The sequence below is a fragment of the Pinus tabuliformis genome, chromosome 1_2, assembly GCF_031772625.1.
Source record: "Pinus tabuliformis cultivar Carrire ecotype Pingquan chromosome 1_2, CPIR1, whole genome shotgun sequence".
NCBI lineage: Eukaryota > Viridiplantae > Streptophyta > Pinopsida > Pinales > Pinaceae > Pinus > Pinus tabuliformis.
This window is the reverse complement of record NC_142298.1, coordinates 694,382,177-694,454,265: the sequence shown is the minus strand read 5'-3', so window position 1 is coordinate 694,454,265 and position 72,089 is coordinate 694,382,177. Positions and strand designations below refer to the sequence as shown.

Below are 72,089 nucleotides of genomic sequence, written 5' to 3'. Positions count from 1 at the left end.
AGTTGTCAATGATTTCGTCAATGAATGGTGTCGGATAATTATCCTTCGTACATGGGGAGTTCAAGTCTCGATTGTCGACACATACGTGGATGGTTCCTTGTTTCTTATCGACAGGAACCAGATTGGAAACCCATTCCATTAAGGGAACACGATAGATGAAACTAGGATGTAACAACTTTTCCACCTCAATCTTGATGGTTGCCGTTTTGCGGGGGTGGACTAGTTGAAGCCTTTGGCAGACAGGTTTATCATTATCATATATCTTGATCTCATGCTCGACGATAGAAGGATCTATGCTGGGAATTTCCTCGTAATACCAAGCAAATACATCTCGGAATTCCTTAAAAAGGTAGGTGAACCTTGCAATTTCCACATGATTGCAATCTGCTCCAACCTGGATGTTTTCTACAATGCCTGTCGTGACAGAAATATTGATGAGCAATGTCTTTGAAATAATTCCCATGATTCCTCCAAGTCCAAAGTTTGGATAGTCGTATAAGGTGAGGAAACAATATCAGGTGTGTCAAATGAAAGGATTTGAAGAGGAATCATGTTCGAATCAGATATTGAAACACGATGGTGTGAGTCCTCTGAAGGTCACTCTTCTAAACACATGATCTCTCTAATAGCTTCATCCGTAGGTAGGACTTGATTGAGGAGATCGAAATAAGGAGCAGTTATGGGAGGGGCAGTGGTACCGTTGGCCATGACCAAAGTGACCAGAGATTCGGATGCAGATTGAATGGCTTGGTAGGCCAATTCACCTAGTGACAATGACACTTGTTCTCCTTATGTGTCAATGTCTGAAGGGACCATCAGGATCCAAGGATTGGTCAGTTCGTGAGGAATGGATGAAACCATATTGACCGTCTATGGAACCATGGGTGGAAAAAGAGGGAAACAACCCATCAAGGAAGAGCCCTTTAATAGACTAGTACTGATACTAACGTAAGAGTTAGGTACAACACCCACTAGGGGTACAGAGCCGTTGGGTAATGGGGAATAACCACGGGTGGAAAAGGATAGCTGGTCCACTGTGACTCTCTTTCCATCTAGTGGAAATAGGATGATGCGAAAGATAGTAGAAACAATGGCAGTCATGCCATAATTCCAACTGCGACCCAACAATAGATTATAGTCGAGCTTTCTATCTATGACTTCGATGTCCACCGTTACCATTTTCCCATTCAAGGTGATGGGGTAGCTAGCTAGGTAACCTTTTGGGATGAAAGTATGGCCGTCAAAGGCTTTAAGGGAATTCGACAGTGGGGATAGGGTTGGAGAACCCAAAGCAAGCCAACATGAAGCCGACATTACACAGGTTGAAGCACCTTTGTCAATGATGGTTCTATGTATTTCTTTCCCTTTCAAAAATATTTGCACCTGAAATGCAAGCTAGTGTGAAAGGGGAGGTTTACATTTTTCCATGTTGAAAATTACAAGCATGGAATCCTGAGGGTCAATACCACCAATTGCTGAAAGAAGAGCTTTCCTTTGTGCTGGAAAAGTTTGTAATACTTCGAGCACCGACATAGCCAATGACACTTGTGTCAAATATTCTACAATATTGTAGTTTTGGGTAGCACGTGCAGATGTATTATGCGTTGTGCAATGAAGTGCCCCTTTAGGGGGGGCGAATCACAAGATCAACAACTGGGCTTTCGATATGAAGATTGTTAGGCGATGGTGGGTTTTGACATGAGGAGAGCTCCTCTGATTGAGTGACTGGAGCTTCATAAGATTTGGCTTTGGTTTGTAGATCTACCATTTCAAAGGTGTAAACAGTAGATGGTCCTTCACCAGCTGAATGATGTTGTTAATGACCATTTCCCCCTTGTGGGGGTTGGGGTTGGTTTGCAATAAATTGTTGCTACTGCTAAGCAGGGAAAGGATTATTCAGGATAGCGGGGGGTCCTGCCAGTGTCCTTTTTAGCAATGAAATCTGTGCATTCCTAAAGATGCAGACAATGATAGGTCATGTGGTCTTCGGAAAAGATTTTGCAAGGGAATTTGGCGAGTTTATCCTTTCCATCGTCAGGGGGCACAACACCCTTCTGCTTTGGGTTGTACTACTTTGTCTTCTGCTCTTCAGAAGGAGAGATCTTTTTCTTATTCTTCTTGTTCTAACCACTGGGTTTTTGTGTAGACTGCACAAAGTTTATTGCGGTGGTAGGAAGAGCAGTCAATTTGGTAGAGGGGTCAAGTGACATCTGGGCAATGTGACTTCTGAGTTTTTTTATAGCAGCCCCAGAGGTTGCACTGATAATCCCATCGGCGTGCGCTCCAGGTTGCTGAGTAGCGAGAGAATTGGATTTGTGAGGGGCATTGGGAATGATGTCGTATAAAGCTCCATATTGTGAATATATCAGATCGAAGTGTTGGGCATGATGAATGCATTGGTCTTCTTTGACCGCGCCACCTAAGGTGACATCTTTAGCGATTTGGGGGATTAGAGATTTGCAGAACCAATCCACTAATAGATAGTCTGGGAGAGGATCTTTGAATAACTTCCGCCTATGCCTCCATTCATGTATATGATCAGAGATGTGGTTGGTGGTATCTTGACGTAATGAAGTGAGGAGTTTCATCCCAATTTCATAGAGGATGGGTAGCTTGAAGTGCTTTAAGAATTCCATTGCTAAAGTGCCAAAGGTATTGGCTAACATGCGTGGTAACTAGATGTACCACTTCGTTGCATTGCTATCAAGGGTGCGGGGAAAGAGACGTAGTCGGATGCTATCATCCACCATGGAGTTAGAAACACACCATAGATGATAGGTGGTGATGATTGTACCTAGATCATCCCCTTGTTTCCATTCGAACTTCGGGATGTCTGTTGGTATTTTATGTGGGATTGGTGGCAAAAGTAAGTTGTGATAGAGGGGTCATTTGTGAGTTTGTACAAGTCAGGGATATCAGGCGTTGCCAAGAAAGGCAAGGTTTTTGATGCCCCTGAATCAGACCAAGTGTTACACTAAAAAATGTCACCTTGACTACTTACAGTTAGTATGGCTCCAATCAACAAGTCATGCTACCCTCTTAGGCAAGTCTCATGCCTCTGTTATCCATCTCAAACTCAAAGAAGAGAGAAAGTCTTGTAAAAATCATGTTTATCTCTGGGGTCGCAGGTTCTCTCTAGCCTTACCTGCGGGGACGCTGACCATGTTCACAAAATCCGCGTCCATAGACGCTCTGTATGTTAAGGGACAGGTGCGTCCCTCTGTAAAAGGCAAAATGCGCGAGTTTTATCTTGAAAAAGTTACTTGTGGTTACTTCTAGAACATTCTAGAGGTCGGTTTGATGAAATGGATGCGCCTCCAGTTGGTTCATGTATCTCTATTAAGGGGGAACTTATCCCATCAATAAGGGAGCTATCCCACCCATAGAGGGGGATGATCCCATTGATAGTGGACCTGAATAACCTCTTTACAGCACTATAAATGAAGGCATTGAGCCAGAAGGAGGAGAGGTTGGAGCTATACATTTTCTTTGGGTAAATGCTGCAGGATTTAGGTCTTCCATTAGAGCCTTTGTGAGGAGAGATTGTCTTCACTTGATTCTACTTGGGAGAGGGTGAGCTTTGTCAAAGTAGAGGAAAACCCTTGATGGACCCTGGGAGGAACTTGCACAACACCAAGGCCAGGTTGTAAGAGTTTCTTTGTTTCGTTATTAATACAAACTGGTTTATTTTTCTCAATAGCTTGTGTTAATGAGTTATTTCATGTGTTCCTTGGTCTGCATGTTGAATATATGTTTTATTATATGAAATGCAAGTGCTTGGTAATTGTTTGATTGTTTGTGGTTGCAGGAATTGACTTGAAGGAGGAGCTCATCCGGATCGTCAAGAACGGACTTCAACAACAGCGTTTTGGAATAAGGTAAGCCTAAACACTTGTAGTTTTCATGTTGTAAAAGGTGTATTTAGAGAAAGATCACTCCATTTTGTCTTGTTTGTCATTAGAATGTCTTAGACTTCTAGGAAGGTCAGTCGTGTCCGCACCCTTGACAGATTCCGTGTGACAAATTGGCGACTCCGCTGGGGAATCCATTAATGAGAGAGTCTTTTCCTTTATATGAACTTTGCTTTGAGAAAATCATTTTTATTTTCTGGTTTTTGACTGTGAGAATTAGTATTTGGGTGGCTTAGCTGTAGCTTTAGTTGGCTTTAGTTTTTCTTCCTTTTTCCAGAAGGACGCAGTCTCTGTGTGCTGCACAGTGCGTCCTTGGACGCGCTGTTGTCGACTGCACAGTGCGGGGCCGCACCTGTGACAACTGCTGGCCTGCGTCTTCCTGTAAAAGTTAAGAAAATTCCATTTTTGCCTTAAATTACTTTTAGATTTTGTTTTTTCTTAGTGTTTTCCACCCAGATCCTTTAGTACCCTGTCAAGAATTCTCACCTGAACTCGTTTTGTGAGCTTTGAGTGTTTTAGTGGTTTTCAACGAAGTTTAGACCTAGGGTTTGATTTTTGGTAAGGCTTTGTAGTGACTTTGAGCTTAGAAAGTTGTCCAGCCTTAGATATCTCTGGTTAGTCAACCTTCTTAGAAGTTGAGCCTGCCGTAAAGTCTCCTTGTTTGAGCAACTTGTCATTTGAGTTGTTTTGGGTCAAATTTCGAATTGCTTGTTTTTAAAGTATTGATTTCCATTTTCAAAAAGAACAAAAAGATTAGAATTTTGTTTTGACTAGTTTTTGGTTCTGCAATAAGCTAGTCCTTGATTTGATTGTGATCAAGTAAAACACCTTAGAAATAATCATTGTTAGTTTTGGCCTCGTTAAGATTGCTTAGAGTAAATTTGCCTTTAGTTTGCTTATGAGTGCATTTTCATAGATTTTAAGAGTTGTTAAGATTGATTTTTGGTTATATTAGATTTATTTGCTTTATTAAAAGAAAAATACAAAAACATCTTCTTAAAAAGTCTTGTTTCAAGTAGCTTTTTGTTTTCAAAAGAAGAAAAGAGTTTTTTCGTGCATGTAAAGAGAAGTTATGTTTTTATGCTTGGAAAAGAAAAACGAATTGTTTCTTTGATTGTCTTCAATTAAGAAGTTGCTTTTATAAGGATTGCATTCTCTCAACTTTTTAGTTAAGCAATTCATCGAAAAAGTAAAGTAGTGGATAAATCATTTTAGGTGCATTTTGTAGTGGTTTCGAGTCGAGTCAACACACCACTAGTTTCACTTCCATCACCTTTTGACTTAAGAAACAACCTTAAAAGTAACGCTTAAATTAAAATCAATCTAGTAATCTTTATTTTTCTAGGGCTCTGAAGCACCAACATAGCTTAGGCTAGGGTCTTGGAGTAGGTGAGTACTTAACTCTCCAAGACTACAAAACCAAACAGATAGTCTATCTTGAGTAGAACAAATCCAATTGTTTCAGTTACATTCTGGGAAAGCTCCTCTTAAAGGAGAAACACGAGCTCGTGTCCGAACCAGTGAGGGGATCATTCCTCCCTCGTTGGGAACGACGCCAGGCAGTACGTATTACAAACGGTAAACCTCGGATTAACCATTGTCGAGGAGCCAGGGGTCACTTATCGGTAAACCTTGGATTGTTGTCAAGGAGCCGGTAAGGGGATTGGAGCTTGCTACTCTGCCCTTGCGTGCTGTCGGAGTTTAGACTGTTCCCCCAGGTGTAATTGTTGTGATTGGTAACCTTAGTGGCCATAATATCTAGGATTCTACCCAAGGTGACGGTGGAGGGAAGGTCCCACTGTACCTGGAGCAGACGTCGGTTATACTCACTTGGATTTTCTGGGGGGTTCGCTTCACTTCGAGACGGTTAAAGTGGAGGAACTTGGTCCAGTCTATTCATTAAGCAGGTTGCCGGGGTAACTGTTCCACCCACTATTTCTGTACTGAATCCTGCGAGGTTGGGCCTAATCACCAACTAGCGCTTTTGGTCCGGAAGACTACTGTTTGTGTGTGGTTTGACGCTCTAGATTATTTAGGCGTGTGCTTCAAATTTGATTGGTTCTTTAGAAGACTTTAGGTGGTTTGATTTGAAATTTTTTACTTTGATTTCGTGTGTTGTAGTTAAAATCTTTAATTGTGGCGGAATTACCGAGACAGTCCCGTAGACTTCGGGGCAAGTCTCCTGAGATTGTTACCGGATAGATTTGTTAAGAAAACTCCGTAAATCGCGGGGTGAATCTCCTGAAGACATTCCGGGTCATTTAGAAGGGTTAAAGGTCCTTGTAACTCCTCCTAGTGGCAGTAGAGTAGGTTCACCTGAAGAAGGAGAATCTTCTTTGGTAGTCCATCCAGATTACCAAAGATTAGAAACAGGTTACAATCCCGAAGCTGTTACAGTTTCCGAGCTTGCTGGTAGTTTTTCATCTGCCAGTGAAACAGGCGAAGAACCTGAAATTTCAGAACCTGTTACTCCAACTCCTAGTGTTCCTGATTCACCAAGAATAGAAAGAATTATCACCGAAAATCTTCCTGTTGGATTAATTGCTATAGAAGAACTTGTTCCAGAGGAAGAAATAGGCGTTTCTGATTCTGAAGATCTAATTACCCTTGATCTAAGGGAGCGTGAATCCATCTTTTACAGTCCTCCTAGAAGTGAATCTTGGTACCTTGCATTAACCAATTTTTTAGACAACTCAGTAGGTTTTTCTACACCTCGTACTCCGGTTCCACCTAGAGGAATTCATTCTCCTGTAAATATGTCTGGTCAGTCGTCTGTGTTTTCACAAAGTCCTGAATCATTTTTACATGGCGGTCCTTCTGTTCCTACTGGGTATCAGTCACTTTCTGGTACCTTTGCGGGAGCATCTCCTCAACCTGTTGATCATGGGTTATTAGTTGGAAACAGTGGTAATGTACCATTGAGTATAGGTGAAGTTTATATGATGTCAGGTTCAACTCCCATTAACCAACCTCAAGGTGGCCAATTACCGCCTGGGGGGCAACCTTCGTTAATGCCTGGGGGGCAACCTCAAGGTACTTCATTTGTGACTGGGGGGCAACCTCAAGGGTATCAACCCCAGCCTCAATACGTACCCCAAAGTCAACCTCAGTATCAGTATCAACCTCAAGGATGGCAACCTCAAGGATGGCAACCCCAAGGGTATCAACCCCAAGGGTATCAACCTCAAGGATACCAACCTCAAGGTCAAGGTCAACCCCAGTATTCGTATTTACCTCAAGGTTATCAACCTACGGGTCAATACCCTGGTCAAGGTTATCAACCACCTCAAGGGCAATCATATGGGACTACACCTTACAGTTATCAACCCTATCCTCAATACGGCTATGGATCTCAGTATCCTCAACCTGTTACGAGTCAATACCCTGGAATGTTAACATGGGATCCGTCACAGGGTCAACAGATGTCGCAACCAAGTATACAGTCGGTACCTCAAGCAGGACAACCTGCAGTTCCTGGTCCACCCCAGCAACCGCAACCTGTCCAGTCAAGTGTTCAGACCCCTGTAACTTCTGTAGTTACTCAGCCGCCAATTGCACCGAGTACTCCACCTCACACGGCTGCAGCAACTACCGCTTCATCTACCATGCTTACATCTGGAGTATCGGCAGCTCCGGTTTCTACTGTCCCTGTAACCGTTCCTCAGACATCTGTACCGTTGTCTGGACCCACGGTTCAAACCACAGTCCAGATGCCTGCAGGTCAACCTGGTACAAGTACGGTTGTTACTACTCAACCTCAATTTGTTCAACCTCCGTACCAGGGACAGTATCAACCTGGGCAAGCTGCCCAACAACCGGTTTACCAGTATCAACCGTATCCTGGGTACAATTATCAACCACCTCAACAACCCCAGTACGGTCCGGTTAATCCTGGTTTTCCAGGAGGATATAATATCCCCAATGCGAATCCTGTTCCTAGTTATCCTGGATATCCTCCTCCTGGGGCTGGTATTGTGACTCAGAGTTTTAGAGATCCTAACCGGCAGTTACCATTTATTGCGACTTTAGATTTACCCGACTTGACGCGCCTAACGAACGATCCAATTCAATATCTTCCGTTCTGGCCGCCAATGCCAAATAAGTTGCCCAGCGATATACCCAAGTTCGAAGGTAAGTCTGGAGAGGATCCGTCTAATCACGTGATGACTTACCACCTCTGGTGTGCATCAAATTCCATCTCAGATGATTCTATCCGCTTACGTCTTTTCCAGCGTACACTCATTGGTCTCGCAGCCAAGTGGTACATTGAGTTGCCACGGGCTTCTTTTTACAACTTTAGCCAGTTAGCTACTTCATTCTTAACTCATTTTCAGTTACCAGTCAGATACGATAATGGTACGGAATTATTAACTTCGCTAAAACAATCGACATCCACGTACATTTCTGATCACATCCATGAGTGGAGACGTCGAAGGAGATTAGTGAAAGTTTTTATCCCGGACCAAATTTTAGCTGAATGGTTTGTAAAATCATTATTACCAAGAATTACTGAAGATGTAGCTAAGGCCGGCGTAGTTACTGAGGAGCAAGTCATTGCTCAGGCACAATACCTTGACTTAGTTTACACTCAGTCGGGTACGTTACACGAGAAAATTCCGGATCTTCCAAAGTCAAACCAAATCGCTGCTGCTCCTTCGGGATCTCATGCCGCTGATGGTATGATCGGTATCGTGACTACGAAGAGTAAGAAGAAGTCTTCCAAGACCTCCAATACTCCAATTATCACTTTGCCTGATTCTCCGACAGGAGAGTCTTCTCCTCCTGAACTTACCGCCGACATTCACGCTGTAGAGTCATCTACGGCCAAATCCAAAAACGGTGGAAAGAAGAAAGGAAAGAAGAAGGCTAAAGCAGACAAGGCTCCAAAGGAGAAAACGGAAAAGTCGGAAACCAATGACGAAAAGCGCAAACCTCGTTATCCTTGTCTCATTTGTGAAGAAGATCATTTTACGAGAGACTGCCCTCATCGGGCCGAGGTAGTGAAAATAGTTAAAGGTTCTCCGACTCCTGCTGTGTTAAAGAATCCATTCCCGAGCAGGAAAATAAGATGATAGGTTCTTCTTCGAATGCCAGTGAAGAACCCATTTTGATGATGTCTCATGTCAGGATTGCGACTCGATCGCAAGATTATGGTAGTAAGGCTCCTGTTGATGGTAAAGAAGCAGAATCTTCTAACTCTAACCCATCAACCTCAGCTCCTGGTTCCGATCCACTACAGATCGAAAAACCTAACCCAGACTTAGTGATTAAGCCGCCCGCCAAGGGTGTACTTCGAAGGTCTGCTTTCAATCCACATGCGAGAGCAGCCCAGAATTACAACATTGTTGAAGACTTAGCTGTTTCACCTTCAGCAATGTCGGCACTCGAAGTGCTGCAATCATGTCCAGCGCAACGAAAATTGCTTTTGTCGGCTATTGGAGCTGTCGATGTTCAGGACCCGAACCTAATGATCTTTGATCTAGAAAGTAGTACACCGCGTCTCCCCCATCAAATGGCTTTCCAAATTCCAGTGATAGTCAAAAACAGGCCTATTCATCGGACTGTGATTGATGAGGGAGCTTCTACGTGTATTATGTCGATTCAATGTTGGAGATCGCTTGGTTCTCCTTCGTTGAACCAATCCCCCACCATCCTTAAGGCCTTTGATGGCCGTGGGTTCCGTCCGTTTGGTATTCTACAAGAATTGCCTATAGGGGTCGAAGGTAAAACCGTTAGTCTGGATGTGGAAGTGGTTGATGCCCCTCTAGACTACAACCTTCTTTTGGGTCGAAGTTGGTCATATGCTATGACAGCGGTCGTTTCATCGGTCTTCAGAGTCATTAAGTTTCCACATAACGGTAAGATCGTGACTATTGATCAGCTGACATACTTTTCATCCGACCCAACCTCTTTAGAAACTATCCAGCATGTTGGTAAAACGACAATCCCTTATAGGGACATTGGTGTAGGTTTAGTTAAGGATTCCGGTTTACTGGGAACTTTTCCTCTCCCTCCACTCAATGCAGACCCTTCGTTCGCAACAATTCATATGATCACGTCAGAAAACATTATTTATGATGATCCTTGGTATGTTCCCTCTGACTCTGAGCTAGACTCACTCGGTGATGTTATGCCGTTGAGTCCGTATGAGATTGCTTATGAAGCTCTTATGTCTTTTACCGACTTTCATTCAACCGACCAAATGAATGTGGTCAGTGAAGAGTCACTTTTCACCTCACCCTTAGAACGGATAACGTTTCCCGAAGAAGTGTCATCTGACGAACAACTTCGCGAAATCCTAAGTGTAGATGATCTACCATGGGACGATCTCCATCACAGATCTTCGTTTTTACCTAAGGATGATGCTTTGAAAATGATTTTTCATCTATCTTTACCGCTGAATATGTCAAAGACGCTCAGGATCCAACGAAACATTCTGATTCAGAGCTGAATTTAGGGAATATTTCTCGTACTATTCCCATTGATATTTCAGTGAAGCCCGGAATCAAGGAGAACATTCATATAGGTGCCGCATGTACTGACGAAGAAATTGAAACTTACAAGGCCCTATTCCAAGAATTCCGCGACGTGTTTGCCTGGTCCTACGAAGAAATGCCAGGAATCGATCCTGCCATTGTTGTTCATGAAATCAAAACCTACCCGGATGCTAAACCCATTCGGCAACGGTTGCGTCAGATTCACCCTCGAAAAGCAGCTGCAATCAAAGCCGAAGTCGAAAAGCTGTTGAAAGCAGGTTTCATTTATCCGATCCCGTTAACGGATTGGGTATCGAATATTGTTCCCGTCAATAAAAAACAAGGAACAATAAGAATCTGTATCGATTATAGGGATATCAATCGAGCTTGTCCAAAAGACAACTATCCTACGCCTTATATCGATCAAATTATTGATGATTGTGCCGGAAGTGAGATGTTTTCCTTCATGGATGGTTTCTCAGGGTATAATCAAATCAATATTCTACCTGCCGATCAACCAAAAACGGCATTCATTTGTCCATGGGGGACATTTGCTTATTGCAAATTACCTTTTGGCCTTAAGAATGCCGGTGCTACTTTTCAACGGGCCATGTCTTATGCATTTCATGACATCAAGCACATTGTGCAACCCTATCTCGATGATTTGCCTGCTCATTCTTTACACCGAGCTGATCACCTTGTCCATTTACGAGCAATCTTTATGAGGTGTAGGCATTATCGAATTCGGTTGAATCCCCACAAGTGTGTTTTCTGTATAGAAACAGGTCGATTGCTGGGATTTGTTGTTTCCAAAACCGGCATTCGCGTCGATCCCTCGAAAGTCGAGGCTATCATCCAATTGCCTCCTCCTTCGAGTTTGCGCCAACTCCAAAGTTTGCAAGGGAAAGCAAACTTTTTACGCCGATTCATCCCTAACTACGCCGAGGTCACTAAAGGTTTTACACGGTTGTTGAAACAGAACGTACAATTCTTTTGGGACGAGATTGCTCAACAATCTTTTGATGCACTGAAACACGCGTTGACCCATGCACCGTTATTGCATCCTCCCAACTACAACCAGGACTACTTCTTATACCTCGCAGCTTCGCATTCCACCATTGGAATGGTGTTAGTTCAAGAAGATGAATTCAAGGCAGAGCATGTGATATATTACCTTAGCAGAACCTTAAATCCAACTGAGTTAAAATATTCGCATGTGGAGAAATTGGCCCTGGCAGCCGTTCAAGCTGTCCAGCGTTTTCGTCACTACATTCTTCTCCGCAAAACTACTGTTATTTCGGATTGCAACCCTATGATTTATATCTTGACAAAACAACTGCTAGGGGGCAAGTACTCTAAATGGATCGTCATCCTGCAAGAGTTCGACTTGGAGTTTGAGAAGTCCAAGTCTAAGAAATCTTTAGTCTTCGCGGAATTGATGTGTGATTTCCCGAGTGCTGACACAGAGACTGTGGCAGAGGAGTCCATTGCGGACGAATCTTTGTTTCTTATTAGCACTGTAGATCCGTGGTATGGGGATATAATCATCTATCTCCAAACCCAAACCTTTCGGCCTGAAACTTCCAAGGAAAACCGTCGAAAAATTCGGTTTCAATCCCAGCAATACAGAATTATTGGAGATACACTTTATCGCCTGGGGGCAGACTTAGTTTTTCGACGTTGTTTAACTCACGATGAGGCTGAGAGAGTTTTGAATGATTGTCACTCTGGAGCATGTGGCGGTCATATGTCTGGGTATGCCACAGCTCAGAAGGTGTTGCGCGCTGGCTATTTCTGGCCGTCTATGTTTAAAGATTGTATCCTTGCCGTCAGAAAATGCCACAACTGTCAAGTGTTTGATCGCAAGATGCGCGCTCCACCTGCTCCTCTCCACCCTATAATTGCCGCTGGTCCATTCGCCAAATGGGGCATTGACTTTATTACTTGTAACCCTCACTCGGCCGGGGGGCATGCGTATATCATCCTTGCGGTTGATTATTTTACTAAGTGGGCCGAGGCGATGCCTACATTCGACGCAAGCGGCAAGACAGCTGCACTTTTCGTATTCAATCATATCATAACTAGGTTTGGTGTCCCACAAGCAATCATTACGGACCATGGAAGCCATTTTCGAAATGTCATGATGACTGAACTTACAAGCCAGCTTGGTTTGCGCCACGATAGCTCTACACCTTATTATCCGCAAGCCAACGGTTTGGTTGAGTCAATCAACAAAGTTCTAGTCGTCATGATTCGACGGATCATTGGTATCCATCGAACGAATTGGCATAACATGTTATTTTCGGCACTATGGGCATATCGAACTTCAGTGAAAAATTCAACAGGTTTCACCCCTTTTCAGCTAGTTTATGGCTTAGAAGCTGTGTTACCTATTGAGTGCGAAATCCCATCACTTCAAATGGCTGTCGAATTACTTCCAGCTACTTCCGAAGAGGAGAAACGGTTGTTATACTTAGCTAAATTAGATGAGACTCGACGTGACGCTACTTTAGCTATCGAGACTCACGCGAAACGAATGAAAGCTCAGTACGATAAAAATGTAACCCCTCGAAGTTTTTCGGAAGGAGACCTAGTACTATTATATGATCAAGCAAACGATAAGCTAGGTGCTGGAAAATTCGTTCCCATGTGGCATGGGCCCTACATTGTAAAGCGAAAGCTAGCAAAAGGGGCTTATGAGTTAGTTGATTTTGATGGGGACTCTTTGGGCAAACCCAGAAATGGACTTTACCTAAAGAGGTATTATGCTTAAAATGGTGGATGGAGAAATTTTTAGATAGGTTAGATTTCCTTTCTAGCTAGCAAGTGTGTTAGTTTAGTCAGTGTGCTTAGCTTAGCAAGTGTGGTTTTTCGTCATTATTTTGGCTCATCTTGGTTTTACTCTTGATATTGTAGATGTCGACGCCTCTCCAAACATACATTGGATTTGCTGATGGTGCTTGTCGTAGTACACGGAATATCTCTTCCGCAGCTTGGGTTATCTATTCGCCCTCTGACGAGTTAGTTTCTATGCATGGGGTAAGCCTCGGTCAAACAACGAATAACATTGCAGAATACAGTGCAGTGGTTGAATTATTATCCGAATCTATTTCATTTGGAATTCGACGTTTGATAGTGAGGTTAGATTCTGAACTTGTTGTATTACAGCTTAATAGAGTTTATGCCATTAGAAATCCTGTGTTATTAAGGTTGTTTTTGAGAGTGCGTCTCTTGGAACGTGAATTTGATTACATTGAATATCAACATATTCCAAGGTCTTTGAATACATTAGCAGATGCAATTGCTTCTCAAGTGTTGGACAGACATTTATAATAATCATGCAAGTGAATTTAAAAACATTTCATCATACATGTTAAACAAGATAAGCCGGTAATAGTGATATATATAGATATAGATAGAAGTGTGTCCAAAAATATATACATCGTCTTCGATCATAGGTTTAACACACCTTATGATCGGCAAAATGATAGTGCAAAAAGTCAAAAATGTCACATGTGACTACAAAAGTGACTAGTCAATCACTGGTGGTGCTCTCTGTACGACACCACTGCGCGGGCTATCTTGCGCAGAAATCTCCTAAACGGTCCAGGGACTGCAACCACGAAGCGCTGAAGCCTCATTGGAATGTCATCCATAGTAGTCTCAGGTATATCTGCCGTGAGACGCTCTAGATCATGCTCCAAATCGGCTAGTACTTCTGCTGTCGCATCCTGTAAGGCCGGTGCCGGTGCAGCTGGATGTCGTCTGTCGTAAGGCCGGAGATTGGCTGGACGCTGTGGTCCAACATCTGCATTTTTAAAATTTTACTGTTACTTTGAGACGATATATATGAAAAATAAAAAAATACATAATTAGAAAACTTGTGAAAATGAAAGTACCTCTGTCATCCCATTGTTCTCCCTGTGGAAGAACCATGTCCGGATCACCTCTGAAATCCATTCCGGCATATGGAAAGTCTTGTATCACAAAAAGCTGGCCCTCTAGCCAGTCGAAGTAACTGTCAGAGAATCGAACCACTGCAGCACCCTCGTCAGGATGCCGGGCCATCACCGCAACCCATCGAACAAGCTTTGGCTCCCGAGGACCCAAGTCATCAACAGTGAGTTGCTGAGGGATCAGCATAGGAACTCTCTCCAAGGCAAAGCTCACGACTAGAGGCCCATATCCAAAAGTCTTTAGTCGTCCGTTCTTTGCCTTGGTTAGTTGGCTCTTCATATGAGCCGACACAGCTTCGCACCAGTTGAAGATGGTGCCTTGGTAACAGTCAACTGCCATCCGCATTTGGGATCCGGAAGCAATGTGCAAGGCGGCCGCGCCACAAATCCTAGTGACCGTAAATGCAATAACTCTAAGTTCCGCCAGAGCGATGTGCTTTATCTCCACGCCCTTTTTATGGCGAGTCCCTGGTCTGCACCACTCCTCGCGGAGATCATCAAGGGATTGGCCACCCGGCCTGGTCCCCGCAAGGTTGAGTTGCTCACCTCTGTTTGGCAAGCCAGTGAGAAAGTATACATCCGAGGGCTCTATCTCGAGCTGGTGCCCTCCAATGTAAAAGCATTGATCTTGAACGTTCCATCGCTCAACTAGCCATTCCAAAAATCTTACCTGGCCCCTCATGCCCGGTATGGTCCAATATTTGTACAATCCACATGTTCTTAAGGCATCCAGAGAGGGTTGGTGGTTAATCGCAGCTTCATCGTCTTCTACGTGCTCTCTCTCTCTCCAGTCTAACATGTTTTGGGCCCTGCACATCAAAAGAGTCAATTAGAAATTAATTTGAGAAAATTTGGTGGTTTTTTGAGAGAGTTAGGGTTTTGAAATGCGCCCTTTGCGGAAGACGCACCCCGGCTTTTTAGCACAGGGCGTCCGGACGCAGCTCGCCTGAAGGCGGACTGCGTCCCCAGACCTTTTTCCCGTGTGAGAAAAAGTCGGGGGACGCGGTCACCCGAAGGGCACCTGCGTCCGCCGAGGGGCGCATTTTGAACCCAAAACCCCCCCAAAAAATGAAACAGAGACCAAAAACAAAAAACTAAACGGATAAAAATGAAGAGTGGGATGTGTAAAATACCTCGGTGAAGCGGCGTTCGATTCCGACGGTCAGATTTTCCGCAGCAACCACGGGAAGTTTCTTGTCAAAAGCTCCTTTTTCAACCTCAACAGTGAAACGGTAAAAATGACATGGTAAAAGGTCTTTTTATAGGTTTTTTGGATGAATTAGTTCATTTTTTACCATGAAAAGATGTTTTCAAATGTATTTTTGCCTATTTTAAACAGGTATGAGTAATGTGTCGCTTTTGTGCAGGACGAAGGGATTTCAAGGGAAATTGTAATTTTTCACAAACAAAATTTCAGAGTCATCTTTTAAGCCCTTTTCTGACTCCTAAAACATGAAAAGATCGCCGAGTGTTTCTTTTTCACTCGTTAAAACGGAATTAAAAGACGGTCCCCTTTTAGCTCTTTTCTGACCGTAAAATCAGGAAAAGATTGCCGGGTTTTTGTCGTTTCAAACTCGATAAGGAAATAAAACGACGTGTCTTTGATCGCTTTTTACTTTTCAGGTCAACGATACTATTATGAAAGTACTCCTTGGTCGCAAGATCAAGCGGTTCCCCCAGGTATTATTTTATACTTTTTCGGGCTTGAGGGACACAAATATACGAAAAAGTTCAACGTGGAGTTTCCTTAAGTTTTTCAGACTCTCTAAAATTGAAAAACGCCGAGTTTCTCCTATACTGGGCTCGTTAAACTTTTACAGTAAAGGACCTGTTCAATTACAAACAGGAACGAACCACTCCTTCCTAGGGTTCGCATTTAAACTAGGTTGGACTCGTCCGAAGGATGAGCTTATAATCAAGCATATGTTATCCTCCTCAAGCTTGTTAAAAATAAAGAGGTACTTGCCAGAAATGGTGGGGGAAAAAAGAGAAGAATGAACCTATTTGTCACCTTTTGCCTCAGAAGAAACTTTATTACCGCTCTTGAACACGACACTTTTCATTCACCTGGGTTGGGAAATCTTTTACCTCACAGTTGACTAAATCACTTTGAAAATCTTTAACCGGGTTCAGGGATCAACTTTGAGTTATTCGTCACCAAACCATCTGTTGTGTCGTTATGTGTTCAAGAGGTCTGCAAGCAAAACTTTCATCTGCAAAATACTTGTCATCCATTGACCATCCCTGAGTCAGTCCTTACAGCAACATTTCTTCAACTTGAACAATGATTTCGTGTTGCAGGCTTGCCTGCAACGGGTCGCTTTCTATCGACATCGACACATTATCTAGAAAGATGACTTAGGAATCGACAGTACCTTGAAGTCTGCATGCATCAATGGCAGGTTTCTCGCCTTTGACGTCAGTTTACATCATTGACTTTCGATCAGAGGATTCCGTGAAGTGTTCGACATCAAAACATCTATTCACATTTCACGGGTTGTGCTTGGTACTTTGAGAACCATTGACATTACTGGTGGTTTCTCTCACGCTTGTTAACAGTTTACATCATTGACTGGTAATCAAGTGGTTTCTACCATGTTCGACATCGAATCATTTAATCACATGGCTAGAATCGTACCAATTCGGGAAGTAGAAGTGAAGACCCTGGATCTAGTTTCTACCATCCAGGCTGCGAGGAGTTTTGTATTCATTATCTATGTAGACTAATCATAAACAGATGGCTGCGTCCATACTGTGTCTACAAAAGTCTATAAAAATGATGTACTGCAAGATCATTCCTGTATCAGAATAGTTAGTCCATTAGTTAAAGTTTTGAATCTGAGTATGGGAATGCCTACCTCAGTGATGATATAATCTTATCCATGTATTTTGTGTTGAAAATTGCAGGTTCCAACCAGGCCATCCACAAGGCAATCCTTGAAATGATAAAGCGCTTCACCCTTCCTAGAATTACAAAACCCTATTCTATTCCAGGCTTCGCACTTTAGGGGGCAATCTGTTACACTAAAAAATGTCACCTTGACTACTTACAGTTAGTATGGCTCCAATCAACAAGTCATGCTACCCTCTTAGGCAAGTCTCATGCCTCTGTTATCCATCTCAAACTCAAAGAAGAGAGAAAGTCTTGTAAAAATCATGTTTATCTCTGGGGTCGCAGGTTCTCTCTAGCCTTACCTGCGGGGACGCTGACCATGTTCACAAAATCCGCGTCCATAGACGCTCTGTATGTTAAGGGACAGGTGCGTCCCTCTGTAAAAGGAAAAATGCGCGAGTTTTATCTTGAAAAAGTTACTTGTGGTTACTTCTAGAACATTCTAGAGGTCGGTTTGATGAAATGGATGCGCCTCCAGTTGGTTCATGTATCTCTATTAAGGGGGAACTTATCCCATCAATAAGGGAGCTATCCCACCCATAGAGGGGGATGATCCCATTGATAGTGGACCTGAATAACCTCTTTACAGCACTATAAATGAAGGCATTGAGCCAGAAGGAGGAGAGGTTGGAGCTATACATTTTCTTTGGGTAAATGCTGCAGGATTTAGGTCTTCCATTAGAGCCTTTGTGAGGAGAGATTGTCTTCACTTGATTCTACTTGGGAGAGGGTGAGCTTTGTCAAAGTAGAGGAAAACCCTTGATGGACCCTGGGAGGAATTTGCACAACACCAAGGCCAGGTTGTAAGAGTTTCTTTGTTTCGTTATTAATACAAACTGGTTTATTTTTCTCAATAGCTTGTGTTAATGAGTTATTTCATGTGTTCCTTGGTCTGCATGTTGAATATATGTTTTATTATATGAAATGCAAGTGCTTGGTAATTGTTTGATTGTTTGTGGTTGCAGGAATTGACTTGAAGGAGGAGCTCATCCGGATCGTCAAGAACGGACTTCAACAACAGCGTTTTGGAATAAGGTAAGCCTAAACACTTGTAGTTTTCATGTTGTAAAAGGTGTATTTAGAGAAAGATCACTCCATTTTGTCTTGTTTGTCATTAGAATGTCTTAGACTTCTAGGAAGGTCAGTCGTGTCCGCACCCTTGACAGATTCCGTGTGACACCAAGGGGATGACATATGACTTGAGGATCCTTGCAGTCCTCCCATCATGTTATTTCCAATATTATACACAGGTTGCGTGGTATAGTAAGTGCCTTGGGTTATGGTATTGTACTATGGGTTTCCATAGGGGTTGTTAGGTTGGGGGATGGAAGTGCCCCTAGGATAAGGAGTGCCCCCTTGACGCATTTGAGGTTGTCAGTAGGGTGTCCCTATGGATTGATTGGGACCTTGTTCAGGGTTCCCGCTCACCACATAACTAACCATAGGTCCTTGCCTAACATAAGGAGGGTTCATGTCAATCAATGACTGACCATGCAAACCTAAAAATGGAGGGGTAACTGTTACGCTTCAGGCCGGTATATGCATATTGGATATTGTAGATACCTGAATCTGGGGGTTAGAACTATACAATGGAAGCTAATCATAGACTTGGTTGAAGGGACCTGTGCTAACCATGCTATATTGAGCATTATAAGGAGCACTATATGTAGTACTTTTCAAAGGTCTAAGGGCTAACACAAAAGGGGTGGAACCCAGAATGTACTGGGTTCCACTCGTGGTGGGTGTCACGATAGGGTTTGAACCTAGGACAGATGGGATAGCGGGGTTCACCATCAAAGGTGTGGTACTGACTGTCGACTAGGGAGGTGGTGGTGGACCAAAAGTGTCCAAAAAATCCCACGACCCATTAGTCGTCGATGGGATGGGTGGAAATGTTCCAATGGAAGACAAAGGAGGTACAAATGCAACGAGAACCAAGAGTGGTCCCAATGGATTTGTGATTAGAGGATTGTATGGAGGAAGAAATCCTTCAGTAAAGAAATCCTCTGGTAAGCTTGAATCGTGGGATGTCCAAACTGATTTTGTGTTAGATCTCGGAGACTGATTTCCTGAAGACGGGGAATCCAGTTCACTAGAGCTCGGTGGATCCTCCACAGTGAGTGGGGGAAGTCCTAACAACCGTCTAGATTGACGATGAGGGCCAGATGTAGCCATGGTGGCTGATAATTTTTATCAGTAAATTTTACAGTGATGTTTATTAAAGTCTCGGTGATAACACTCTAGCACTTAAAAAATAAAAATACACTAAGGAAATCAATCAACAAGCAGAGGGAAATGACCCTGTCTGATAAGAACCGATCATTGGAGATGAAACCCAGTATCACAATGAATAACAGAGAGAGCTGGACAAATGTACAATTACGATTACTCTTGAGCTTCGACCGAACCTCAGATTAAAGGGCCAAGTACTCTCATGAAGACGAGCACCATCCCAAAAATCAAAGACATAGTAGGTTCATCTATGTTAGGTACCAGGGTAGCCCGCCCCAATCACCTTGTGTTCGTCCCTAAAAGTATGGCCACTAAGGATACCTCAAATCACAGACACTACAGGAGGGGGGGGCATAGTCGCAGACAATACACTATGTGGGTAGGATACCTGAGTCCTCGACTCAGCTCCGATATCCCCGATACACAAAATACCTAAAGGAGATGTAAGCAAAGGTGGGCTACCTTCACTTATAGTCCGATGTTTTCTTGTATTTAGATCCTCTTTTACTAGAGTGGTCTTGGATAGTATGAGTGTAGAAGGATTTCTCTCTTTAATGACACTAGTTTCGGTGTATGATATTGGGTAGTTAACTCACACTACCTATCCCAAGATCCAAGCCTAAACTGATGTATGTTTACTCTAAAAAGAGTTGCTGATTGATTTTATTAGGTAGATTTTAAATGTACTTCATTAGAGTCTTCGGTAGGGGTGTTGACGTATGAAATTATATGGGACTCTGACTCAAATCATGCAAAAACAATGCTTGTAAATTTTCACTTTCGATGAATAAGTTGCTTCTACAAAGGGAGAGTCATTCATACATTAATATTTAAACCACGCATCCTATTCAGTAAAACACTTGCATAACCGACAAAACTTCAATGCTCACTAACAACTATTGAAACCAATTAATGCAAATCTAACTAGCTAAGCAGAAAATAGTAAAATATTTTGTAATTTTTCTTTAATGAAAACAAAAACTTTAAGAAGTAAAGCTATTTTCTTAAAAAATAAATTTGTTCAGGTCATAGATCAGTCAAACAATTGCAGCTGTAGATCCTTGATCAGTCTAGAAGAATATTTCCAAACCCATGAGGTCACAGGGTAAGCTGTTTATCAAGAAATGGATAACTAACGCTTTGTACTAGAGGCTACAAAGAGTTAGTTTCAACACTGAAGCTCTGTTTGTGAGGACACTGTGCTTTATAAAGCACTGCTTACACTAGAAACTTGCGTTAGTGAGGAAAAATACTCAAAAAATGGGCTGTGGGGATTAGATCTATCACTGAGCATTAAGAGAAGGGTATTATATGGTCCTGAGTGGTCGAAAAGGGAATGAAGAAGTATAGGAAGGCCTGGAAGAAAGAGATATCTAGGAACATTCTAGGGAAAACGATAACTAAGTGTAGTCCCCAGCGGAGTCACCAATTCTGCTATAGGGATTAATGCATGAGTGTTTGGTGATGTAGAAACCCTCAAGGATCTTCCCAGGATCCTTGGCAGATAGTCAGATTAGCTACAACTGTCACAAAGATACATGCATATCTATGTTTAACAAACGAATATCAAAGTGAGAAGGAATTATTACCTCGAATCTTAGTGTGGTGTTACTGGAGAGTGCAATGCAGCTAGGCAGAAGACCCCTGAGCCGACTCCAGATCAAAACCTGCACATAGCAAAGACAAGCGTAATATCACAGCATAAAACCTTGATAAAAAATGCATGAACATATAAAGATATCTAGTTGCATATAACTAAGCCACTCATGCTAATGATATTGAATAAACATACAAACAAGTCATACTATCAACATCTTGGAGTGGACAACACAACTGTAGTTCTATATTGATGTAGAAAGAGTGATTACAACCATCAGTTGCATCAGCCTTCCCTTACCCCTCCAGCTCCTCTCTCTCTCTCCCTTCTTAACCTCTTCTAATGCCTTAGTCTGAGACTCTACTCGACAGTCAAATAGGCAATCCTTTCAAATGGTTCGACCTCTTTCACAATGGCCCTAGCCTTGCATATATAGCATGTGAGGTTAGGGTTTCCAAGTCCTTCATGAGTTCCATTAGGCAAAAGCAGTGATGTTTCCATGCCTTTGTGCTCTTTCCCGTTTGCATACTCCATTAGGAATTAGTAATTCCTCCAAATAGGTCGAGTTCTGATGTTTCCCTGCTTTTATGAGATGACATAGGAGAGAATCTAGGGATATTTTCTCAGTCAACTCATTCCCTTGACCCATAGAAACTCATTAGGGTTCACTAACACTCTTCCTGAGGTAACAAATAGAGTTACTTTGGGCACTAACGCACCCTTAGCCTTGCTAGGAAGATTTATAAAGTAGGTTGCTAGTGTTTACATAGTGTTAGCTTGACAAGTGGGCCTGTGAACTTGGTCGGTCCTTTAGTCATCATGTCTCTCTCCTCAGAGCTAATGAGGAGGTCATTTTCCTATATAACTACGATGTCTCTTGACTCATTTTTTTCGGCCATACCTGAACTGTCAAGTTATATTCATTATCACATTGACCATTTGTTCCTTCACTCGTGTTGGTTAAGTTGGTCCCCATTGACTTCTTGCTAGTGAGTTTTTCTCTTATTGACTTTGATAAATTTCTCTGAGAGTAAACCTAGAGTTGCACCCTGTACCTATTTACATCATTGATAGGTGACCTTGCACTCAACATCGATCAATATCATGGGTGTTTGACTGAGTGGTTTCCCTTTTGTTCGAGGTCATCTTACATTATCACACATTGGGTTTCATGAAGTATCTTGGTTTCCATTTGACCCTATTGGTGGATTCTTCACCTCTATGTCAGCTTTCATTATTGGCTGGTTAAGAGGATTTCTATCATATGCTAGCCACATCTTGTGTATGCCATAAATTTACTTCGTAATGGTTACGTCATCTCTCTTCGTCTGATTTCTTCCAAATTATTAGCCTGCTAGTTTCACTTGCACTAGTTTCTGTGGGATGCCTTAATGCCTTCCTTCCAGTGGATCTTTTACCATTGAATCTAAATCATTTCTCTGGGAGTAAGGTATAGAGTATTTTTTTTAGTACCTTAGGGTTTGCAGTCCTTAAGGAGTACATAACTGGTACAAATCCAGATGAAGTCAACTTAAGGAAAAAAATAGGTACTGTTTGAATTATATATCATGTATACCATTCTATGAATTGATTTGCAGGCCTGCTCAATTTGAGGAAGTAGAGGGCTTGGATCCTTTGGGAACATCATCAAACGTAGGACCTTCGGGTAAGTTTCCAAGTCCACATTTAATAATTCACATGTTTGGCGTGCATTCTTTATTTCACTTTGATTATTATCTTATTCTTCTCAATTGAGGTTGTGAACCCTTACCTTAGGGAACTTTCCCCGCCAACAAAGGGAGCATCTACCAAAGTGGGAGCGTTTGTGGTCTGACTTGGTGTAAGAAGAGATAAAGTAGAGCACCAGAGATGGAACCTCATCCAAGCATGATGCTGAGGAGATTTTTTTCCTTAGCTATAAAGGAGAAGAAAGGGAAAGGAAATAAATTCCAATCCAAGGGATGTTCCAGTCAGGCGGCAAGAAGGACTTGTTGAAGATTAAATATTTTCATTATCATGAGCTGAGGCATTATGCCATGAAGTGTCTGCATAAGAAGGCTGGAAAGAAGCCCTCATGAGGATTGGCAGGTGAAGCTCTTGTTTCATAATTTGAGTTGAATTTCACCCTCATTGCTTGTATGGTGACATTGATGATGGGTAGTGTGTGGTATCTAGATAATGGAGCCTCATTCCATATGATCGAAAACAAAGAATTTTTCAGTGACTTGGAGGAGAAGGAAATATAGATGCACATCAAAATGGGAGATGATGGAAGGTATAGTGCGACCGACATCAGTACTGTTACTTTTCAGAGGGAGACTAGTTCTCCTTTCACATCAAAAGATGTCATGTATGTTCAAGGTCTAAAGAAGAATTTAGTTTTAGTTGCTATGTTGGAGGACCATGGATACAATGTGATATTTAGCAAAGGAAAGGCTTTCCTTTGTCACATAGCCACATGACAAGTGAAGTACATTGGGGTTCGAGTGAAGAACCTCTATAAATTGGATGTAGAAGATTGTGCAGCATTGGGCACAAAATCAGAGAAGGTACAAAGCCAATACATCAGTGAATTATGGCATAAAAGATTGAGCCATCTTCACCATGGAGCTTTGAAGATCATGCAGTAGATTTCTACAGAATTTCCCAAGGGTGGACTAGAGAAGAGAGATACATGAAAAGGGTGTACATTGGGGAAGTACACCAAAGCCACCTTTCATGATAAAGACAATTGAGCACAAGCAATCCTTGAATGAGTTCATTGAAATGTGTGTGGACCATTCTCGACAGCCTGCATGACCAAGCACATGTATTATGTAATATTTATAGATGATTTATCATGTAAGTGATGGATTTTCTTATGTAGAAGAAATATCAGACATTCTGTAAATTTGTGAATTTAAAGCACTTATTGAGAAAGACACTAGCAGGAAAGTGAAGGCTCTTAGGAGCGATAACGATGGCGAATATGTGTCGAATGAATTCAAGAACTTCTATGCATTAGAAGGAATTCAACTAGAGTTAATAGCACCCCATAACCCACAACAGAATGGGGTGGTTCAAAGGAAGAACAAAATTATTATGAGATTTTCATAGGTGATGTTACATGATCAGGGACTATTGTTGCACTTGTGGGATGAATCATGCAACATAGTTGTATATGTGTAGAACAAGAGTCCTAATCAGATTCCAGGGATGAGTACACCAGAAGAAGTTTTTTTAGGTAAGAAACTAGATGTGGCACACTTTAGGATATTTGGTTCATCAGTTTACTATCATGTTACCAAGGATGTAAGGAAAACATTATAACTGATAGTTGAGTTGGGCATACTTGTGGCGTACACTAATACACCTCACAACTATCGAGTGTACCTGCCATCTCACGGGATGAAATTGGTTCGTAGAGATGTCAAGTTTGATGAAGAGAAGGCCATGATATGTTCCCTTGAGAGGGAGCTTCAGTTACATGACGATGAAGAGATTTTGGCTCCAAAGGAAGAACCTCATGATGATGTGGAGTATCCACATGTAGAGGAGTAGAGAATGGAAGCACCCACTCATGCAAATACTTCTAGATATGGAAGGAAGTGTACCAAAGAAGTTGATAGATTGATGCATTATGCTAGAGAGAATGTGGGAGCACCCACATCACAATGCATGTAGAGGAGGCCTCCAGATTGGTACACTGGCTACATGGCTCTGATGAGTGAGAGTGTAGAGACTGAGCCATCCTCCTTTGAGGAAGCAGTGCAGCAACTAGTATGGGTCGATGCCATGGTAGAGGAGTATGACTCCATTATCAGAATTAATGTTTGGGAAGTAGTCCTAAGACCAGCAGACAAGTCAATGATGAGTTCTAGATGGATTTACAAGGTAAAGAAAGAAGAAAATGGGAGTGTCGAGAAACATAGGCCAGATTTGTGGCAAAAGGGTTCTCTCAAGTGGAGGGAATTGATTACAAGGAGACCTTTGCTCCAGTATCAAGGTAATATTCAATCATATATATTATATCACTTTCAACACTGATGGAATGGAAGATACATCAGATGGATGTGAAGATAGCATTCCTCAACAGAGTGATTGCGGAAGAGGTGTACATTGAGTAGCCAGAAGGATTTGAGACCTTCAATAGAGAGTCACATGTGTGTAGAGTCAAGCTAGTGTTGTATGGATTGAAGCAAGTATCCCGTGCTTGGTACACTAGGATTCATAGTTATTTCACTAGGTTTGGCTTCACCAAAAGTGAAGCAGATGCAAACCTTTACCATATTGTGGTTGAAGGTAAATTATTGATTATAATATTATATGTTGATGATTTAATTCTAATAGGTGATGAGAAGCTAGTAAAATCTTCCAAAGAGGATCTTGCAGGAGAATTTGAGATGAAGGACCTGGGGCTCATGCATTATTTCCTTGGTATGGAAGTATGGCAAGGAGATGAGGAATTGTTTTTCTCTTAGGGAGAGTATGCCAATAAGATACTGAAGAAGTTCCACATGGAGAGAAGCAAACCTATGGAGACTCCTCTCACAGGAAATTGGAGGAAGGAAGATGCTACTTCAGGTGAAGTAGTGGGGGCTATTATTTATAGGCATATTGTGGGTTCAATTATGTATTTGGTGAACACATGACCAAACATATTTTTTGTAGTTAACCATCTTAGTCAAGCAATAGTTAAGCCAACCAAACTATATTGGAAGGAAGCTAAACATGTGTTGAGATTCCTTAGAAGCACCACTCAATTTGGTCTTTGGTACAGATGGACATAGGGAGTGAATATCCAAGGCTTCATAGATGTAGATTAGGCAAGGAGTCCATTAGAAAAGAAGAGCACATTAGGGGGAATCTTCAGTATTGGGTCAACAACAGTTTCTTGGTACAGCAGGAACCAGAGACCAGTTACACTCAGTTCGACAAAAGTAGAGTACATGGATGCTAGCCAAGCATATTGTGAGGCTATCTAGATGAGGAATATACTTATGGGGTTATTTGGTTAGTAGATGGATCCTATAGTGATTTATTGTGACAATCAAAGTTGTATCAAACTCTCTGAAAATCCAGTTTTTCATGATCGGTCCAAGCATATCGACATCTGATATCACCATCTACGAGATTGTGTGCAGAGTAGAATCATGTTGTTGGAGTCCATTCCTATAGAGGAACAAGATGCATACATCTTGACTAAGGAATTGTGAAGAGGAAAATTCGAGTTCCATATAGGAAAGATTGGGGTATCTGATAATCCCTTTCCTCTTGAGAGGGAGTGTTGAAAATGCAATAAGAAAATCCTAATTTAATTTTTTCCTTGAATTAAATTAGGAAAAAAATTGTGATTCCACATCACAAGACTGTTGAAAATAGAAACAAGAAATGCTAAAAATAGAATTGCTAAAAATAGCACTGCTATATATAGTAGTTCAGCCAGTGTTGATCTTAGCAATAATGGATGGAAATATGGAAGTGCTAAAAATAGAATTCTAAAAATAACATTTCGGGATACCTTCCTATTTTAGTTAGTCCCTATACTAAAATACTGAAGTAAAATTCGAATTTGATCTTAGCAACAATTTGTAAATTAATTAATTAATTCATCTTGAGATAATTAGTTAAGGAAAATCAAACTTGAAGTCTATGTGGGGACATGCAATAGGTTCTCTATCAATTGAGGAATTTATATATCAGTTAAAGAGATAAGGATGAGTTCTAATTTGAGTTGTAATTAGTTGGCTCAGTTAACTGAGTCAAGTCCAGTTAGATTGATTTAAACAGTTTGTTTAAATTAATGTGAGTTTAGTTAGTTAATGCTTGCATGCATGTAACTGATGTTCTTCAGATAACTGAATATTCTCTCATGAATAAATCATGCATGTTAGTTCAGATAGAGACCCAGTTGAGATCAGAGGAGGGACAATGTACTATCAGTTGGATGGATTTTTTCTATAAAGGAAACTCATCCATGGAGAAGGATTTATCTCCTTCAGGACTGCGCAGTTAGATCAGAGGTTAGTGAGTGTGTGAAGAGTCCAATACACACATGTGGCTTCATTGGACCCCAAGAAAAATTACACAAAGAAATAGGAGGCTTGGAGGGCAGAAGAGAAGGTTTGAGAGAGGCCTTTGAATGTCTGTGAGAAGCATAGGGACTATAGAGAGAGAAGGATAGCTTGAGAGCTGATTCTTTTTGTAATTAGGACTATATTTCCACTTGTATGATAATACAGTGTTGGGGTTTTAGGTTGAGGATTTCCCCAGGTTATTTCTTTTGTGTTATGTATGATTGCTTCTCATTCTCAGTTATATCTGTTCTTGGTTGATACTGTACATATGTGATTAAGCTTCCACAAAGTTTACGATAGAAGTAAATCTTGTATTTTTCTTTAGTACATTGCATAATTTGTTGGTCTACAATGGGAATTTCTACATGGTATCAGAGCAAAGGTGATCAAAGGAGAGAACTGTATACAAGAAGGGAGAAGTTCGAAGTTTGTGGTTCCTGAATATAGAAATCAAGTTCTTATCACATCTCATTTCCACCAATGGCATTCAATGGTTTGAGGCTTGAGTATGCACTTGATGGTAGCTCAAACTATATAGCTTGGAAGGATCGCATGGAAGCAGTATTAGAGGATAACGGGTTAAAGGACTTCATTGATCAAGAAGTCCCCAAGCTTGCAGCATCTAGTGCCCAAGAATTGGTGGAATGGAAGAAATGTGTGGCTAGAGCAAGGAGAATCCTTCTGGAGGGAGTTTGAGATCACATAGTCTCGAGTCTCCATGGGAAGGAGACACTGTTTTCAATGTGGAAAACATTGAAAGATCTATATCAGAATAGCAGTGATCAGAGGAAGCTGGCACTAAAAGACAAGCTTCGGAAGATCAAGTGTGAAAAGGGCGACGCGATCTCTACGTATCTGAACAAGCTCACCACATGCAGGGATGAGCTTGGAAGTGTAGGGATCACGAAAACTAATGATGACATGGTGAGTCTTGTACTCCTCGGTCTTCCTAAGAGCTGGAATAGCTACCAAGACTCGGTTAATGGAAGAGAGAAACTGCGAGATTGGGAACGACTTTGGTCGGATCCAATGCAGGAGGAGATAAGAAGAAGCATCAGAGATGGTTCATCATCCATGGAGCATGAAGAAAACTATGCCTTAGCAAGTAAGGCGAAGAAGGGGAAGGAGAAGGGTTCTCTTTCCAAATCCAGTTCTTCCCAAGGTGGGAAGAAGTTTGACAAATCAAAAGTGCGATGCTTTTACTATCATGAGTGGGCCATTTTGCTACAAATTATCCACTAAGGAAATCCAAGAAGGGATCTGTGGAAGGATCAGAAGGTGAGGCACTGGCCTCACAGTTTGAGTTGGATTTCACATTGTTCGCATGCATGGTTTCATCCATGGTGGGAAGTGGTTGGTTTCTTGACAGTGGAGCTTCTTTCCACATGACCGGCGATAAGAGTTTGTTCAATACTTTGGAGGAGAAAGATCTCCAGATACTCATAGCGATGGGTAATGATGAAAAGTATAGTGTCTCAGGTGTAGGCATGGTTGTTTTTTAGAGGGAGCATGGAGCTCGCATTAACTTGACCGATGTCAAGTATGTACCAGGACTGAAGAGAAATTTGGTGTCGATCGTGATGTTGGAAGACAGAGGCTATGATGTAGTCTTCAGTAAGGGAAAGGTTTTCCTTAGACACATCATCACTAGACAGATGAAACAGATCAGTTCACAGGTCAAGAACCTATATGCTCTTGAGGTTCAAGATGCATGAAATGTCTTGAGGAGCAAGGCAACTGATGGAGACTTGGTGGTTGAGAGGGAGACTACATTACCTCTCAACATGCAGCCACAAGAGAAGTCTCAGATGATTGTGGAGGAGCCATGATTGGTGAAGTAGCTTTAGCAGGTTGTGGAGTAGCCACAACTGGCGAAGTCGAGAGGAGACTGAGTGGAGACATCCACTCATGCAGAGACCTCCAGTAGGGGGAAATTTCAAGCCAAGTGGGCAGAGGGATCACATGCACCCATACCTCCAGGTAGGAGGTGGGGCGATGTGGAGTGATCATCCCAAGAAGGATGGAATAGGGGCAGGATCTTTGAGGTACCCAACCTCTTTGATTCGAATTTTCTATGGGAGCCCCGACAACGAGTAGTAGGACCGGCTGAGTGGGTAGAGACAGATGCGGATGGAGCGACAAAGAGAGCTACAGTGTAGGAATCCCAAGACAGTGTAGAGCTAGCAGGCTACAACAATGCAAGAGGCACAGGAGTGTTGCACCAGTGCAGGATGGCATAGAGAGGTGTGCAACTGTGCGAAATGCATGGAGTGTTGTAGTAGCTCAGAGGTTAGATAGGTAGCACTTGTCAGCGGTAGATGGAGCTTCAGCATCAAAGTATGTTTCTAGCCCAACAAAGAGGTTAGTTGGGAGTTTTTTTGTTTCTAGTTGTTGGAGCAACCACACTTGGTAGAAGCTTTGCATGCAGAACATTCCAAAGGTATAGGATCGGGTTCGAGTTGAAGCCTTTCTTGTTGAGAGGGAGTGTTGAAAATAGCAATAGGAAATGCTAAAAATAGAATTGCCAAAAATATCACTGCTATAAATAGCAGTTCAGCCAGTGTTGATCTTAGCAACAATGGATGGAAATATGGAAGTGCTAAAAATAGCATTTCGGGATACCTTCCTATTTTAGTCAGTCCCTATACTAAAATAGTGAAGTAAAATTCGAATATGATCTTAGCAACAATTTGTAAATTAATTAATTAATTCATCTTGAGTTAATTAGTTAAGGAAAATCAAACTTGAAGTCTATATGGGGACATGCAACAGTTTCTCTATTAATTGAGGAATTTATCCATCAGTTAAAAAGATAAGGATGAGTTCTAATTTGAGTTGTAATTAGTTGGCTCAGTTAACTGAGTCAAGTCCATTTAGATTGATTTAAACAATTTGTTTAAATTAATGTGAGTTCAGTTAGTTAATGCTTACATGCATGTAACTATTGTTCTTCAGATAATTAAATATTCTCTCATGAATAACTCATGTATGTCAGTTCAGACAAAGACCTAGTTGAGATCAGAGGAGGGACAATGTACTATTAGTTGGATGGATTTTTCCTATAAAGGAAACTCATCCATGGAGAGGGATTTATCTCCTTCAGGTCTTCGCAGTTAGATAAGAGGTTAGTGAGTGTGTGAAGAGGCCAATTCACACATGTGGCTTCACTGGACCCCACAAAAATTTCACAAGGAAATAGGAGGCTTGGAGGGCAGAGGAGAAGGTTTGAGAGAGGCCTTTGATTGTCTATGAGTAGCAGAGGGATTGTAGAGAGAGCATGATAGCTTGTGAGCTGATTCTTTTTGTAATCCAGACTATATTTCCACTTGTATGATAATACAAAGTTGGGGTTTTAGGTTGAGGCTTTCCATGGGTTATTTCTTCTGTGTTATGTGTGATTGCTTCTCATTCTTAGTTATATCTATTCTTGGTTGACATTGCTCATAAGTGATTAAGCTTCTGCAAAGTTTATGGTAGAAGTAGATCTTGTATTTTGCTTTAGTACATTGCATAATTTGTTGATCTATAGTGGGAATTTCTACAAAGACAACTTGTATGAGTTATCTAAGTTAATTAGACTTAGTTGGCTCAGTTTATTTGAGTTGAGGGTCTAACTTGAGTCATGTAGAGTGTATCCCACATTATAGGAGCCTTGGTTGAGTTTATTTTGAGTTGTAATTAATTCATTGAGTTTAACCGAGTTAAAGTAAGTTAAACTAGTTCCAAGTGATGGAGGAACTAGTAGGAGGTAAGACAGTGGGGTGTTGCTTCATGTGTTCAACTAGTTAAATGATGATTCACTCATAATAAATCATTCATGTCAGATCTAAGAGTTACCCAATTGAGATTGGAGTTCAACGGTAGTGTACTATCATTTTTATAATCATCAAAATTGCATAGATGGTTCATGCATTCAGAGGAAGGCCTATGAGAATTGCGCAATTCATATTCAGGAATTTCCCTAATTAATAGGGGGATAAATCTTAAGGAAACAACACAATAAAATAGGGACTCAAGAAAGCCAAAATTTCATCAAGTATTGGCCTAGGCTTGTCTATGAAGTAGTGAGACAAATAGTGATAATGCATAGGTTGCTCGGGTTTGAGAAAAGCATTGTAATCTTCTCATATTTTCTAACTAATACAATATATAGATAGCGGGGGTTTTTAGTTGTGGCATTCCCAGGAAATCATTGTGTAATGTGTTGATTGAATTATTTCTCTTGTATGCTTCGTGATTTATTGATTGTTTAAATGTTTTCGCTGATGAGTAGAGTAGATTCAAGTCTTTTGTTTTATAAAATTACATAAGCAGTTTGAATCTACAAGGAATTTCTACTGGAATATCAGAATTTTGGTAAGTACATTTGATTTCCCTCTTTTCTCATTTGGTTAACTATGAAGCTTAGCCCACTAGTTAGGAAGACTGATTTCACTAGTAAAATGAATCCCATAATGGAAAATTTTAAATTTTTCTCACATGTGTGGTTCGAGAAACCTCGATCTTTGGGACCCTAAGAGTTATTCAAAAATTGGAGTTTGAATATCATGGAAATTTCAAATAATTGGAGGGTTCCACAACATATTCGAAATGCAATGCCACTTCCCTCACATATACAATTAAGCCTTGATATAACCAAAGTATCATACAACAACACTGCAAAGGTAGACCACCAAGAGCTACCTTATCAACTATCAGTTGACCAAATATTTGAAAAATTGCGTCGACAGTCCAACACAATGCTCTTGATTCCCCTAGGGTCCCTTCAACCACCAGGATACATTATCACACCCATGTCTGATACATAATAGGAGGAAGAAATATAAGCTACATTATACCTACAACCTTTTAAGGTTGATTTGTCACTTCCATTGGCATATTGTGCTAACAAGTATGGTTATAAAGAATCCCACAGTCTAAAATATAAACTCTCAGAATCATCTATTGAAATGGACTTATTACAAGAATTTGGTTATGTAAAATATGTTTTCAATGAAATCTCTTGAAAAATGATGCAAGAAGTTTGAAAATCACCCCACCACAGACTTCTACGTAAAATGGAAATTCCTGTCAAATTTAGAATTAGTTGCAGTGGAGACCAAGCACAAGGAAGAATGTTTAGATCCTTGAGATAAATTTAACATCAGGGTCACCTCCATTATCTCTGATGCGCATTGAAGAATAATAGGAATAGACTAATAGGACCCCATCATATTAGTTCGACACACAAGAAATCTCGTCAGAACGAACAAGGTCAACTACACTAATGACTACACCAATGACTCAAGAGCAAGTGTCGCCAGTCCAACTGACCTCGACTAGCATGCCCATGAATGAGGTTAAGAAATAATTTATAAATATTCCAAGTAATTTTCTTGAATTGAGGCTTTCAAGTGACAAAAATATTTTAGAAATTTTAGAAAATTATGTAAAAGAAGAAAAAATAAGGATGAAGAAAAGAAAGAAAGACACTTATAAGCTTCAACAAAAAGAGGAAAAATAAAGGGAAATTTGGTTGGACTATGAACACCAAGTAGAAAAAAACTAAATATTGACATTCCAACTAAGGTTGATGATCATCTTGCTACTATTCAAAAATTAGTGCTTCAATTGATTAACCATAATGAGTAGCTTAATGCCAAAATAAGTGAGTTGTAGTTGAAAAAATCAGTTCTAGGAAGCGAGTGGTTGTCAGAAGTAATCCAAAAAGCACAACAAGTATTTCTGGAATCTAACAACAAATTGGAATGCACACTTGATCAAGGAACCACATTGAGCACAAGCTTGAATATTTGGCCTACATACTTGTTGTCAATTTGTAGTCATATCAGAATGTAGGACATGATCATTCATGACTTACGTTCTAGGATAGTGACAAAGCCAAGGGAAAAATTGCCACTTGATAAAAAGATTGTTCAAGAAAATAAACTCCAATCCCAAGTTATGCAGGAGGAATGTCAATGGCTAAGAGAAGGAAATAAATCTCAAATGGAAGCAGCTAATGCCATAAAATTATTGCAGGGGATCCTTAATTGAGTTTAACAACTAGAAGAGTAAGAGTGCATCAACCAAAGGATATGTGAGCGTAATTCATTGGGACACAAAGTACAATATCTTGTAGAAATAAAGGAACTGGATGCACAAGCAAGGCTAACAGTTCATGAATGATCGATATTCAATAATCAAATTTGAATGCTTTCTCTAGTTATACACCAGCCTACTTTTACAGACATGCCTCCACTTCCATTAGTACAATCATCACCACCAGATCCACCATGGCCTACCCATAATTTCTTTGAACATGGTGTATAAACATGTGGAGCGACTTCAAAACAACAATATCATGAAGTTGAAGTTGACTAAGAAGCTCAACATTCAATAGAACCAACCCAAGAAATGTCGATTGACCATCATGCAGAACTTGTCAAAGAGCCAACAAGTCTACAAGGAGGCACATAATATAATGTTTCCTTTTATTCTATATTATAATCATTTTTGTACATTTTTTTTTGTAACACTCCAAATCTCTACTTCCTTCGGGCGAAGAAGGCTTTGAGGGTGGGGGAGATGTTGGAGGGGATATTCAACTTAGTTGACTAGCCTAGTTGAGTCAGAAAGCCACATTGTAATTTGGTCGAAATCTTTGTTAAGTTGACGATCAAGTCGATTTAAGTTGAGTTGATTTGAAAATTTAAATTGTTGTAACTATCCTGAAAAATGTATATATATTAGTGAATGTATCAATGTATTGGTTTTGTTTATCTTTAAGAGATATATAACATAAAGTGTGCTTTCGATGGTTCTCCACTACTTTTTTTCTCTTCTCTATTTGCTTATGTGCATTGCTATGCAACACTTGTTTTCCTAATTACAAGTAACCATGCTTGATTTTCCCTAGATGAAAAAAAGTGGGGTTGTAGCAATGGTGTGTTGGAGGTGTTGCATCACAACAATCTGGGATATTACAAGAACACAAGGGTGTTGAAGAAATTGAACTCCCTCAAATCCTTTACTGTCATATCCAAGGGTGATGCTATAGCTGCTATAATACCACCCAAAATTTTTGGGCATATCCAAAATTTTGGGTACCCCACTGCTCGGCCTAGGCTACTAGGGTTCTGATAAGGCTTTCAACGAGTTACTCTCCATGTGACCCTTCCTATAAAACCCCGTTGATGCACCAACTCAAACTTCACCCACCACATCCATGCATGATGCTTTATCTTAGTTATAAACCTTATGATTGCGTTAGGGTTTGGGGTGGGTTGCTTGAAGGTGCATTGAGAGCCCTATGACTTCGAAACCTATCCTCCTATAGTGTACATTGTCAATTAGTGGAGCCACTGTGTGTGGACATATAAGACTTCAAGTGGGATTTCATTATGTTGCCCATATTAGGGTTTGGGAGAAACCCTAAATGGTCAAAATAGAGGGCGCATTCTCACTTGCATTGTCTAAGCATCTTGCTGAGAATCGTTGCATATCATATTCCCCTAGGTTCATGACTGGTTCCCCATCTCAACATGTGCATTAGGGTTTGTTAGAGTTATAACTTTCCCTTGCATCCTTGTAGCACTTGTCTCATGTGATTGAATACCAAGGATGCATGTTAACAAGTACTTCCAAACACTTACTCTATAAGTACATCATCACCATAGGAAACACATAATATTAAAGTCATTTACAATTAGTGCCTCCCGAAAATGCCTAAATTTGAAATTGGTTTCCACATTGAAGCATGATATGCTCAACCCCTGCAATTTATAACATTTTAATTTGGATTATTGTGGTTCATTTTCCTTGAGTAAATTATTCTTATTTACTTACTATTAATTGTTTTCTCTCATGATCTCACATGAAGAGTATTGCTTTAGTAAACTAACTTGTTGTTTCACCTTCTTTTCAAGAAATTGAGTAAAGATGCTTTGGAAGCACATCAGATTAGGCAACATTGGAATTAAATAAAACTTTGACATTGACACCACTCCATCATTCGAAGAATGGAAGGTTTGGGAGTATTGTAAACACAACATAGAAAAAGGCCAAGGAAATGAATGCATTAATGAGTTAATGAAGAAATTGAGAACTTTAGAAATGGTACGATGCAATCATAAAAGAAGAAGATCATTTTGACAATGGATATCATTGGTAGCTCATTATAAAAGGTGTTCGAGACCAAAAATACTTATTTTAAATAAGGCAGTTGCTCTTTTAACGCAACACGATATCCAAAGGGGCATTTTATAAATCTCCTAAATGTTAGGCATCACATACAATCGAGCTATCTCGAAAGGATTATTTGCAAGGAATGCATATATCAAGAACAGATTCGAATGTCCACAGAAAGGAAGTTCATGGGATTGGCATTATATACTATTGACACTGATCTCATTCCATCGACGCATCCTCTTGACGTACACATGATGCTGGGGCCATATTATATGGTGACGTGTCATGTATAGTTTTAAGGCATTCAACAAAATTCTTAGTTTTGACCGCATGACAATGCATTGGAGACTGCACATAGCTCAAATGCTAGATACATTGACGGGAAAATCGAGTATGGAATGCATTGTACCATGTGTCAGTTTCTTATACATACCAAAAGGGATGATTGCATCTACGAATTGTTTGGGGTGCTAATTCGAAGGAAAATATGTTCTAGGAAGTAAGAAACGTTGAATATTCACAATGACACTAAGTCGCATCCCATAAAATCACAAAAAATGTGTTCTTCTCATGTCGCACTTCGAAACGCGACCCTCCACAAATTGTAGTCACTCAATGCGACCAGTTGTGAGATCACAATTAAGGAATCCCTTAAACCATCCCACCTACACTACTTGGCGAACCTACGACCTCCAATAGTCATAGTTATAAAAACCAATCTGCTCCAGAAGATGCAACCCTCCACAAGTCATAGCTTCTCGATGCGACCAGTCCAAGTTCACAACTAATAGAGGCAACAGTCCATGCCACCTACTCTCTCTTGTGACTTAGCGACATTCTTTTGTAGTGACTTACCTCACCACAAACTACTACATCTCTTGTAATCAAACACCAGCTTTTCAGATCTGAATACTAATCGGGAGTCTTAGAGCTTAACGAAAGTAATGATCGTGGTATTAATGTTGTACACGCGAGGATAAATATTTTGCAACAGTCGCACTGGGTTCTGGAAAAATTAACAATGGTTATCTTCATCCGCCATTCAAACACATAATCTTAAATGAGGCAGAATCCATGACAGAAAATGTCCAGAACACCTTACGTCATACGAAGGAGACATATTCTGAAGTTACAAGGTTTTGTTTCTTTTTGCAAAGAGGAAGAAGTTTATCTTGATTTAAAGGCCTTGAGAATGCTGAGTTCTATTTTTGAAGGTGAGCTTGGATGACCTAACATGTATTTGCAAAGTGATTCTTTCTTGTATGGATCATTGTTTCAATAATGTGGAACTGGCCAATTTTATTTAGCACAAAAAGAAGTTTCAAACATCTTACCTGAGGAACAACCAGCGTCCCAAATCTTCTCAGTCGCGTGACATAGTAGTTCAAGCTACAAATAGTTCTGATGAGACAAAGGTTCAAATAATCCAAAGATTAGTTGATGATGATAAATTCCTTATTGACGAAGATGATGAATACCTATAGATACTTGATGTAGCCAACAATGCAATGTGTTCCTTGCCATGCACTTTGAAACGCGACCCTCAGTTGCAATCCTCCCTCAGCAGTCGCTGACTCGCTACCTTAAGAAGCAACTGAAGGTGGGATCTTTGGTCAAATATGACCATGCAACCCCCATGGGGTGCAGTTCGTTGACGCAACTAGTTGTACGGTCACATGCTTGTGAGCCAGAAAACCTTGCGACCTCCCAAAGTCTGCGACTTTGTGACCTCCCCTTCGCTGGCATTGGTGAAATGTGACCTACACTAATTCATCCACACTGTGACCTATGTCCTCGGGTAGTGAGAGACTTGCATTCAAGGCCACATTTACGACCCACAACCAATGCAACCTACCTAATTCCCATTGCATTTTGTCTCTTAGTCAGGCGATGAGGCATGATTGAATGAGTTATCTCTTATGGTTGCATATTCTTATGCTCTTTGTCATCCCATTAAACAACACTATCAAGTCCCAGAAGGATGGTGCAAAGCAGAGGATGATTAATGGATAAGAAGTGGTGCTGAGTGTTTTGCATACACAAAACATTGACAAAGGGATGTGCCAAAATCCAAGTTATGGGTAATGCCTTGCATTGGATCAATATATGCAACAACAAATTCAATGTTGTTCCAATGGTGATGTGGTGATGTACTCAAAGGCAAGGGTAAGCCAAGGCATAAAAAAATACCATGACAACAATCAAAAATGGTATATTATAAGGGAGCATGTGTGCAATAAAGGGCATTGTCCAAAAGGTCCTTTTCTTGTATATGGATGGTGGAAAAGCCTTAAATATTTTGCACGAGTTGATAAAGTACCTTTTGAATTAGGCCACAGACCCTGCACAGTCTGCACATGCATTATAACATTGTGGCATAGCAACTGACCACACATCAGTCTAAACTAACATTATTCATTTCAATGTTTTTCCTTCAATAAGTTGATTGTATTTCGACTATCATTGTTTGGTTATAAATATGTGTGACTAATTTTATTCACTTGTTGGTAGAAAGAAGGGATGAGATTATTGATCTATGCCAAGAAGCCAAGACTTCTCACTAGATTTGTGTGGCTGCCTAGACATTATGTCAGTCTCAGTGATAGATCACAATGAAAAGTGAGGATGTTGACCTAGAAAAGGGAGTTAGGGTTCCCACAAAATCTATGCAATCAGGGTTACAATGAGTTTGAAATTGGAACCATTAAGGCTCCTAAAACCTGGTGGTAGTGTTAGGACAAAATGATATAAGATGAATGGATGCATGTGGGGCACGATGGGAGGAATTTCAACCATTCATGCATGTCTTTGTGGCTCCACAAAAATGTTGGCAACAAGGACCAACCCTAGGGTTTCTCAAAATTTCTAATTTCTCCTCACATTCTCTCCTGTATGAATGTACAAATATTCTCATCATGATGGCAACATTATGTTGAGACTAATTTGGCATGTACTAAACAATAAGCATGAAAGAGCAGTGAGGAAGCTCAAGTGTCATGAGGGGAGGCCAAGGGTCACGGTAGGTGAACAGTCACCTCATCTTTATAAATTTTCCCTCATGCCTCATTAATAGGGAGGGAATTTATCACTTGAGTTGAGGCTAGGTTTAAAGTGACGATTTGTGCTCGAGAGCTAGAGGCACTCAACTCTTGGCATCTAGTAGAGTGGAGTTGTAGTAAGGCTAGGGTTTTGCATTCAGAAATTATTTGAGCAGCCCATGTTCCACTACTAGATTTTGACAAACTGCTAGTTATGTACTTGAAGTTTCAACAACATTAATAATATGTTCTCTTTATTCGACACCCATGTTCCACTACTAGATTTTGACAAACTGCTAGTTATGTACTTGAAGTTTCAACAACATTAATAATATGTTCTCTTTATTCGACACTAATTCCCATGCTTACTCATGGTGGTTGTATTGGCTCTCTGATACTTCACTATATTTGTATTTGTGTCATCATATACATATATGAAATATGTTATGGACTGATTCATAGTGATTTCATGTATGGTTTGCTTTCGCATATGTGTTTACTTGTTCCTTTCCATGTCAATGATCTATTCCGAACTATTTTTCAATAACTTATGACATGTTCCTTTTTACTATATGTCCGAGTGGGTTTCAGCTCGCTGATCCCTCTCATGGCATACCTAATTTTATTGCTGCTAAGACTTATTTGTATCTATGTTTGTAGTTTGTCAAACTTGGGCCAATTCTTGTTTCACTGTCTAGGCATTTCACCCTTGTCCCCACTCCGACACATTATCATTTGACAACCAAGAGTAAAAGCATTTATGGTGGCAGTCATGCCCACATACTAGATGGGGCTCCTATCCCAAATGGTGTGAGATATAATTGGGGCTTCACATCGAGGAGACCCACTTAGTTGTTGGCGGTACATTTCAGCCCATCAAAAAATTGGCGCTAGAAGGAGGGCCAGATGACAAGATGAGCCCTTAGATCATGCAATTTAGTCTCGTATTTGTAAATCATTAGGGGAATTGTCTGGTCTAAAATGGGCCTTCTAAGAAAAATATTCAACCGAAATAAACTTTATAAGAATCAGTGGGATTCAAGATGATGATGCCAACCATGGTTCACCATTTCTGGAGTAAAAAAGTAAAAAGATTAAAAAATAATAAAATATTGAATTTAGGCTTCTGTGATCCATATCAAGTTTATTGAGGAGAGATTTCAATGAAAATCACATCGAAATTCATTTGTAGACGCGTTTCGAACATACAAGTGTTTGACGATGAACCACAGTTGCTGGTTCAAAACACGTCGACAAATGAATTTTGATGTGTTTTTTGCCGAAAAATCTCCTCAATAAAAATAATAAAATAATAAAACTATTTTTCCAACTCATACTTTCAACTTATATTCGTTATTTTTTACTCAAATTTTGAGTGGGAGTACTCGTTGGATGAAAAATTTAATTCCTCATCCAAGGAGTACCCATTTTGCATACTTTCGATGTACTGTGCTACACGAAAAATGAGAAATACATGAAAAGGTGTGATTGCAATCATGTTTTTCATTTATTTCTCATTTTTTGTGTAGAAGGGTCCATCAAAAGTATGTAACATGGATACTCATTGGATGAGGAATCAAATTTTGCATCCAACAAGTGTTTCCACTCGAAATTTGAGTAAACGCATAGGGAGATAAGTTGAAAATACGAGTTGAAAAATTAAAATTTTCTTTTTTCCCTCTAAAATTTGATGATGTAATCTAATATTATTTTTTTATTTCCACTATTATTTTATAATTTCCTTAGGAAGCCCATTTTAGACCTCAAAACTCCCCTAATGTGACTCTATGCCAAATCTTTCTCCTGGGGTATTTATCTGATTTGTCCATTTTTCAATGTTCAATCCCTAATGAGCATCTCTATCACTTATCTCAGTTAAAGTTTGATCGCAAGGATGGAACATCCTTGGCTAAGCACATTTTTGGTTTCCTTAAGTTTTGTGAATCTTATGAGATCGATGATGAAGAGTTTTCTTGTGTGCTCTTATCCCTTACCCTTGAAGGTCATGTCAAGCAATGGTGCCATACATTGCCAAAAAAATCCATCCATTAATTCAAGCAAATCATCGATAAGCTCCGACAAGTCTTTCAAAGGTACGATTTTCAATATGTATTTAGTACGATAAATGAGCTTAGAGTGAAACTTGAAGAATCTTTAGAGGATTTTACTATTAGATTTATCAATCTTTGTTTTGAATTTCCTGAAAGAGATATTGACTGGGTGTGTTTGAGTGAAAATTTTCAACGAATGATTTTTGTTTCTCTGCAACACCTTCCATATGAAACAAGTCTTGACTCTTGTGAGTATCATGATAATCTGCAAGTTACAAGTTTTCTAGGTTTTACCCCTAATATTTGTTTTCCTATCTCTCTGAATCTGGAACAACCTCAAGCATCCGAGGAGGAAATTACTACTTGTGGGATGTCTCATCCTCCCCCTTATTTGTTACATAATAAGATTTTGGTTGTAAATGGTTCAGATGATGAAAAGTGCATTCTGGGAGATGAATCAAATTGTCTCGAATTTGAAGCTCTCATACATCCTTTTGATTTTGAATCTAAAATTTATGTTGACACAACATCTCTCACTATTGATGAAACCCATCTTGTGCTCGTCAAATGTATGCCTAGGTCTATTCTTCGATTTCATTCGCCTATTAGTAATGGCTTGGGTTTTATCTCACATAGAGTTGATTTTTCTATCAAATCCAAGGATCATGAAATGCATGCAAATCGATTTCTCCCTCTATCTGACACTAATGTGTAGGATGTGAATCCTCATTTGATTGGTGCCCCATCTTCTGACCCTTTGCATCCATTGTACCCTAATTTAGTTCATGGATCCACTACGCCGGTGGTTTATGAAAATCATTCAGAACTTTATCCTCATGGTGTTGTTTGCAGTGATGAAAATGAGGGTAATGTTTCACAATTGCATTATGAGAATGATGAGTCTCATGTTTGTGACCTCTTCCATCCACAACCTTTAACAGGTGAAGAATAATTCCTTACATCTCGACCAATTCAATATGGTTCTCTGATTAATTCCTCTTCACTCTTAATCCTAGAAGAGCTTTATGTTACAGATACCCAACCTGATCAAACTGGTGGCTTCAGGGATTGTCATTATACCAAAAACATATTCGTTCACACCTCTAGTGATTATCATTTTTACCCATTTGTTGATCCTATGAAACCATCATACTTTGATGATTTACCTTTCGAATGCTTCGGGGCTCATTAGGAAGTTGAGGCACTTCAACTTCTACTGATGGTTATGTCAGGTTCACACGTTCCTCGTGAGGCCCCTGAACCAAGTCAAAATAGTGTTTCTGCACACCATGCTCCTCTCGGCACCATTTTTATGGATGCAAGAACATCTTTAAAAGCCTTTGATTTGAGTGAGGTTTCTTCGAACACAACTTTCCACCCCTATCGGTTGATATGAATCAACCTCTATACCCTAATTTGTTTACTAAAGGAGTACTCTAGCCATTGTCTCAAATATTTTTGACTTTTTCCTATCCAGTATAGTTTGTGTATGTATACAATCAAATGATGTCTTAAAATTCCCTACATGGGAATGTGCCAATCACCTAACCTCTCCTCGCTTGAGACTCTTCTGGTTGATTCAATTCATTCTTGGGAATCAAAAGAATCTAATCTGTTGAACTAGAAATCTATCAATATTCATACATCTGATTCAATAGAAAAAAATTTCACTAATAGTTGTCCTATCACAGCTAATGATAACCATATGTATTCACCTACCAATCTTGAGAAACTACTAATATTTGATGGATTTTCATTTGAAGGTTCAAAGATTTGGCAGGATGATAAGCCACTTCTGTTTCCACTGATTCTTATGTAAGGTCTTCACGCCCTCGAAAAAATCCATGGCACATTCAAACTAGCGTTTTTGAAATTAGGCTTTCTGCACTTGAATCCTCGGGCTTCTCAGTTACATTGAGCGAAAACCCTGTTTTTCAAAGTCATCAAGTTAGTCATCATCCATATCATGATAGGGTTTATGATTGGATTGAAGGATCTTATCTGAAGGATTCCTCTGCTAGAAGGATACATCTTGCCTCACTTACGTTGGATTTAGGGTTAAGCATGAATGGACATGTCATGGCTGGATGACTATAAATTTCACTTTTGTAATTTTGTTTTTACCAGGATTGGGTTACAGTTTTCCTTGAATGGTCTTTTCTGGCACATTTTCCTGTAACTAGACATGGTTTTCTTTCTGTTGTGCATTTTTCACACTTGAGCATTTTGGCTTTTTCACAATTCTTTTTATAGATTCTAATCATTGTCATCTTTTTTTTTACAGGTCAGGAACTGTCGCGGTGGCTACATTGGAAGTTTGATTTCACATGACCCAAACTCTTCTTCGACTAAATTAGGTTTTAGGGTTTATACTAGTTAGGTTTTAGGTTTTTATTATTAATTTTCTAATTAGTGTTTGTTTTATGGTTTAGATACACCTTGTTGTGTTTTCTTTTTCATAAGTGATTAGTTGTTATATGACATTAGGAATTTAAGATTACACTCATATCCTTGCATTGCTCATTGTTGCATGGCCTTCATGAAATCTCTGCATATGTATTGGATTGGTATTTTAATTTCAATTGGACGATTTCTTCCTCGCATTGCATTAATTCATACCTGTTGCACTACATCATGCATTTGTCTTCAAGCATAGCACACACTACTTATTGACCTAGCCTTGCATTGAACCTTATGTTGCAAAAAGCTGCATGAGCCTTCTTGAACCTAGATCCTTCAATCCTTTCATACTATGGCTAGTTCTCTCACACATGTTTGCACAAAATAAAACCTAAAGGAATATCTCTTGGCCTCCTCGCCCATGTTGAAAACCTAGAAGAGCTTCCCTGGTGACCTTGCCTTAAAACCCTAGCCCTAATGATTGTGTGCAATTGTAATGGTTACTCCAATAGGTAGATTCTCTTAGAACCAATCATAAAAGTTACATCCTAGTATCTCTCCTACAAGTCTAACTTATTAGCAAGGAAAATAAGAACAGATTGCTTGTGATGAACCCTAATTAGTTTGAAGGACCTATACCCAAAACCTGAATCTTATGCTCAACGTGGCCTTGATTGTTTCAATGACTTGTTTTCATTGTTCACTTGTTAACTGGAGATGAGATCTAGAATCTTGGAATGAGGGAAAACCTAAATCATAATATATTTTAGTTTTTGTCAAACAGGAAACAACCTCTCTTGCTCGTAAAATAAGTTAGGATCCCTCATCCACCCTAGGACAATGAACACCCAGTAATAAGTGAAAATGCACACATGAAAGAAAATGAAATTAAATAAAGGGAGAATGATCAAGAAATGCTTCCTACGCAGAGAGGTAATACAACAAATCCGACGGGGTACTAACCAGGCTCTCTGGTAGCGAAGAAACGCCTGTGATTTCTTGAAGTGATTCTATCATGGTACTATCCGGGTTGCTGGAAGCAGAGCAACACCAAAAAATTATTTAAAAAAATCTGAATACAATAAGTCCTCTCCCTCATTCTTTACATCATCATCAACTATTGGCCTGTGGGAACTTCTAATTGGGTGTTTACTAACTTGAAAGACCCAAGTGAGACATGAAGGGAAGGCATATCTGCAAAGGTCAAGGCAATGCAAGAGGTACCCATAACGACTCTTGAATATTCCCTTGCATGATTAACTAAATTCAAACTATTACAGGGATGTTGAAAGAGATATTGGATTCTACAAATTGTTCGCTAATTGTTGTAGTCGCTACAACACCACCAAAAAAGTATGGGCATATCCAAATTTTTGGGTACCCCACTACTCGCCCTAGTCTACTAGGGTTCTGATAAGGCCTTTAACGGGTTACTCTCCCCGTGACCCTTCCTATCAAACCCCATTGATGCACCCACTCACACTTGACACATTGCATCCATGCATCATGATTTATCTTAGTTATAAAACTTATGATTGCATTAGGGTTTGTGGGTGTGTTTCTTGAAGGAGCTTTGAGAGCCCCATGACTTTGAAACCTATCCTCCTATAGTGTACACTGTAAATTAGTGGAGGCACTGTGTGTGGACATATAAGAATTCAAGTGGGATTTCATTATGTTTCCCATTTTAGGGTTTGGGAGAAACCCTAAATTATCAAAACAGAGGGTGCATTCTCACTTGAATTGTCTAAGAATATTGGTGAGAATCATTATAGATCATATTCCCCTAGGTTCATTACTAGTTCCTCATCTCAACATGTTTATTAGATTTTATGAGAGTTATAACTTTCCCTTGCATCCTTGTAACACTAGGCTCATGTGATTGAAGACCCAGGATTCTTGTTAACAAGTTGTTGGTATCCTAAATTTCCCTATTTTCTACCCCATTTCCATCAAAATCAACCTCTGTTTCGTCTCAATAAAATACCCTTCTTTCCTGCATTAGTACAAGATAGTTACCCATTCCTACACATGCTCATATTTTATATTAAGATTTATTACAACACTTTATTAATCATTTTATATGGATTTCATGCCTATTTACATATCTCTTGTAACTCATATTAATTTCCTAGAGTAATCATGGAACTTAGTGTTAATTATGAATGAGTATGACTAGTGCAGGTAGATTCCTACATCGCCATGAAGACTGTTTGAGATTTCCGAGAAGCCAAATCTTCCACGAGGACAGGTCTCGATCCTTGACTTTGAGATTAGCTAATGATGAACTGAAGCAAGATAATAGGTGGCACACAATCAGGGAATATTTTCCAAAGTTAGGTTATGGCCAAGCGAGATTCATGTGTATTATAACTGCTGGCCAAGTTTGTAAATTCAGTTTCTAATTTTGTTCAGCTGAAAGGCCTAAACAAGAAATGTCTGTAATTAGTGAAAATGGCTAGAGCCAAAAGGATATATAAGATATAGATTATAGGTAGGAGGAGGCTAGTCAGCGAACCATCAATTGTAATTTTGTTTTATGTAATCTGGTTATCGCCTCAGTGCTGGGGATGGAATTCTCTATTATGTATATTTTTTGGATCGAGTAATACAAGAAAACTGCCATGATTTGCATACACAACGTCCAGTTTATCCTTGATGTATATTTGAAGTGCTGATCTTTTTCGTTCCTCAAAAGGGGAAAAAGCTGGTTGGCTAGGGCCCAACCAACCCAGCTCGTTTACCCCTCTTGCTTTCGTTATTCAAAAAGAAGGTGTGGATATTTCGTTTGCAGAGGTGTGATGTTATAGTTTTAATCTTTATCTTTCAAGTTCTGATTTAAAATATATTTTGTAGCTAACGTGTGAAATGGATCTATGGTTTGAGAGTTAGCGGTGTTTACTTTGTTTATGAAATATATTTCTTGCATTTCCTTTACTCTCAATATTTGTTTTAACTCGTTTTCGATCGGATTGTGCAAGGAACTCTTTCCTGCACCAATGCATGTTGTTGCCTGCACTTTGGTTTAATCATTCTTTTGCAACAAACAATGAATCAATTCTCTCCATATTATTTCTAGTTATTTCACAAGTGAATGAATCATTAACTTAGTAACCGTCTTCAGTATTAAAAGTACATATTTAAGAATATCTGGAAGCAGTTGCATAAAATTATCATAAACATATTATACTTGCAAAAGAACATAAGCATCTTTGAATGGATTACTAAAGATAGTTAACACATGAAAAGCACTTATACTATTGTTCGATTCTTTTGAAGTGCTTTTATTTCATGAATTTTATTTCCTTTGCAAGGTTTAATGAATTGAAGCATTTCCTTTTCCACAGATAATTTACTTTAGAATTTCATTTAAAGTTGCAATTCTTTTTCAGCATATCTTTTAGTCCTTTCAAAAGTAATTTGGAAACTAGGTGAAGGGAGATCTGCTTCGGTGCAAGAGCTGGTCTCTTGTCACAGAAATAGAGTGCTCTAAGCCCTTAGGCTTAGAGCACCTTCACTAATACATAAGTCTTCAATAAGGGAGGTCACATATACTTTTGCACAGAGATATTGTACCTGCACTAGTGCAAGCAAAATGTAATAGTGCAAGGACAGATTATTTGTGTGGAAGGAAGATCATAAGGAAGACAAAATTCTGCAAGGGCCCACTTGTCAGACTGTTATCCATCCATATGAAGATTAGCATAGCATTTCATTACATAAATTAAGATTGTTTCCATTGTGTGGAATTTATTTACTTGATTTACATGCAAATTGTCTTTTACATTCCAGCACTAGAGTTTCTTTGGTGTCAATTACCTTTTCGATTGTTTTCTGTCTGATTCTACAAAGCATTTCCTTTAAGAAGTAGGATTAGAGATAGGAAAAGTTCATACCATTTCTGGCATTGCCTGTGCTTTGTCTCTAAGTTTACGAAACCCTCGGGTTGACAATTAAGTGTTGAGGAGTTTGCTCAAGTGCAATTCCTACACCCAACATTTTGGCGCTGTTGTTGGGGAGACGATTTGAATTGGTAAGAATTTTCCATTTTTTGCAATAGGGGTAAGTCTGCTATTATTTTTTTCCTATAGTGTGCTTCTATTGTTTGAAGGAATTTATAGGTGCCGATTTATTTTTTGAAACTTGCAGTTTTTATTTGAATTTCGTTTTGTCATTTTTTGAAATGAATGCCTAAAAGAGGTAGGGGTCCGAAGCCCACTAGGGGCCAAAGAAACACTGACAAATATGAAACCAAAACTCATATTGGGCCTTCTTTTGTAGGCAGAAAGTCCAAACAAACTTAGACTCATCATGCAACAACAGTCCACCTAGGCCCTGGTAGCAGTGGTTCAGGTGTGACACAGCCCATAAAGGGGAAGAAGGGGACTGTTGGAATCCATAGTCAGCCTTCTCAGCCTGTTGAGAGCAGTTTGGGTGGAAGAACAACAATGGCAGATATGGAAGACCATGTAAAAGGAAGTGGTGAAAATCAGGTAAATGAGGAACAATCCACTTTCGAATTCCTGATTGTGGATCCTGATACACAAGTACAAATGAAAAACATTTCACCATCAACTCTTCCTCATTTTTATGGTAAGGTACATGAAGACCCAAACTCTTTCTTATTTGATTTTTATATCTTGTGTAGAAGTTATGATTATTCATTTGATGCCCAGAAGTTAAATTTGTTTCCTGCAACTCTCAAGGATGCAACACTCCATTGGTTCATGGGACTAGGAGGAAACACTATATCTTCTTGGGAGAAAATGAAGAGAGTGTTCTTGTCAAAATATCAGGAATATTGTAAAACTAGAGATATTCAAGATGAAATCTTTACTATTGTGCAAAATGATGATGAGACTTTAGAGGACTACTTGGAGAGATTCTTGTATATCCTTCAAAGGTCAAAGCACAAATTTGATCTAAGTACCATTAGAACCTTGTTCTTACGTGGGCTCACTGATGATGCTAGAAATAATTTAAATTTGTTAGGACAAGGGGATATTTCTCAAAAGAATTTTGATCATATCTGTGATTTTTGCAGGAAATTCTCGAGGAACCAATATAGATCCGGTAAAGGAATTCGGAATAAAAACAGAAAAACCGAATCTACTGATGCTATGATTATTAGATTACAAAACAAAATGGACAATATGAAAATTGAAATAATGAATACTATTAGTAAACAAATAGACTCTTTGAAGTTTCAACAGAAACTTGTAGAAGAGCAAGAGATATTGTCTATTTTCTGTCCTAAATGTAGAAGAAAGCATCCTTTAAGAGAATGTCCTCTAGATATTAAAGAAACTAATAAATGTGCAATTTGTGTAGATAACCATGCTACAGATAAATGTCCCTCTATACTTAGGCTGAAAGCTGTATTTGAAGGGGGACACCCTGAAGCCAAATCATTGCATGCTATGGGAGAAATAAGGAATTGGCCTCAGGTAAGTGCAGGTATGGTTCCTGAATCTCCACCACATTTTTTTGGTTACAATGCACATTCATATTCCTATCCTAACACTGGTCATTCTTAGCATTGGCAGCATGGGAATCAATATCAATATGGACAACCCTCCTAACCTTGGCAACAAGGATGGAGAGGGCCAAACCATTCACATCATTCACATAATTCCTATCATGCACCTACGCAATCATACCCTCCCACATATGCACCTTACCCAATGCCTCAACCATCATTACCTCAGCTGAGTCAACCCATGCCACCATTATCATTCCTCCACCGTTTCGACCTTCTCAGCTGCATGCTCAACCTTTACCTAGCCCCAATAATAAAGCGGTACAAATGATCCATTCTATGACCCCCGCTTTCTTCATCCAGATTTCAGACTACTCTAGTTGGAGTCAGTGATCTCCAATTGAGATCAGGGAAGGTAGTAACCTTAGAAAATCAAAAGCAGTCCATGGTGGTTATCAATGAGAAAGGAGAGGAGGAAACTCCTGACCATTCTGAAAAAGATGACATCATTTAGCCTATTCCTGTACATTTTCAGCCCTTGTCATCTTCTTCCAACTGACCTCCCTATCCAGAGAGGTTAGTTGTGGAGAAGAAAGACCCTATTCCTGAGTCTAGCCTAGCCTCTGAGCTTAGGAACCTTTTCATAAGGGTACCTTTGCTCCAAGCTATCAAAGAGATCCCCATTTGTACAAAAATAATTAGGGAACTCAGTCTTAAGAATCTAGGAAGGAGAAGATTGGAACCCCAAACCATTCAGTTTGTTGGTAGAGCAGTAGAGTTAATGATGGGATGTATGCACATGGAAAAATATACCGACCCCAGAAACCCTATTGTCTCTATTTAGATAGGTGATGTCCTTGTCTCCAATGTACTTATAGACCTAGGGGAAGCCATTAATGTTATTACCAAGCAAACCATGGATCAACTTGGATTGGTCCATATTCGTCCTACTCCCACTTTGCTTGAACTAGCAGATCGATCTAAAATCAAGCCAGAAGGGGTGTTGGATGATGTGATTATTTCCCTAGATTCTTGAGAATATCCCATAGGTTTCATTGTGCTTCAGCCAAAGAACCCTGTGGAAGGGCATCGCTTGATCTTGGGACGACCATGACTTGCTACGGTTGATGCTTATATTAGATGTCATTCTGGTGATATGTATATTACCCATGGAGATTCCAGAAAGAAGGTCACCCTATATCCACCTACTAGATCTATTCAGGAGCTCCTAGACAATTTATAGTTAGACTACGGTAGTGATGAGGAGACTCGGCTTGTTTCCTTGATACATCAGAACGCTGAGTCCTCATATGAGTGTGAGATTCAAGACTTCCTAAACAATCTAGACACCATGCCTAATTTCAAGTCATTGAGTCAGATTTTTAGTCTAGATTTTTAGGAAGGATATGAATCTCTACCTCCATCATCACCATCTCTAGCGATACCTTTGTGTACTCTCGAGCCTGACACTACTCTTGTTGAGATTAGTCTAGGTAAATCCTTGTATATCAGTTCAGACTTGGATCCTTCTCAACGAGAGGAGCTTGTTAATTTGTTGCGAAACCATCTTGATGCCTTTGCATAGGGTTATGAATATATGAAAGGGATCCTTCCTGAAACCTGTACACACCATATCTATATTTAGGATGGAGCCTGACTTGTCTAACAACCCCAAAGGCGAATGAACCGAGCTCTAAGAGATGTTGTAAAGGAAGAATTGCAAAAACTCTTAGATGTTGATTTTATCTATCCCATTTATGATAGCCAATGGGTCTCTCCATTAGTATTAGTCCCAAAGAAAGATGGGATATGGTGCATTTGTATTGAATACATAGAATTTAATAAAGCCACTCTCAAATATTACTTCCCCCTTCCTTTCATCAATCACATACTCGATAGCCTTGCTGGTAGGAAGTTATTTTCTTTTCTAGACGGCTTTAGTGCATATAACCAGATACAGATAGCACCTAGGGATCAAGACAAGACCACTTTTAAATGTCGTTGGGGTACATTTGCTTATCGAGTGCTTCCCTTTGGGCTATGTAATGCCCCGACTACCTTCCAAAGGGAAGTCTTGGCTATTTTTACTGGTCTTCAATGCATAGAAATCTATACGGATGATTTCTCTATGTTTGGTGATTCATTTCAGGAAGCCCTCAAGAATCTAGAAAAGATGATTCTTCACTACCAAGAAGCTCATCTCGCCTTGAGTGATAAGAAATGAAAATTAATGTGCAAAGCGAGAGTGGTTCTTGGCCATCTTATTTCCGACAAAGGTATCCTAGTTGACCCTGCAAAAATAGAAGTCATTTCGAGTCTTCCTATACCCAAAACTTGAAGGGAAGTGAGAGGTTTTCTAGGACATGCGGGCTACTATAGGAGATTCATTGAGAATTTCTCAAGGATAGCTACACCCCTTTTCCGACTTTTGGCTAAAGATAGTGAGTTTTCTTGGTCGACAGCTTGCCACCAGTCTTTTGAGACATTGAAGGAAAAATTGGTTCAGGCACCAGTATTGAGAGGACCAAACTGGTCCCTACCAAGTCATATTTCCTCTGATGCCTCAAATACTACTATAGGCACAGCTTTAGGACAATAAGAAGACAAACAATCTTATTCTATTTATTTCATTAGTAAAAACTTGTCACCCATTGAACTCAATTATACGGTTACTGAGAAAGAGTTTTTAGCTATAATTTTTTCCATTAATAAATTTAGACATTATATTATAGGATATGAATTTTTTGTACATACTGACCATTCTGCTATAATATATTTGATGAATAAACCATTAACTAGTGGTAGAGTGACTAGGTGGTTGCTATTATTACATGAATTTAATATTACCATTGTTAATAGACCAGGAAAGTCAAATCTAGTAGAAGATTATCTTTCAAGATTAAATAATCCTGGTGAAGCAATTCCTATTGATGATGATTTTCATAAAGAACATATTTTTGTTATGTCAACAAAATCTCCATGGTTTGCTGACATAGATCACTATTTAGTCACAGGAAAATTACCACCTCACTTATCCGCTCATGAAAATTGGAATATCATTCAGAAAAGTGCCGCATATTCCTGGATCCAAGGAGCCCTCTTTTACATCGGAGCAGATCTCATTATCCGTAGATGTGTAAGAGAGGAATAGGTGCTTGTATCTTAAAATCTACCCATGATGAACCTTGTGGGGGTCACTTCGCCAATAAGTGGACTGCATACAAAGTGTTATGAGCTTGTTATTTTTGGCCTTCCTTGTTCAAGGATGCCAAACAATATGTCAAGTAGTGTGATAGCTATCACGGAATTGGCCAACCTAATCAAACCAATGAAATGCATTTATGTCCTCAGGTTATGATTGAACCTTTTGAAAAATGGGCCATTGATTGCGTAGGACCAATAAATCCTACATCATCAAATAAAAAACATATTTTTGTTTGCATAGATTTTGTAACAAAATGGGTAGAAGCTAAAGTTGTTTCTTTTTCTACTGAAAGAGTTGTCGTTGATTTTATTTTTACTGAAATATTTACTAGATTTGGTGTGCCTAGAGAAATTGTTTTTGACAATGGATCTTAGTTTATTTCTAATCTGGTATAGGGTGTGATGGGGCAGTACAAAATACGGCATAGGAAATCTACACCGTATCACCCACAAACAAATGGTCAGGTGGATTCCATGAATAAGGTGATTGAGTCCATCCTCACAAAGATGGTAAACATGCACAGAAAGGATTGGGCTGACAAATTACTGAAAGAATTATGGGCCTATCGAAACACTTCGAGAAACAACACAGGACACACACCATATGAGCTAGTGTATGGGAAACAAGTCCTCTTGCCGATAGAATTTCAGATCAAGAATTTCAGGACTGCAATCCAATTGGGACTAGATCTCTATGAAGCAAAGTAGCAACTCCTTCTACAATTAAACGATTTAGATGAAATCCGAAGGGATGCTTCTCAGCAGAACATCTTGGTTCAATAGCAGCGCAAGAAGTGGCATGACAAGTCCATTAAGAAGAACCAGTTCCAACCAAGTGATTGGGTACTCCTTTACGATTCGAGATTCAAAAATTTTAAAGGAAAATTCCATACACGCTAGATGGGACCCTATGAGGTGGTCAAAGTGTTCGAAAATGGAACAGTATAAATCAAAACTATTGATGGACGGAATCCTGTGTTCCTGGTAAACAGGCATAGATTGAAGGTATATTTTCAGCCCATTACTAAAGGAGATTTTATGTAGCAAATCCAATAGACATTTGAAAAGGATATGGTAGGTGGTAATACCAACCTATTGAAGAATTGATTCCTTCTTCTCCTTATTAAGAAGAAAAATAATCAAAGAAAAATAAAAAGAAAGATGACAAAAATAAAAAGTATAAAAAAAAAAAATCCTGTAATTATGAAAATCAGTTGACTGACATGATTGCAGAAGGATCAACCTGAAAACAAACATGCTCGTAGGGAGATCAAAATTTTAATAAAAAGGGAATGTTACTTGATTTTTAGATATGTTGACTACCACCAAGAAGAAGCAGGTTAACGAAACCGAGCACTTACCCAAGTTTGGGGTAACTAGCATGGACATTTTTATCCAAGTAAACGCTTACTTCCCGTTGCAGTTATTTTTTCCTACACCAGTGCAGGCAGATTTCAAGGTAAAAAGATTATCTTTCTTCTATTTCCCATTTCGAAATTTCCCACTAGTTTCTTTCCTAAATTCCCCAATGAATTACCTTCCTCTTTCTTCCAAGAAACTACCCTTACCCGATTTTGTAAAATCCCTCTTTTCCCTTGAATTTTTTTCCCACATCCCGTTTTATTTATCCCTCTTGGTGATATTGTTTCTGAAATCCCTGCTGTAATATTCCTTCCCATTCTAAAATTATTTTACCCCTTTCCCACTTCTTTATTTCCTCATAAATTGATTGCAGAATTTGATGCAGTCAATCCAAAAGGCATGTTCAAGAAACACCAAAGGATGGCGAATAAATTTTTCTTGTATAATGAGGAAATTTTTTTAAGTCCATCTACAGAAGTATGTTCTATTAGATTCTCTATTTGGTAAAAGTATCTAGTGCAAGCACAATGCAGTGCAATCACATCGTAGTGCAAGCACAACAATGCAAGCAGGTTTGGTGCAGAAACATAGTTGACTGTGAAAGCAATTTACACAGTCCTGGAGTGGTTTATCAGGGATATTTATGGGCCTATACTTTCCTGCACATGTGTTAATATGTTATATCTCATTCCATGCTTTAATTGATGCTTTGTTTCATTATTTACTAATCTAGGAACAAATCTTTAAAGTGCAAGATGTGTAAGGTTTGAAATCTAGTCTTTTTAAATAAATGATGGGGTATGTTTGATTGAATTATGATGCTAACTACAGGATGGTACTACTATCCGATAACCTGCACACCCTCCTTGAAATAATTCCACACTGCCTGGCCATTATTAGCTTACCTGCAACCCGATCATTGTAGCCGTTGCGCCACCACTGCCTATACCGCCATTGCATCCAATCATTACGATTCACCCATAGTTGGCTGACATGAATCAATACCTGATATGGGGGGGTTGTTCCATCATAGCTGGGTGAGTGGGTCTGAAAAGATGGAGGGTAATGAACCTCCAGCATAAAACTCTCGGTGAATGTTGGAGTCGCTCAGAAATTCCTTCGAGGGTGTGAATAGAGGAAAGTGGAGTGTGGTTAGAAATGGCACCTGTGAGGAATGAATTTCTGTCTTTGTAGGAAATTGAACAAACCACCGAGTACAGGAACAACCTTGCACTATTACAAGAATCTAGGTTCTTGCCATTCCTGCAGAAGTTTGACGGGTTTGACATGGTGGTGGCATTAGAGTTTGCAAGGACGTTCAAAGAAGGTCGAGTTAGGATTGGGTCCTTAAAATTCAAAATTACAAAGGAGTTCATCACACAAGCCACAGGCTTGCCACTTACAGGGGAGCATTTGTTTAAAAAAGAGTAGCTTGCAAAGAAGCATTGGCACTAGTTTGTGGTTGACAAGAAAATTAAGGTCGATTAGAGAAAGGGACTTCCACAGACTGCCATGGTCGGGAAGTGGCAAGATTTACTATTTATATTGCAGAAGTTTGTAATCGGAGAAGGACGCTATACCTTGGCATTTGTATACCACCTTCGATTGTTGTTTCACTTTGAGGTAGGAAAATTGATCAATTTTCCTCACTTCTTTCTCAGTAGCCTTGAGAAGATGGTGGAAAATGTGCATAGTGGAAGTGCAAGGCAGGTTACAAACAAGCTCTTCCATGGTGGGCTTATTACGATGCTGATCAAGAAGAAGTTAGAAGAAAAGGGGATAACGTGGGGAGTGTTTCTGAAATAATTTTGAGCAAGGGGTGCAAAAGAGTTTGCTAGCACAAGTACATACAAGAAGAGAAAGGCGGGGACATTGTCTCCTGCCAAGTGGCAAGGTAAAAGTTCACGAGTGCAAGCAAAGAAGAGGGCCGTTGAGAACACTCCACCCGCAACAAAGAAGAGGAAGACTAGAACCTCGATGAGGAGGAAGATTGTTGCCCAAGGGACGAGCCAGTCAAGTTCTCCAATCGTAATCGATGAAACACCCCATGTTTCCCCCATAGATCATAATCTCTCGGTGCTTGTAGATGTAGTGGCACACACTGTGGAAGATGAGGAGAATATAGAAGACGGTGTCCTATTGTCAACATTTTTCAGCAGGCAAAGGAGCAGAAAGACGACGTCAACATCGCATATTGGTGAAGTCCAAGTACATGAGAACAAAGAGGAACAACATGCAAGGGGTCTTGATAATTTTAGTGAACCAGACATAGAGACCCTACGATTTTTGAAGTTCAGGGTATTGAAGACCCTGTGGTGTTCAAAGGAGAGGGTACTGAAGCCCCTGCAGTTGTAGAAGAGCAACAAACCAAAACCCATACTGATTTGGAAAGACAGGGTGCTGAATCCCCTGAGAAGCCAGGAGAATAAGGTGTTAATAACCCTAGGGAATTAAGTGCATAAAGCACGGAGTTTGGTGAGGGCATAAAAACCCTCAGTAATGAGAGAACCCCAAGTATAGAAACCCTCAGCGATGTCATAAACTAGGATTTCGACAACCTTGACCTTGATGAGGATGGGACTTGTTTCAAGTCTGTTGCAGAAAAGAAGTTCACACCCAAAGATTTGAGCACAACACCCTCTACTCTTTTCCTCAATAGCATAATAGTGTATCTAGAGCAACAAGTCCATGACCTGGAGGTTTTGAACCAGGTCCTGAAAGAGCAGAGTTGGCAGAAACACAGCGAGGTGGAGTTACTTGCAGAAGTAAAGAGGCAGAAGCAACGAGTAAAGGTATGGAAGTATCAGGCTTCCAAATTCTATAGACGCCTCAAGAAGGTGACTAAGTAGCTGCAAAAATTCTGAGATAAGAAGCCAAAGATAGTAACGGTAGGAATAAACATTGAAGTTCAGGACTGAGGAGCTCGCCATTCATTTTTGAAGTTTTTTGCATAGCTAAAATGTTTTGTGACGACACACAACAACTTAGGGATGAGAGGATGTTGGTAACCTAAATTTCCCTATTTTCTACCCAATTTCCATTTCCATCAAAATCAACCTCTATTTTATCTCAATAAAATACCCTTCTTTCCTGCATTAGTAAAAGATAGTTACCCATTCCTGCACATGCTCATATTTTATATTAAGATTTATTACAACACTTTATTAATCATTTTATATGGATTTCATGCCTATTTACATATCTCTTGTAACTCATATTAATTTCCTAGAGTAATCATGGAACTTAGTATTAATTATGAATGAGTATGACTAGTGCAGGTAGATTCCTGCACCGCCACAAAGATTGTCCAAGATTTCTGAGAAGCCAAATCTTCCACGAGGATGGGTCTCGATCCTTGACTCCAAGTTTAGCTGTTGATGAACTGAAGCAGGATAACAAGTGGAACACAATCAGGGAATATTTTCCAAAGTTATGTTACGGCCAAGCGAGATTCATGTGTATTATAATTGCTGGCCAAGTTTGTAATTTTGGCTTCTAAGTCTGTTCAGCTGAAAGGCCTGAATAAGAAATGTCTTTAATTAGTGAAAAAGGCTAGATCCAAAAGGATATATAAGATATAGATTATAGGTAGGAGGAATCTAGTCAGCAAACCATCAATTGTAATTTTGTTTTATGTAATCTGGTTATTGCCTCAGCTTTGGGGCTGGACTGCTCTGTTATGTATATTTGCCGAATCAAGTAATACAATAAAACTACCATGATTTGCATACACAAAGTCTAGTTTATCTTTGATGTATATTTGAAGTGTTTAGCTTTTTCGTTCCTTATAAGGGGAACAAGTTGGTTGGCTAGGACCCAACAAACCCATCTCATTTACCCCTATCGCTTTCGTTATTCAGAAAGGTGTGGATATTTCGTTTGTAGCTGTGTGATGTTATAGTTTTAATATTTATCTTTCAAGTTCCGATTTAAAATATCTTTTGTAGCTAACGTGTGAAACAGATCCGTGGTTTGAGAGTTAGCGGTGTTTTCTTTGTTTATGAAATATATTTCTTGCATTTCCTTTACTCTCAATCTTTGTTTTAACTCGTTTTTGATTGGATGGTGCAAGGAGCTCTTTCCTCCACCAGTGCATGCCATTGCCTACACTTTGGTTTAATCATTCTTTTGCAGCAAACAGTGAATCACTTCTCTGCATATTATTTCCAGTTATTTTGCAAGTGAATGAATCATTAACTTATTAACTATCTTCATTATTAAAAGTACATCTTTAAGAAGATCTAGAAGCAGTTGCATAAAATTATCATAAACATATTATTCTTGCAAAATAACATACGCATCATTGAATGGATTATAAAAGTTAGTTAACACATGCAAAACACTTAGATTACTATTTGATTCTTTTGAAGTGCTTTTATTTCATGAAGTTTATTTCCTTTTCAAGGTTTAATGAATTGAAGTATTTCCTTTTCCACAGATAATTTACTTCAGAATTTCATTTACAGTGCAATTCGTGTTCAACACATCTTTTAGTCCTTTTGAAAGTAATTTGGAAACTATAAGGTGAAGGGAGCTTTACTTCAGTGAAAGAGCAGGTCTCTTGTCATAGAAATAGAGTGCTTTAAGCCCTTAGGCTTAGAGCACCTTCACTAAGACATAATTCTTTAGTAAGGGAGGTCACATATACTTTTGCATAGAGATACTGTACCTACACTAGTGCAAGCAGATTGTAATAGTGCAAGGACAGGTTGTTTGTGTGGAAGGAAGATCATAAGGAAGATAGAATTCTGCAAAGGCCCACTTGTCAGACTGTTAGCCATCCATCTGAAGATGAACATAGCATTTCACTACAACAATTAAGATTTTTTCCGTTGCGTGGAATTTCTTTACTTGATTTACATGAAAATTGTCTTTTACATTCCAGCACTAGAGTTGCTTTGGTGTCAATTACCTTTCCGATTGTCTTTTGTCTGATTCTGCAAAGAATTTCCTTTAAGAAGTAGGATTAGAGATAGGAAAAGTTCCTACCATTTCTAGCATTGCCTGTGCTTTGTCTCTAAGTTTATGAAACCCTTGGGTTAACAATTAAGTGTTGAGGAGTTTGCTCAAGTGCAATTCCTACACCCAACACAAGTACTTCTAGACACTTACTCTATAAGTACATCATCACCATTGGCAGCACATAATATTAAAGTCAGTTACAATTAGTGCCTCCCGGAAATACCTAAATTTGAAATTGGTTTCCAAATTGAAGCATGATATGCTCAACCCCTACAATTTATAACATTTTAATTTGGATTATTGTGGTTCATGCTCCTTGAGTAAATTATTATTATTTACTTACCATTATTTGTTTGCTCCCATGATCTCACATGAAGAGTATCGCTTTGGTAAACTAGCTTGTTGTTTCACCTTCTTTTCAGGAAATTGAGTAAAGATGGTTTGGATGCACATTGAATTAGGCAGCACTGACATTAATTAAAACTTTGACATTGACAACACTCCAACGTTGGAAGAATGGAGGGTTTGGGAGTATTGTGAACACAACATACAAAGCGGGCAAGCAAATGAATGCACACATAAGTTAATAAAGAAATTGAAAGATTTAGAAATGTTATGATGCAATCATAAAAGAAGAAGATCCTTCTAAAAATGGATATTAATGGTAGCTCATTATAAAAGGCATTAGAGACCACAAATACTTATTTTAAATAAGGTAGTTGTTCTTTTAATGCTACATGATATCCAAAGGGGCATTTTATAAAGCTCCTAAATGTTAGGCATCACATACAATGGAGCTATCTCAAAAGGATTCTTTTTAAGGAATGCATCTGTCAAGAACCAATTCAAATGTCCACGGAAAGGGAGTTCATGGGATTAGCATTACATACTATTGACTCTGCTCTCATTCCACTGACGCATCCTATTAACATACACATGCTACTGGGACCATATTATATGGTGACATGTCATGTATAGTTTTAAGCCATTAAACAAACTACTTGGTTTTTACTGCATGAAAATGCATTGGATACTACATGTAGCTCAAACGCTTGGAGCTTACCTGAATTAGCTAACAGAAATATTATTACTGGATACATTGATAGGAAATTTGATTATGGAATGCAGTGTACAATGTGCTAGTTTCTTATACACACCAAAAGGGATGATTTCATCTATGAATTGTTTGGGGTACTAATTCAAAGGAAAATATGCTCTGGGCAGTAATCAAGGATGAATATTTGCAATGACATTGAGTCTCATCCCATCAAATCGAAACAATTGTGGTCTTCTCATGTCGAATTTCCAAAAGTGACCCTCCACAAGTTGCAGCCCCTCAATGCGACCAATCACGATATCACAAATAAGCAAGCCCCTAAACCATGCGACTTGTGCTACTTGGAAACCCTATGACCTCCACCAATAGTAGTTTGAAAACCCAATCTTCTGCAGAAGATGCGAGCCTCCACAAGTCACAGTTTCTCAATGCGACTAGTTGCAAAACCATAACTGAGAGAGGCAGCGGTCCATGCGACTTACTCTTTCCTGTGACTTAGTGACCTCCTTTTATTGAGACTTTCCTCACCACAAACCTCTACAGCTCTTGTAATCACACACTAGGTTTTTGGGCCTGAATACAAATCGGGAGTCTGAGAGGTTAACACAACTAATGATTGTGGTATTAATATTGTACACACGAGGATAAAGATTTTGCAGTAGTGGTAGTGGGTTTTAGGAATACTAATAGTGGTTATCTTCATCCACCATTCAAACACATAATCTTAGATTAGGCAGACTCGATGACAAAAAATGTCCAAAACACCTTGCGTTGTATGAAGGAGACATATTCCGAAGTTACAAGGTTTTGTTTCTTTTTGCAAAGAGGAAGGAGTTTATCTTGACTCGTATGCCATGAGAATGCTGAGTTCTATTTCTAAAGGTGAGCTTGGACGAGCTAAAATTAATTTGCAAAGTGATTCTTTCTTGTATGGATCATTGTTTCAAAAATGCGGAACTAGCCAATTTGATTTAGCACAGAAGGAAGTTTCAAACATCTTAGCTGAGGAACATCTAGCATCCCAAATATTCTGAATTGTATGACATGGTACTTCAAGCTATAGATAATTTTGATGAGACAAAGGCTCAAATAATCCAGATATTAGTTGTTGGCTTGAGGGGGTCTGAACGCAGGTTCAGAGTTAGTTGCACCAACCAACAAAACCCTACACTTCAGTCCCTTTCGGCAACAATCCACATAACACAGGTTGCAGTCTCACCCGAGGCAGTATTGGGGGATGACATATCCAGGTTGATACATGCAGAGGTCTATTTGATGTGTTTTTGTCACTTCTAGGGCCTTATTCAGACCTTTGCGAACCCTAATCCTTAAAATGTGGGAATCGTAGTAACTTATATATAAAAAATTATAATTCCACGTCGATTGCTTTAAACATTCATAACATCAAGTAAACTGACATATCTACCCATTTTGTGCATTCATTAAGTGTTCCTTAAGATTGATACAATAAATATAGTGAATTCACAGTAATTGCACAAGTAAACATATACACACAGATACACAGATTTGGCTTCAAACCAGTCTTTATTATACTCAGATATTCTATTACAGACTCTTACTTCCCTGTGCACACAATTGCAGTGGTCAACACACTCAGCTGCGGACTTACCAAGGTCTCCGTGCACACAGCTGTAGGAGCCTTCCCCCTTGCCTAAGTACAGAAAAGAGACTCTTCTGACTTAGATTACTTTATTAGAGATTTATTCTCTCATATTAGATTTTTCTCCTATGACTCCTTTTTATATCATCTCTTTTTACAATACCATGGTCTGTGAACCATGGGCGAGTCATAAAATAACTTGACTCCTAACAAACTATGGTGCTTTGACCTTCCTAAATCCCCTTTGACTCCTACGACCTTCATGCTCCTCTCCTCAAAATACAGAGACTTTACAATAACCAAAAGCTATTTTACAAAAAATGGCCTCAGTGGACCCTATTCCAACAGGCCCCCAACAAAAAGTTGTGGCTCATCCTCAAGTCACTCTGCTGGTGGCACCTCCATCTTCACTTGCAGCTCACTGCACTCTATCCTCAAAACCTGCAGGTCCATTGTTCCCTGTGCAACAACTTGACGTACTTCCTCAACCAATTTTTTAGTGGTTGGGCCTTCTACTTCTAGGCCCATGGTCATTTCCGTCTACTGCATCCCCTTCACCTTGCTTTGCACCTATAGGGTCAACTGACTTGCCTCATCCACCCAAGGTTGAATCCTTGAAGATATGATTGCTTCCTTTCGACACAACTCATCAATTTTGCTGTGGATGAGCTTTCCCTCATGTAATTTGGTGAACCTTTTCACTGGTGCTAAGGTTCGTGCAGTAGACCTGATCTCATCGAACTGCCTCTAATTTTCCCTGATATCTACTTCAATCTTTTGCAGAGTCGGATCCTCCTATAGTGAGGTCCATAGTTCTAAGGCTTATTCGAATAACTTGGTGCAGCCTTTAACTACAGCTTCTAAGGTAGCCATTTCTACTTTAATAGAAGCCTTGCACTGCTCTTTCACCTATAGAGGGGTAGTTGGCTGTAGCTTAAGTTGGAGCTCGGAGATCTGCAGCTGCAGTTCAAATCTTACTCTGCGGAGGCCTTTTATGCTAGAATCTTGAGCTCGGGAAACTCATTAGAGGCCTGTGATGTCACTGCCTCCAACTACTGAGTTCGTGCCATCACTTCCTCCCTTTCTTTGAGGGCCTGCACATTTTCCTCAAACATCTGCTGATTGTTGGTTTTAACTTCTGTTATAGCTCCAAATACCACCTTATGTATTTGTGATGCTTGGTTTATGGCCTAGGGAAACCCCTCCTTCCATAACCAACACAAGGATATCTCCCACAAGTGAAAGGATATCAACTCTCAAGGAAACAAGGGTTTCTTGAACTTGGGAAAGTTCTTGAAGCACAGGGATCTTCAAACTTGATCTGGGGATAATCTCAGCAGAGTAATTCTCTATTTTCTCTCCTCCTTAAGGCCTTCCCATTGAAGTTTTTTTATACTTATCCCAAAGTAGTTTTTTAGTTGGGAAATAGTTGGGAACAGTTGGGCTACAGGCACTAATAGGTAATCAACAAGTAAAACCCGTGATCTCCACCCATAGTTAAGGAAATTTATTTTTTTAAAGTGTTTTAACACATATACGTGGGTTGGGTATAGACTAACCCACGTGTACACACGTTTAATACAGGGCAAAGTTGCATACATGGAGTAAGACACAATTTTTTGAATATTTGGACCAAGTCTGGAAGGAGGGGTCGCCCTAGGCCATAAACTAAGCATCAAAAATACATAAGGTGGTATTTGGAGCTATAACAACTTCGTTGATGATCAACATCGTGTGTTTTTATTCAATTCTGAGCTCATTTGACACCCCTTGATGCAGCTCATGCAGTGCATGAATAGGAAGCACCACCAGATTTAGACTCAAGTCCTTCATGTGTAAGAAGTGTGTGTTTCCAGGAAAACTAGTGTCTTTTCAATCGACTATCCCTCTAGGATTGGCAACTAGCCTAGAAACAAACAATTCAAAGCAATTTGTGATTTTCTCTATATATGATAGATAAGGGAGAGGCAAAGGAACCAACTTGGATCTTCTGCTTAACTCCTTGCTTGATCTCTCTCTCCCTTGACAGAGCTTACAACTCCTCTCCTACTTATCCCACTTGGAGAATACCTGTAGAAACAAAGTAACCATGGAAAATTTTAGGGGCAAATGTTTGCCCTTTGGCGAAATTAAGGGGTTTTAAATTTTTAGTGGGCGAATATTTTGTATCATAGTACATTTTTACAAATCGCCTCAAATAGCCCACCTTATTTTAAGGGAGAGGGTAAAAAAGCTAAATTTAGCCCTTGAAATTAGGAGTTACAACCTTCCATTCACCCTAATTTTCAAGAATAGGTTTTATTTAAGTGAATCCTATGGGCCAAATACCATATTTATAAAAGAGGTATGGTAAATTAATAAAAATATAAATAAATGAGAGGTATGGTAAATAAATAAAACATTTTTTATATTTACTCCATAAGTCACCTTATATACATGCAAGGGTGTAAACAAATAAAAATATAAATAAAGTGGAGGTATGGCAAATAAATAAAACCTCTTTTTATACTTACTCAAAAGGTATGGTAAATAAATAAAAATATAAATAAATTAGAGGTATGGTAAATAAATAAAACCTCTTTTTATATTTAGTCCATAACCCTCTTTCTATTTATGAAGGCTCAAAAAAGAGGTTTTATTTAAGTGAATCCTATGGGCCAAATACCATATTTGTAAAAGAGGTATGGTAAACAAATAAAACATTTTTTTATATTTACTCCATAAGTCAGCTTATATTTACGAACACTTAAAAAATTCGTTATATTTAGGTGAAACCTATGGGAAAAATACTATGGGCCAGATAACATGGGCTAGATTATTATTAATACCATGCAAAAAAACATTATTAACCCTAATATTAGTATTAATAAAAATAAAAATGGCACATGGTATTGACCCATGGTATTCACATGGAATGTAGCCTATTTAAGTGGGGGAATTAAACCAGCATAGATCCATCTTTACTCTGGATCTACTAAGCCCCGAGAGGGATCAAATATCGTGACATGCAAACTAGCATAGAGTGAAAGAATATTTGATCCCTCTTGGGGCTTGGTGGATCAAGAGTAAAAATGGATGTTGTAATTTAATGTATGTTAAACTTTTTAACTTGGTTAAAATAAAAAATAAAATAAAAATCAATTATTAATTTTATTAATTTTTATAAATTACTAATAGTAATTTTTAAGCTCTAGGTTTATGATAACCCATGGTATTGACCCATGGTAATACCATGGTATTCATGTGAGCATAGACTATTTAAAGGGGAAATTCTATCATCTTAGATCCATCTTAATTCTGGGTCTACCAAGTGCTCAGAGGGATAAATAGATTTCATCCCCCTAAGAGTGGTAGTTGTGGAGTTAAGATGGATATAGGTTGGTTTTTATGATAATGAAGATATTAAATAGACTTAGGAAATTGTATTGTAAAAACATCATAAGATGAATGGTTAAAGCTACATTTAGTCACTTCACAAAATTTAGTAAAAAATACCAATATCTCCATTAATATTGGTTTTTAACTTTTTCTGATTTAATAAAAAAAATTCAAAACAATGAAACCTTATCACTCTTTCCGCATCACCCTCGAAGAAGATTTCTCACCAGTTTTTCAAACACTCTCAATATGATATCTTCATGAAAAAGTTTAGGTACTGATGTTGGATTAGTTGTTTGAAAAATAAGCTGGTTTGTACAACCTTTCATCTTCTGTGCTATTCTTAGTTTGTCCTAATGATTTGTAGGGGTTGGACCCATTGCACCATATTTTCCTAAAATTTGGAGATTTTTCACCAAAAAGGAAATTAATCTACGTGTTACAACATTGTTAAAAAATGCGAGACCTATGAGGGTAGTGAATTATGCTAATAAGCAATTTAGATTGGGAGAAACGTAATTAAATTTTATTATTTAATTGAAGATTTCCAATTAAAATAATAATAAATCTACATTTATATATTCATATATCGATTGGAAGGATTCTCACAATGGTCACTTCTTTCAATTAGATCCCCTTCAAGCCTTTGGGATACCTAATACTTTCTTATATAATATAGTTGGGGCTTGCTACTTGTTGGCGTGTTGGGCTAAACAAACTTGATGTGTTTTTTTTTATCTCGCAGTTGGAGTCTATGGAATAAGAAAGAAATTTGATAACTTGAAAAGAGTGGTAGCTTAACAAAAGTTGTAGAGAAAAGATTAATCTCTCCTACCTTGACAGAACTCGTTGTCAATATCAACACCTACAAGAACTTTGTTGTGGAATATTATCAAAACTAATATAAGGATATTAAAGAGTGTATTGTAAGAACCTTGACAAACATGGCCACTGAAACTTGGAACATTGTTTGTAGGAAGAGAAAATTATGTTTCTTTTTTCCAAACATGTTAGTATATTACAGTTTAATGAATATGTTTTTTTATTATCATATATGGTTTCATACTTTAACAAAACATTCGCCAAGACTTCACAATGTTTTATTATTCAGTAAAAGATTTGCCAAGATCTTACAATATTTTATAATTCAGTGAAAGATTCTCCATCACTGTACAAGATAATATAATCTGGTGAGAGATTTGCCAAAAAAATTAGATATACATATTATATTGTTGATAAAACCGCCTCCCATTTTTCCTATCTATCATGGGGATTAGCCCATTTATTATACATATAAATTTAGGGTGGCTCTTAAAATTTTCCCTGAAAGCAACAAAACACCATCAAAGCATATTGATCTATTATATCATAAGCATTGCAGAATCAGAAATACAATGAACATACAATGGCATTCACAAATAAAAATATTCATAGATACACGATTGTATGGAGGAAAACTCAAAGAAATTTATTAAATATGAAGAGAGAATTACAACTCAGCTGTCTGATCCAGCATCATCCTCCCAGCATCAAAACCCTCTTCACCTCATGAAAAGTAAGATCACCCAACAAAACAATGCTCTTTCTCAAAGACAAACTATCAGCACTTCCTTACAAATTACAAAATTCCAGCCTCCAGATCTCTCAGATGAGGGATCCATTTATAGATGTGTGCAAGGGTGTGAGTCATATTTGGGTTTTTGATTAGTGTCATTCCAATTTTTATTCTTGGTTCTACTTGGAGATTTCTTGGATCTCTTACTCATCCCTGGGCGAATTCAGAGAGGCAAGTGTCATAGGAGAAGTTTCTAGAAGATTCCATGAACATCCACTTAGCAAATTGTCTCGGAAATTTGTCCATTCTCGCTCATCACACCCTACAGAAGGCCTCTTCAGTATGCATCGCTCCTGGCTAGTGTAGGAGTTAGTATGCATCACACCCTGACAGTGGAGCAGTCAGTATGGTCCAATTTTGGCTAGTTCTGAGTGGTTTTTCAGGTGGAACTTTTGGGGAATGATGTAATCAGTTGACCATGATCCTTTAGGGTATGAAACAACAATTTTAGTGGTTAAAGAGCACTAGTTTATCGACATATAAGGTTGATGTTGAAGTGCCCAAAGATGTCTATAATAGTTTCCCCCTAAAGCATGAAGTTGTAAATCTTTTGATGTTGAGTGAAATGCTTTATCATGAGGATCCAAGGTATTTGAACTGGAAGGTGACCTGTATAAGATACAATACAATACATCATCATCATATTATTTTCACGATCTAGCTAAGGTGGGCATTCCCATGCTCAGCTTTATAAATTCGTTTTCATGTACATAGAACAGATAATCATCTGCGGTTGCATACTGGTGATTCTTTATATGTAGAGTCATCATCCCTGGCTTGGATGACCATTTGTGCAGCTTCTGTGTACATTTGATGTCTTTATATTCCTGAATATATTGTAGCCCAGATGGATGAAACTACATCCGAGGTCTTCAAACTCATTCAATCTTAGCCCGATGTACAAGTCGATCCATGTGAAAATATGTTCTGAAGTCGAACATGGAAAGACATCGCCTAATTACCAGCCAATAATGTAAGCTGTTAACAGACGCGAGAGGAATCACCGATAATGATAATGACCCTCAAGGTACTATAGTACAATTCACGTGGTGTGAAAATATGATTCGATGTCGAACACCACGCAAAATATTTCGGTCAAAGGTCATTGATGTCAACCTGTCGCCGGAAGTGAGAAACTTGCCATTGAGACATGCAAGCTTCAAAGTACTTAAAGGGTGGTTCCTAACTCAACTTCTTGGATAATAAGCTGATGTCAACAAGAAGTGAATCGTCATAGGAGGGGCTTAATTCATCCCACATCTACCACACGAAATGAAGCAAATGATTTTCTGGAGGTTAAAACGATCTGATGACACAAGGTTCAGGAATGGAGGTCATGAAAAATGGAGGGTGAAGGTATTGCAGTGGATGAGGCATTAACTAGATGGCGAATTCTCAACTAAATGACTTCTCTTGAACATATCGGTGACACTGAGATGGATTGGTAGCGTTAACCCCAAAATATGGATGATGTGGAGGACCAATGGTGAAATAACCGGTGAACGGAATAACCCAACCCGACTCAATCATGGTGATGGAGTGAAAGTGTCATGTTCAAGAGCGACCAGCTACCATAAAATTCTTCAAGTTTTCTTCCCTTTTTCCCCAGTCATTGCTGACCAATACCTCTTTATTTTTGTCAAGCTTGAGGAGGATAACATATTCTTGTTCTATAATTTGCCCTTTGGGCAAACCTGTCGCTATGTTTTAACGAGCTTAGTGACAGTGAAACTCATTCTTGTCTAGGGGACAAGTTTGTCGCTATTGTTTTAACAAGTTTAATGACAAGGATAACTCAGTCCTTTTCATGTTTAGAGAGTTTGAAAAGGGACGAAAAGGAAACTCCAACAGTTCTTTTTCGTAGCGTAATCCCTTAAGTCCGAAAAAGGATAAAACAATACAAAAGGGATGACTTTTCGATCACTTTAGCGAGCTGAAAAAGACAAGCACTTGAACTATTTCATGAGATAATCCCTCAGGTCCGAAAAAGATTAAAATATATAGGAGGGATGGCACTTCCCATTACTATAATGAGCTGTAAAGGCCCATAGCTTGAAAATCTTTTCATATTTAACGAGTCTAAAAAGAGTTTAAAGGAGACTTGTTTTTCAAGGAACGAGTGGCGTTTAGGGTAGCAACTAGTTCCGCGTAAGCTTGGAACTTCTCAAAACATGGTGATGTGAAGAGGGTGGCTAATAAAACCACTGGTCGCAGTTGTTCCTCAAAATGGTAAACAATCAAGTGGAAGCGTATGATCGGCCAAAAGAATGGAGGTGATGGCAAGAACACAACCAAGGCTCAAAAGGTAGATAACATTGCAATCACAAAGGTTATTTACTGAAGGTGGGTTCATTTTTTAACGAGCTTGAACCATGCGATAACATATGCTCGGTGGTAGGTTTATTTTTTAACGAGCTTGAACCATGCAATAACATTGCTCATTGGTAGGTTTATTTTTTAATGAGCTTGAACCATGCGATAACATTGCTCATTGGTAAGTTTATTTTTTAACGAGCTTGAACCATGCAATAACATTGCTCATTGGTAGGTTTATTTTTTAACGAGCTTGAACCATGCGATAACATTACTAATTATGGTGGTCAAAGATGCTCAATTCACTTTTTAGCACATTAGATTATTTCATTGGTTGTTCAACCTGCTCAGTTTCTCCATCAAATTGATTAGAAATACATATATATGCACGAAAAATGAATTAAAACTAACATTTTACTTGAAGTATGTGAATAGTAAATATAAAAAGTAGTTTTACCTTTCACTTTCATCATTTCATTTCAAATTTGGGATTTTGGAGCTCTAGAGTGGGTTTCCCCCTCAAATTTCATTAGTTGATTTTGGGAGATCCAGTGGACTATTCTTCGCACCGTCAGGACCAGGTAGGATCTAACCTTGAGCTCTTCATTTTCTTTCCATCCTTTCTTGATTCTGAGCATGTTTTTCCCTTTTTCTGGGCCCCTGGGGTTTGAAGAATTCGTTCTCCAACCGTCGCACCTATCCTATATCGAGAGGTGCGATGTATACTGAGTTGTACACTAGCTAGTCAGTATGCATCTCACCTTGCTCAAAGGCAGGGTGCAATGGGCATAGAAGGGAAACTTCACACAATGATTTTTCATGAAATTTTTGCCTGTTTTTGTTCAAATTTGGATCCTAACTCATCTTTTGTTTGTGTTTCAGATATTTGTTGGATCAATATGGTCGTCACATGGCATGGACGTGAACATGAAGAAGAGGACGTGATTGCCTTACATGACCAGGGCATAGTTGTTGCATTACGAAACTGTGGCTTGCTAAAGTTCTTCCGCATATCCAGCATGAGGCAACAAATTAGTTTGTTGCAGTATTTTCTCGATGCTTGGGATCCAATTAACTAGGTATTCCAGATCAGAGGCAAATCTATTCCATTGATAGTCGAGGATATTTACTTTCTGACGGGGTTATTGAGGCGTGGGTCCCCTCATTCACTATCAGGATCCACCAGTGGGGGTGAATCTGTGAAAGATTATATTCATCAGTTATGTAGAGATGGATCTCAGCCCAGCAGAGATGGCAAGATCAATATCCGGGATGTCACTGATCGGCCCTTGAGGACCCTTTTATTTACCTTTGCTTGATTGGCTGGTAGCACGACTTTACACTTGGAAAATAGATCTTACATGCAGTATGCCCTGGAATGCCTAGAATCGAAGGTGTTCAACTCGTGTGAGGTGGTACTTCATATCATAAAAGAACAGCTCTCCAAGGTAAAGAAAGGAAGATCCAAGAATTTTGGCTATGGTTCCATATTGACTGCTTTTGCCTTGGAGAAGATTCCCCTAATGCAGCCTCAGAACATTTCACTAGGATTACCAGCACTGAGGGAACCACAGATGTAGAGATGGGTTGATCTTATGGCCAGACATGACGGTCAGTCACAGATTTCCTTCTCTAATGCCTTTATCGAGTGGTTTGACCATCAGGAGATGGTCTTTGCGGAGTATCCATATGTCGGGATGGATTTCCGAGGCGACCCGGATTTGGCGTTACTAGTTGGCGAGCAGTGGAGTGCTATAGGTAAAATGATTTGACCACATCTTTGTTTATCAGTTTTACAATGTTTTTGTGTTTAATGTTATCAAGATTAATTGAACTCGTATATTTGTGCAGATATTGGGCTAGTGCGACCAGTGGCATGCCCACAGGCGACAGCGGACATTCCAGCAGGAGAGGCTGTAGGGAGGGCCGTCCTTCGGGATCTGGATATATCGAAGACGTTGGCAGTACTGTAGGATCAGATGGAGGGCCTCACTCTCGGTATTCAGGATGTTAGGACTGATGAGTTACCTCTGAGGTTACAACGCCATACTACTGGCGTGCCGAGTCATTGGACTAGGCTCCTGCGTATGATCGCATAGGCAATGACATGTTATCACCAGCATCATTAGTCTAGGATGCTTTTCTGCATTCATTTTTTTGAGTTTCTGGGTCGTGTGACCGATTTTGTCTTGGACACAAAACATTTTGTAAAAAATATAAAAAGTTATATATTTTTGTTTTTTGGAGTTTTATTTTGGTTAAGTTATGCAATTCTGATGCAAATGTTAATGTGAAATGCTTTCTTTACAAATGCTGCAAATGTCTATCTAACACATAGTTTGCTAATAAATCAGTCAATGTGTTTAAGTTTCTAGAAATGTGTTGATATTGAATGGAATCAAACTGTCTTTCCAAAATCCCGACTCTTAGGAACATGCGATAAATAGCTGGGTTTTGAACGGAAGAAACGCCAATAAGCTATAGAATGACGAGTTGCAAATCTATCCTGACAACAAGTCAGTGTATGCCATGCGAAATGGCATCAGAGAGAAGCTCAATCAACACACTATACTCAGCGATGTTGTTTGTTGATCGGCCAATACATATCCCCCTTAAACTCACTAACTCGCCACTTGGAGAAAAAAATGGCCGAAGCTGCAGAAGATAGGTTCTGCGTACTACGACTAGCTCTATCGGCATACCCAAAAAATGGTTCCAAAAAGTCTGACATCTACAACAAATGCAAAGTGGATTACCTAACCAAAATGACAACTCTAAAAGAAAACAAAAATGCAACAAAACATATATACAAAGAGATTACTACACTTAATCAAGCATAGTAACGTTTAAGGTACAACCCGTTTCAGGGTTGCGACAGTGGAATCCCATCGTAATCGACCAGCTCGTAGGCTCCTTTTGTAAATACCCATTTAACAATGTAGGGGTCCATCCATAATGGTTCTAAAATACCTGCTCCCAATTTGTCAGAGTTCTGATCGTAGAGCAAGACCAGCTCACCTTCCGAGAAGACACGAGGCTTGACATTTTTGTAAAATTGCGGCTTGACACGTTTCTTATGTGGTTCGTTAGCCAGCGCAACATCATGACGAGTTTCATCTAGGTGGATTAGTTCCAAGAAATGAGCCTATTCTTCCGAAGTTTCGGGAAGCAGATCAATTGCGAGCTTGAGGGACAAAATTTCGCACTGAATTGGTAAGATAGCTTCCAGACCGTACACCAACTAAAAGGGCATAAATTTGGTTGCATTTCTCACCAAAGTCCTATATGCCCACAGAGCTGAGTACAGGATTAAATGCCAATTCCGTTTGTGGACTCCAATCATTCTCTGCAGCATGCGCTTAAGGAATTTGTTGATTGCCTCAACTTGTTCATTAGATTGCGGATAATATGGAGTAGAACTATCATGGGATAGTCTTAATTTAGGAGACAATTCAATCATCATGTGATTGCGAAAATGTGATCCATGATCTATGACTATAGCCTATGGAACACCAAATCTAGAGACTACATGATTAAAAAAGAAAAGAGCAGCCATTTCGCCGCTGTTGTTTAATGTAGGCATCGCCTCGGCCCATTTTGTAAAATAGTTGACAACGACTATAATATACCCATGCCCCCTGGCTGAGGTGGGGTTACATGTCATGAAATCTATGCCCCATTTAGCGAATGGCCCAATAGCAACTACTGGATGCAGTGGTGCAGGTGGTAATCTAGTTTTGCGATCAAAAATTTGACAAGCATGGCAACTTCTAACTGCAATTATGCAATCTTTGAATATAGTGGGCCAGAAGTAACCAGCTCGTAAGATCTTTTGTGCAGTAGCATAACCAGATAGATGCCCCCCACACGCACCTAAATGACAGTCATTCAGGACTTTTTCAGCCTCCTCATGCATGAGGCACCTTCACAGAACTGTATTGACACCACGACGGTAAAGTGTATCACCAACGATTAGGTAATCCTTGGCTTGGTATCAAATACGCCGCTATTTAGATTGAGAGGTGTTAGGCCTAAAATTTTGGGTTTGGAGATAGACCCGTATATATCCATACCACAGATCCCTTGATGATATCAGAAACATAGTCTCATCCATGTTTGATGCTTTAGATGTTAAATCGTTGGATGACGATGGAAGGTCACAAAGTAACTCCGCGAAGACGAGAGACTTCTTTGATTTTGATTTGGTGAATTCCAAATCAAACTCTTTCAAAATGGCTATCCATTTGGAATATTTTCCCCTAGTAATTGACGCGACAGAATGTAGGTCATAGGGGTGCAATCTGACACAATGGTAGTTT

The 72,089-nt window shown here is 39.3% G+C and overlaps 2 pseudogenes; both read left to right on the top strand.

Moving 5' to 3' along the window:
- The first annotated feature begins 36,152 nt into the window (after nt 1-36,152).
- LOC149207647 (replication factor C subunit 4 pseudogene) lies at nt 36,153-36,864 on the top strand (annotated as a pseudogene).
- Nucleotides 36,865-36,926: 62 nt separating this feature from the next.
- LOC149207646 (replication factor C subunit 4-like) lies at nt 36,927-68,715 on the top strand (annotated as a pseudogene).
- Nucleotides 68,716-72,089: the final 3,374 nt, after the last annotated feature.